The sequence below is a fragment of the Myotis daubentonii genome, chromosome 1, assembly GCF_963259705.1.
Source record: "Myotis daubentonii chromosome 1, mMyoDau2.1, whole genome shotgun sequence".
NCBI lineage: Eukaryota > Metazoa > Chordata > Mammalia > Chiroptera > Vespertilionidae > Myotis > Myotis daubentonii.
The window spans coordinates 56,382,430-56,454,322 of NC_081840.1; the positions used below are offsets into that span (position 1 = coordinate 56,382,430).

The 71,893-nt window shown below is 46.0% G+C and overlaps 1 protein-coding gene across 1 annotated transcript; it reads left to right on the plus strand.

Moving 5' to 3' along the window:
* Positions 1 to 8,711: 8,711 nt before the first annotated feature.
* ONECUT1 (one cut homeobox 1) lies at positions 8,712 to 56,255 on the plus strand. The gene is made up of 2 exons (XM_059700816.1): positions 8,712 to 10,243; positions 48,601 to 56,255. Exons 1-2 carry the CDS (start codon positions 9,130 to 9,132, stop codon positions 48,888 to 48,890), a joined length of 1,404 nt encoding a protein of 467 aa, XP_059556799.1. The 5' UTR covers positions 8,712 to 9,129; the 3' UTR covers positions 48,891 to 56,255.
* Positions 56,256 to 71,893: the final 15,638 nt, after the last annotated feature.

Sequence of the window (71,893 nt, forward strand, 5' to 3'; positions counted from 1 at the left end):
AGCCCCCCAACTTCCTACTCCAATCCAAAAGACTAGACTCGTGACCTGACCTGGAAGTCCCGCGGGCTCCCACCCGCTAACCTAGCATCACCTTGCCTAACTCCTGGCCTCCTAGGGCCCAGGGCCCCGGCTGGGGGAGGGGTCAGGCTGCTCAGCGCCTGGCGGTGACCCTGGGGCTCTGACCTTTCCCGCTATCCTCTAGGGTCACTATTTAACCTTTTGTTCCTCCACCCTACTCCCCCGCCACTCAGTGGCCCTGGGCAAGTGAGAAAAGGAGAGTGGGTCGATATTTGAGACCATCAGGGGAGGGGCGGCGCCTAGGCTGAATTACACGTGGGTGCAGCCCAAACCAGCGCGCTCATTTTCTCCGCAGGCGAGGAAACTGAGTCTCAAGGATCCCACACTTGCCAGGCGCTGGCAGGCAAAGCCCAGTTAAACCCCGGTAAAGTCCTAACTAAGGCGCGAAGGAGAAAAGTGGGCATTTTCCCTAGTTTTTTCTGTCCTGTTTAGAGCAGTTTTTCTTCATCCAAAACCCCACCTCCCAAAACCAGCTACCCGTTTACATTTTGGGGATCCCGAGAGTCTGGGCCAGATGGGTGGGAGGCCACAGTGCAGAGCCAGATCTGTGCCCCACTCAAGCCCCGAGCATTTGACTCCTCTCGGGAGCGGGTGCCAAGAGTATTCGTGAAGAGATGAGCCAAAGGCTGCAGGGACGGTTGACGGACTTACTCCTCTGCGCAGCAAGGACTAGCCTCCAGCCTGCCCCTTCCACCAACTTCCAAAAGCCCCACCACGTCGCCCCCAGAAGGGCTCTCCCGCAGGGGACTGGGGAAGGCGGCGGCAAACCGGAGGCTGCCTAGGCGGGGGAAGCACCCCCCCCTACCCTCTCCCCCCGCCCCCAGCTCCCAGCCGCTTGGGGTTTTCGTGGTCTCCCCAGCTGGAGCCAGGGCTGCCAGGAGCCGAGCGTTAGGTTCAAATGCATCAAGGCTCTGAAGTCATTTATCCGGTTTCATAAATAATTTTCTTATTACACTTAAGCCCGTGTCCTGCCCCCTTCCCGTTTTTATTGCGGGGTTTCAGCGGCAAAAAGTTTCTAAGTCGGGTGGGCCCTTGTTTTCCTTTTTCCATCATTAACATCATTAATATAAGCTATCAATAACCCTGTCGTTCGAAGCCGAGTTTCACGGTATTGATCCACGCGGCTATTCATCTCTGCCATGCAAGACACGGAATAATTTTCGCATTACAGTAGCTTGGATTTGCTTTTAATTCATATTTAAAGCTGCAACCGGCTCAGTGGAGCGCTCTGCGAAAGACTAGAGGCGCCTAATTAATAATAAGTTAGAAACGAAGGAAGGCACCAGCGAATAAATAATTAATACAGACATCTATGTCTCTTTGAATATTGCTCCTTTAAAAATTTAGACTTACCAGGACCATACTGTAAGTCTGCAATTTATATTGCGGGGATGATTTAAGAAAGCTATTTTTTTCCTTGAAATACAATACTAAATTATTTACAGTGTTTTGCAAACCTAACTTCCTTCATTAGCTAGCCCCTCTGGTTTGTTTTTTCCAGGTGGAAAACACCAATTTAAAAAAAAATAATAAGAGGAATCATAATAAATTCCCTACAAGAACCGCGGGCTGCAATTTAGCTTCAGGCGGCTGAGTTGAGGAGGATTGGCAGGGAGGGCAAGTGTGGGTTCTCCAGTTCTGGGGGGCGGGGGCTGGGGGCTGCCACAAGGGGGGGTTCTGTTGGAGAAGGAAAACAAAATCCAAAGTCACTAAGCAGTGACTTCAGGCACCCCCTGGTGCATAAAGGGACAGAATTTAAGGTAAACCCTTGGGGTCCTCAAAGGGCCTTGGGGAGAGAGGAGGCTTGGATTTTGAGGGTTCCAGGTTCCCCCCAATGGCAAAAAAAAAAAATCAAGATTTTTAGAGAAGGCTATTGAAAGTCAGGACTGAATTCCAGGCTAGCCAGGAGCTACCAGTGGGCTAGGAGAAATAACAAAATTCAAGTAGGTAGAAGTGACTGAAAATCTGACGAGGTTTTTGTATGAGAGAGACTAGGATTTGTTTGCAATATTGTTAGCAATATTGATTTTTTGTTACTTTGGATTAATGTATGTTAAACAGGAAAATACAGACGTTATAGTCAAGTACATTGTAATCATCTATTGTTGAGAGCAAAGTCTCTCAGGTGAGTGCCTGAAACCTGGGACTGGGAGGCAGTTCTAGGGGCCTTTGAGACCCTCCAGGCTCGGGTTGGGGCCTCGGAGCTCCCAGTATCTGGCAATGGTGAAGAAAGCTGGGCTTCGCCTCCAGCTCATTCTTTCTCCCCGACTTTAGAATTACAGCCGGTATTTCTCCAACCCACTACCCAGATGTGTCAGGCTCGGCCTCTCTGCTGGGTTCAAAGGAGTGGAGGTGTTCTTGGCCAAAATTCTCACTGCGCCCACCCATCATCCCCACAGCCTCCCAGCCCTGCTTCCAGGTCTCTTGGGTTTGACGGCCATCCCTACAACCCGCTCAGGGCTCCCACATCCCAGCCCTGGTGGCTGTAGACCCCGAGGGTGCACAGCTAGCGCCTCTACACAAATACATGCACACGCGTAGACGTGCACCCCACAGCCTGACGAAAGGCACGAGGTGAGGGAGACACAGGAGCATCTATTCACGAGCTCCTGGGGCCCTCCCGACCCCTAGACCTTGGGCGCTGGCCCTGGCCCAGAGGTAACACGCATCCCTCAAACATCAGTCTCCAGGGACTCCACCTTCCGCAGCACGGACTCCTCGCCCAGGCTTCGGGGATTGGGGGCCAAGGCCACGCTCAGCTCTTCATCTCAGCCCCAGTCGGCGCCCCAGGTCACCACATATATGGGGCAAGACCCTGTGAGGCACGCAGCCCCCGCCGCGCTGGTAAAGGTCTCGTAGCGGAGCGGCACCGAAGCTAAAGGGCACGACCGGCCACTTAGGTCTTGGATGGTTCTGGCGGGTGTGAGAGGGTGAGCATCAGAGCTCCAGGGCGAGGGTCCCAGGGAAAAGGCTTCTGGGCGCTCGAGAACTCAATCGTCCTGCGCGGGGATGGCGCTGGGGCCAAAGGGCAGGCAGGCCCGCTCGCCCAGAGCCCCACGGGGCCCACACGGAGGCTGTCAGCCACGCGAGTGAAGGGAGTGAAGGGATGAAGAGGCCGAGGCCGGCACCGCGGACAGGGCAGGGTGGGCAAGAAAAGAAGGGAAAGTGCGCAAAGTGTAAAGAGGAAAGGAAAGACGGAAGGAAGGAAAGAGGAGGCAAGGCCTGGAGGAAACAAAGGCCAGGGGCGCGCAGGCCTGGAGGGAGGCTCAGGCAAGGGGTGGGGCGCCCAGAACACCGGCGTTTCATTTTTAAATCATCTAGGTGTCTGCGTGTCAAATAAAGACAAGGGCGGTAACGATTATTCTGTTAAATCTATGGTACTTGACTGCGCAAACACTAATTGATTAGACACCAAAATGATTTGTTTAAAGAGTTTTCCTTCCCAAGTGCAGCTGCTCTCGTCATCCTGCGAGGCTGTGGAGGAGTTTGCCCAGTGGGCCACACGCAGCCGGGCCGCAAGCGCCAATGGGCCCCGGGGTGGGGTGGGAGGTGCAACTGGTCTACCTCTGGCCACTGCCACCGCCAGAGGCTCCCCGCGGGGCTGCAACCCGTGACTTGCGTCCTTTCTACAAGGCCCGGGATGGTGCATCTGGAGACCATCTTGAGCCAAGCCGACTTTGGTCTCCCACTGTCCTCTTTGCTCTGAGTTTTCCCACTTCGGAGTAGAACTGCACCAGCGATAGGGCCCCTTGCCCCTTGCCCTGTCCTCCTAGTCCCAAACCCTGGCACTCTACCCCTGCACCTCCTAATCTAGATTCTAGGCACCGGGACCTGAGGATCCTGAACCACCACCTCAAACCCAGAAAATCCGTCACTAAGTCCACCCCCCCCCCCCAGTCCCGACAGATCTCCTTTGAAATGTGCTTCAACGATATAAAGATCAAAGAAAGAAAAATCCACTGCAAGTTTGACAAGAGAAAGGGCAACTCCCCCAGAATCCAGCTGGCTGAGGAAAGCAGCTCGGGGTTCTGCAGCCCGAGCATCACCAGGGAGTCTTGGACCCCTCCACAATATTAGGACACTCCTTCTCCCTTCAGGGCACTGGGCCTGAGGCCTTGAAAAGTCCTCATTGAAACTGGGGACCACAAGAACAAATTTAAACCCAAGAGAGCCACTTCTAGCTTATCGGATGGCCCAAGAGATGAAGTAACTGGAGATGCTGGCAAGGGGTCTGAGGTCCTGGCACCGCTCTCCTGGCCACCCTCTGCATCTCCCAGAATCCCAGGGTCAGCTGGAGATGGCACCATCTGGGGAGAGCCCTTCACCAGAGCACCTTCTCTTTGGATTTGGAGAGGGTAGGTAGGCGATAGAACAAAGGAGAGTGCAAAAACACAGAGTATAAAATATACATATTGTCATGAGCAAAACCCTTAATTTAGGTTAAAAAGGGAAAAAGCTGAACAGATGAATTAAAAACTATATGCTAATAGAAGATCAAAGATTAATGAAGAGGGCTAAAATAATTGGTTACCCTTTCCTTGGCCCCCAGAGAGTACAGAGAAGTCATTGATTAATTTTTTAAATGGTTTTCAATGGGAATCACCAGACCACCCCCTTCTGAATTTCTTGGTGTTCTATTCTAAGCCAACAGCAATTTTCTGAATTAAATTTCTCCAGAGGCGGGAGGAAGACAAGAGAGCCTGGCAGAAAGCACCACCAAATCCTTCACCCCATAGTTATCAAGTTGTGGCCAGTATACTGTTGCCAGACACCGAAGAAATGGTTCCTCGCCAGGAGTTTAATTCTAGACTTGCTTCAAGCATCAGAAACACTGGTGAGTTACCTTCTGAAACTCTGGCCAAGGAGCCAGCCGCTTACTGGAACTTGGCGGGGGGGGGGGGGGGGGGGGGGGCGGGTGGCTGGGGAGATCTGCCCTGACACCCAGCCTTGCTGTTTATGTGGTCAACAAATGGGAAGTAAACATTCAATGTCTTAGAGGGGCTCTCGAAACATTTCTTTGGAATGGCCCAGAAAACTGGGACGAGGCCATATGTTAGCTCTCTATTACTCACAAAGAAAACTAAAGCAGGAGCTCTGAAGCTGAAGGAAGTTTTCAGAAAAGCTTGTGTGGCCAGCATTTGGAGGAATGGACTTATTTTCATTCTCTTTTCTAAGTTTAATGGGCTCACCTGGTAAGCTCTAGCCCATCCAGCATGGGTAAGATTTTACCTGCCCAATCACCACCACCACCACCAGCCCGATATTTATAAAATAAGCAGTCTGGAATCCTGGTTTCCACACTGAAAATATTACCAGCAACAAGCATCTAGTCTAGTCAATAGTCTTATTTCCCTTTTTCTTAAATATATACATGTATGTAATTTTGTGATAATGATTAACATTATTTTTTAAGTCCCCTGCAGCTGCTCAAAATCTAACCAGTTGCCAATAAGCCCTCCCCTCGAACTTCTTGGCTGTCATAAAGAATTGTGCAGCATACTGTAATACACTGATCAACCAAGTAGTTTCAAGGAACTTCTCCTTGGGTTTGAATTGTTTCATTCCCCCACAGTGCACCTGATGGGTGCCAGGCATTTTGCTGAGCACTGGAAGGGGGAAGAGAAGAGAGAGAAAACATGACAAAAAGCTATCTCAGCAGTTGGCAATCTGTTTAGTCTCTCTTCCTCTCTCTCTTTCTCTCTCTCTCTCTCTCTCTCTCTCTCTCTCTCTCTCTCTCTCTCTCTCTTAATCTGGCCTAAGGGAAGCCACCCCTTTCCTTAATAGAGGAAAAATTTCCAAAAAATCAAGTAAGGATAAAATGTTTCTGAGAAATCACTGTAATTCAGTCAACTATAGGAAAACCATGGTTAAATATAATAGCATGAATAGCCAAGAAAGATTAGGGAGATTTTCAAACCAAAGCAAGTCCTGCACAGATATTAACTCAACATAGATAATGCTTGTCTAGATCTTTTCTTTGACTTCTCCTTTAGGGACCAACACCGAACCAGCCCCCCTTTTCACAAAGGGAATAGGGGAGTTTTGCTCACCTGATCCCAGCCCTCTTCAGGTAGCCTCTCTAGGCCCTAGAGTCTAGACCAGGGGTGGGCAAACTTTTTGACTCGAGGGCCACAATGGGTTCTTCAACTGGACCGGAGGGCCGGAACAAAAGCATGGATGGAGTGTTTGTGTGAACTAATATAAATTCAAAGTAAACATCATTACATAAAAGGGTACAGTCTTTTTTTTTTTAGTTTTATTCATTTCAAATGGGCGGATCTGGCCTGCGGGCTGTAGTTTGCCCACGGCTGGTCTAGGGGTTCAGCCAGAGCTCCCTGTGAAGAAGGGTTTCCAGGATCAAGTCCCTAATTAGATACACAAAGAAAAAAACCCATGAACAATTTGTGCACTTGGTGGTATTTACTTCTTTCTTTTAACAAACTGCCTTTTGGGAAAAGACTTGTCATATGGACAAGTCAATAATTTCCAAGGGATTAAAATATGGGGGTATGGGGAGACAATAGTTTAGCTCAAAAGCTGCCTGCTACGTTAACCCATTGTCTGGTTTCATATGAGACCCACACATTCTATGCTATGAAAAAAAAAAGAAAAGAAACAATAAGGAAACAAGAATGCAGCTTCCCACTAACATATTGTGATCCACTAGGCAGAAAATATACTTTATGCTTTGTTTCTCTGGATAAATGTAGATAAAAGTTTAAATAGAGTAATTTTGTTTTCTGAGTTTCTTTATGTCAGTGTATTTTCCCCAAAGATCTTTTTTCTCTCTGGGGGCCTTAAATTCCTAAATGTTCACTGGGCAAGTAGATGCTAAATCCATTGAAGTAGATCCCCAATTCCAAGGCCTCCATAGGCATTGTTTGGACAAGATAGGAGTGTCTCTGGTGACCAAATCAGCCAGATTAACCAATTCCAGGACATGACCACTTTCAAGGAAGTCGGGCTGACTGACTGTACCCACCAGTCTTAACCTACCTGGATCATGATGTCCTGGTGGTGGCAGGAACCTAGGCAAAGAGATGGACCTGCTCATGCCTTAGCTGGTGGGAAGTTCCCCCAAGGGTGGCCCTGCCCAAGCTTTTGCCTAGCCTAGGCCCCAGGGGAACCAGTCACCTCTGCTACTTCCATCCCAGCCCTGATGTCTCCTGGGATCTGGGAGCATTTTCAGTAGAAACGCCTCTGGTGGGCTCTGACCGGGTATCCCAGCAAAGGGAAGTACAATTTGAGTTTGGACCAGTGCAGGCCACACACACTTTGTTCCATATCCGGGCCCAGATACCCAGGCTTTGAGAGGCAGGCTCCCATTGTGACCACCTTTCGCCCGGGGCTGAGGCTTGGCGCTGACCCGGTCGTAACTGCCAAGAGCCTGACAATGGGCACATCTGTCCTTTCTCTGAGGGATGAAAGCACCTAAGCGGACACGGCTCTGCCTTTTGTTGCAGATTTTTTTTTTCTTTCCTTTGTAAATGAAAGAAAGCCGCGGCATGTGGCGGCCGGGTGTACATCCCACACTGGGGGCCGCCCCACGCGTCCCCACCAGGCCCAAGGACCAAGTTCGATTCCAGATTGGAGCGTGATTGTGAGAAGCGGACAATTACGCCCGAAGCTGAATTGATTTTTAAATCTGGAGGCTTCTCACGCGGACGCCAGGAAGAGGGCGTCCCTGCGGGCCAAGCAGAGACCCGAGCGCCTGGTCCACCCTGCGGGTATCAGTCCTTCCCGCGAGCAGTGGCTTCTGGGCGCTTGACCAGGAGGGCCAAGGAGAAGTCACAGGAACGGGCTGGGCCACCAGCACCCAGAAGTTAACCTGGGAACCCAGCAGGGCACTCCCGCTCCAACACACACACACACACACACACACACACACACACACACACACACACACACACGACTTCGGAAGCAGACGCGCCGACTTAATTGTCAGCCGAGCCAGAGGAGGAACCAGCCGGCAGGAGACAGCCAGGTATGGGCCGGGCTGGGACTCTCGGCACCGAGCGCTCCTCTCCCACATCGTGGAGGAGGACAGAGGGGTGGGCAGAGGAGTATCAAGAAGGTCCGAGCGTTCTGGGTCAGCAGCCACAGAGCTGACCGAAGCCTTTAAGCTATTTGTTCCCTGCGGATGGGAAAACGTGGACTCCCCGAATCCCTCCGGAAAGTAAAGCGTAGCGGGCCAGGGTGGTGGGCGTGGTGGCAGCCTCAGCATCCCGGGCAAACTGCGCCGGGCGGCAGCAGCTGGAGAGAGCGCCGACGGCTCTTCGGCGCACCACCCGGGAGGAAAGCCCAGCCAGTGCAGCCAGGGGCTGGGAGGAGAGCGCCCCCCGCCCCCGGCCTGGGAGCCGAGAGGGACGCGAGTCCCCCGGGGTTGTGGTGGCGGCCCCAGGTCGCTCCGTGTCCTGGGCCTTCCCACGTGCGCGCCGCAAATCCGGCCACTCGGCGCCACCGGTGAGGCGCAGGACCCCCTCCTCCATTTGTACGGGGACGTCACGGGCCGCGCGCGCGGGGGCCCAGGGGGCGGGGCCGAGCCGCGCGCCTGCGCGCTGAGCCCAGCGAGCGTGAGGGCGGGCCGCGGCGGCGGCGGCGGCGGCAGCGGCGGCAGCACCGCGGCCACAGAGTCTGCAACAGTAACCCAGCCATGGCTCGAGCTGGCCAGCGGCGCGGGCAGGCAGCAGCCGCGGAAGGCGCGCGGGCTGCGTCAGGGGAGCCGGGGACCTCACAATTCTAAGAAAGAGAGGGGCGAGAGGGGGCCAGGGGCGAGGAGGCTGGGGACACAGCGCTCAGCCAACGGTGAGGATCCTTTTTGAAAATTAATATTAAAAAAAAGAGAGAGAACGCAGAGGAAAAGGTGGGGGCAAGAGGGAAGGCGATTCATACAGAGAGGTTAGACAGAGCCCCACAGTGAGAGGAAAAGGAAGGAAGCAAGGAAGGCAACAGTCGCCGGCAGCCGATGTGAAGACCGGACTCCGTGCGCCCTTTGCCGCCTCTGTCCGGCCTCATCGATGTTGTGTCCGCCGCCCGCTCGCCCGGATCACGATGAATGCGCAGCTGACCATGGAGGCGATCGGCGAGCTGCACGGGGTGAGCCATGAACCAGTGCCCGCCCCTGCCGACCTGCTGGGTGGCAGTCCCCACGCGCGAAGCTCCGTGGCGCACCGCGGTAGCCACCTGCCCCCCGCGCACCCACGCTCCATGGGCATGGCGTCCCTGCTGGACGGCGGCGGCGGCGGCGGCGGCGAATACCACCACCACCACCGGGCCCCTGAGCACAGCCTGGCCGGCCCCCTTCACCCCACGATGACCATGGCCTGCGAGACTCCCCCAGGTATGAGCATGCCCACCACCTACACCACCTTGACTCCCCTGCAGCCGCTGCCGCCCATCTCCACCGTCTCGGACAAGTTTCCCCACCATCACCACCACCACCACCACCATCACCACCACCACCCGCACCACCACCAGCGCCTGGCGGGCAACGTGAGCGGTAGCTTCACGCTCATGCGGGACGAGCGAGGGCTGGCCTCCATGAATAACCTCTATACCCCCTACCACAAGGACGTGGCTGGCATGGGCCAGAGCCTCTCGCCCCTCTCTGGTTCCGGTCTGGGCAGCATCCACAACTCCCAGCAAGGGCTCCCCCACTATGCTCACCCTGGCGCCGCCATGCCCACCGACAAGATGCTCACCCCCAACGGCTTCGAAGCCCACCACCCGGCCATGCTCGGCCGTCACGGGGAGCAGCACCTCACGCCCACCTCAGCCGGCATGGTTCCCATCAACGGCCTCCCTCCGCACCACCCCCACGCCCACCTGAACGCCCAGGGCCACGGGCAGCTCCTGGGCACAGCCCGGGAGCCCAACCCTTCCGTGACCGGAGCGCAGGTCAGCAATGGGAGTAATTCAGGACAAATGGAAGAGATCAATACCAAAGAGGTGGCACAGCGCATCACCACCGAGCTCAAGCGCTACAGCATCCCACAGGCCATCTTCGCTCAGAGGGTGCTCTGCCGCTCCCAGGGGACCCTCTCGGACCTGCTGCGCAACCCCAAACCCTGGAGCAAACTCAAGTCTGGCCGGGAGACGTTCCGGAGGATGTGGAAGTGGCTGCAGGAGCCGGAGTTCCAACGCATGTCTGCGCTCCGCTTAGCAGGTGAGCGCGTCAAGGAGTTGGGCGCGCGGGAATAGAGGGGATGGGGACGCCTAGGAACCGAAGGAGGGCGGGAAGAAGAGAGGACTGGGGCTCATCACCCCTCCTCCTTTCCCCGGGATGGTGTCCTTGGGCCTGGAAGAGCCGGTACGGGGCTCCAGGCAGCAGACCGCCTCCTCCAGGACTTGGTGCGTTGGGCTGTGGGAGGCCCTGAGGGCTGAGTGCTGCGGCCTCTGCGACTGCGGGGCGCGTTTGTGCTGGGAGACAGCGCGGGCAGCCCGCACTGCCCGAGGCGGAGAACACTCCCCTCACCTGGGGAGACACCGTCTGTGCGGCGCTTCTCGGTTGGACACTTGGGCTGGAGCTGCCTGCCAATGTTGATCTGAACTCGCTGCGGTAACCCCCCGTCCCGCACTAACTCTATAGGGGCGGGAGGGGCCCGCAGTCAGAGTTGGGGCAGAAGGTTCTACAGCCGCGAGGAGGTGGGTGTAAGCGGACTTGCAGCGGGCTGTGGAAGGAAGAGGGAGACGGGCGGTGCGGAGGTCCTGGTCAGCCCGGAGACAGCCTGCGCTGCTTACTCGCTTAGGACTTCTCATTTTCATTGTATTCCTTTGCATGATGTTTCGTCTACATCCCAATGCAGGGAAGGGCGGGGGTGTGGAAATGGCCCCCAGTCTGCGAGCAAAGGTCTCCCGGATCCGAAACCCCGAAGCGTTTCGGAGTTTGCCGGAAGGTCTCTGGCGGCGCTGCACGGACGCGGTGCCTAGCTCCCCTCGCCTCTTTCGACCAAGGTGAGGACGAGGCTCCGGCGGGCGGACTAGCCCAGGGACAGCTGAGCCCAGGCTGAAGGCACAGAGGAGTTCGTGCGGATTCTGCGACCTCCGAGGGCGGAGGACACGAGGGGAAGTAGAGCCACCGGTAGCCTTGGGCGGACTCGGTTTGATGAGACCCGGGCTGAGCTGAGTAACTCCTGGGTTCATCCCCTCACAACCCCCACTCCCACACCCAATTTTAGCCCCGGCGCCATGGCCTGAGTCCTGGCGAAGAGAAAGGTAAAAGCCGGTATGCGGGTTTGTTAATTAACTGATCGTTCTCCATTAATCCGTCCCTGGAGAACTAGAGACAGTCAATCCGCTCAGAGCCGGGGGCACTGAGCAGTTTCACAGACTAAAATCAAAGCCAGAGGCCAGAGCCCCCCTCCCCCACCTCGTGCGGGCCAATGAGAAGCTAGAGGGAGGCAGGTGCTGGCGTGCCCGCGAGCCCGCGACTCCGGCCGGGAGGCGACTGCACAGCAATCTGCGGGTCTGGGCGCTTCTGGCCTGCCCTCCCGAGCGACCCGCTGGTTGAGCCTCAGCCCCGCGCTCCTGCGCTCCAAGCAAAGACCCCACGCAGGGAAGACAGGGGTGGGGAGACAGGAAGGAAGAGGTTGACAGGGTGCCCTCTAGGCTCCCGCGATTCCGCTCGCTAGCCTCGTGTGCTGCCACCGTATCGCCCTCCCCCGCCCCTCCACTGCCCCTGCGGCTGACTGCGACCTGAGAGCCGCTGAAGTTTCAGGGAGGGTGGAGAAACGGCTGCCCCACTCCCCGGCCGCTCCACTAATGCGGGTGCCTAAGGTGATCAGTGCCTTTTCACACGCCTGCGCCAGACTCCAGCCGGGCTTCGGGACCTTTTTCCTGGGCAGTACCCGCACAGGCCGGCGGAGGGGGAGGTGGGGGTGGAGGGTTGGTGGAAAAGGAGGGGTGCCCCCGGGGAACCCGTCCCCCACCCGCCACCCCGTGAAGGCGCTTGCGCGGGACTTCAATGACCCTTCCTCCCTCATTGCCTCCTGTTGCCGCCTGGAAGGACAGACTCTCGGGTTTTGTTCAGAGACGATCCCCGAGCCCTGGAAACCTGGTCTTGGGCCCTGTCCTGCGTGAGCGCCCTCTGATCTCCATGCCTGAGCGCCCCAGTGCTATTGAGGGGAAGTCGGAATACTGCGACTCGCACATGGGAGGCGCGGGCAGCGTGCTGGCTGAGGCTCATGGAGCCGAGGAGGCTATCGAGTGGGCGCCTGCCTGGTATACAGCAGCCGGTGCTGTGTCATTCGCCCCAGGCATGTGGTCTTTTTTGGGGGGCGGGGGGGTTGCCGGGGAGGTTGGAGACTCTGGTAGGACACACGTTTGAACCCCTAATCCCAAAGGGCCTCCGCATCCTAAGACCCGGATGGAGGGATGGAGCGTTGACCCTTTCATTTCCCTTTCTTTAGCTTAATTAACGGGGTGGGGAGGGCTGGGATACGGTCTGGTGCGGAGGGAACCGGGAATACCATGTTGCTGCAAAAACCACGATCTACTTTTAAGTCACTGAAGGACTATGAGGCGTTCTGTTAGCATTGTTATTTATAAAAAACAAAAGCGAGGCCGTTCCCTGAACCCTCTCGGTGATCTCGACTGGGCTTTGCAGGAGACATAGAATGGATTTCAGGGCATGTTGGTTGCAGCTGTGCAACACTGTTGCCTCCTCCCCACCACCACTTCCCAGGCACCCAGAAGCTCCTTGCAGCTGTGCTCACTGTTGCACTCAAAGACCCGTCAACCTAGTCCCCACCCCATGCGAGGCTGGGCCCACCGTGGTCGGTTCCATCGGTGGCAGGAGAGTGGTTTCTCTGTGCCCCTCCCTGTACCCTAGGCTCCCCGCAGTTTGCTGAGAGTCAAGCCCTCTACACGTGGCTACGTGTTTGGGGAGGTGCCTTCTCCTTAGGAAATTACATCTGCTGGTGGAAGACGGGAGGGAGACAGGAGGAAATTCTCACCAAATTAACTACCTTTTAAAAATCAATATATGTTCCCTCAATGCAATACTTGCTGCTGCCCCATTAAAGTGCAGCACAACCAGATTCGCACCGCTCCTCCTCCCAGGTGGGGGTGGGAGGTCTTGGCTGTGCGGGTGGGTGTGTGCCCCGCCTCTGACGCGGGCGCCTATTAAGATGCGAGGAGATTAGTTTCCAATTAAAGATTCCAGAAGGCGTCCACCACACTAGGGGAGCTGCCAGCGCAGGAAGAGGCTGCAAAGCGCACCCGCCAGCTGGCGCAGCACCCGGGACCTGGGAGGCGAGGCCTGCAGGCCCAGGATTCGGGCAGGGGTGTGTGCTGGGCCACTCGGACCCTTTGGTACCTGGAGGCAAGGAAACCTCCAAATGCCACGGAGCCGGCTGGGTCTCCGGAACCGGACTGCGCCCCCTTCCTGTCCAGAATTTGTTCCAGAGTGACTTAAAAAAGGGCCTGGGGAGGAGGAGCGGGATCTGGCCAGGAGGTGGCCATGAGAAAGTCTGGCCGGGGCCAACCTGGACTGTGTTTGCTGTAAGTGGCCTTGCAGCCTGGTTGATTGATAACAGGCCCCTGCGCAAGTTCATTTGCTTTTTGTTAATATTTATCCCCGCGGGTGACATTTCAACTGTCCCCTTGCTTCCTGGGGCCACAGGAGCCAAACAGGAGAGCCTGGGGCCAAGGTGCTGGCTCTGGGAACCCCACTTCCCCAATCCTCAAAGACTCCCGCTGGCCGGAGCCCGGAGAACAGCCGGGACTGGGTGTGGGGACACTGGAGCTGGGAGAGCGCCTGAGTCATAGAGTGGGAAGAGAAGGCGCCAAGTGAATTGGTTCCCTCACGCCCCAGGTCTCCCGCGCAGTGCAGCTGCTCGCAGCAAGCTGCGGCTGGAACAAAGGGCTGGCGGGGTGCGGCCGGTGGCGGCTGGGCTCGAATCCCGTGAGGAGTGCCTCTTCCGAAGGCCGGGGAGGGCCTCCTCCCAGAGTGGCTGGGACTGGGCCAGTAGTCAGAGGGCGATTACCCGCACCCCACCCCCAGGCTCAATGGTGGCCGGAGACCCCACACACACCAGCTCAGCAGGAAACCAAAAGGCCTTGCTCTTGGGAACAGTTAGCAGAAGGTTCTACGTTGAGCCTTTCTTGCAGCCCATGTCTAAACCCTCAAGGATATGAGACAAAAGTTTCCTCTTGCTGTCCCCACCAGGGAGCACAAACACCCCGGTGAGGAGAGAAAGGAGGGAGAGGGTAGGAAGTGTGCACGTGGTTTGACTAGGGTCGGGGAGACCTGCTCTGGGGGCTTGAGGAGGCCTGATGGTTATTGTGTGGCGACTCAGGTGTCAGCTTATCGAGGATGGCCACCTGAGATAAGTAAACACCTCGGCCCGTTCAAAGGGTGACCGGCTGTCCTGCCAGCGGTGCAGCCCCGAGCCCCTTGGAATCCCCAGGGGGGTGATGGGTGGCCTGAGCGACCCGCCTGGCCCAGGGCTGCTGTGGTCACTAGAGACCCAGCCCTGCCGTCGCTGCTTTGCAACCGGCAATTGGGACGGACTGTGCCATCCCATCGCAGGTTGTGTTTGTAGCCTCAGAGAGACTGAAAACCCAGGGCGCGACTTTATCTTCAAGCTTCCAGCCGTGGGCGCGCTCCCTTTGGGCTCGCCTTCCCTAGGTAGCAGCCGGGCTGTGCTTCGATAGCTGCGCGCGCCCCCTGCGGGCGGCGGGCCTGGCGCCCAGCAATCCTCCGTTGTTCAACCTGCTATGGAGCTGTCCCAGGGATTTCACAAACGGTAACTATTTTGAGAGCAAGAGGATGTGGAGGAGGAAGAAAAGGATAGCTAGTGAATCTGTCTTGGTCCCCAACAATGCTTTAATATTACCCCAGTGATGACACCACATTGCCATCCCATCCCCCAAAGTACACACCAACTCTAACCTATCCAAACAAGATGCGAGTCTGGATTTTCTAGCCGAATGATACTTTTGCGGGCATGTTTTTATTTGAGGAGCTCAGGGCCAGAGTAGAGAAGGTGACTCTGTGTCTGAAGAAGGAGGTTGGGGCTGAGGGCTGTAGGACCTGGAGGGCGGGTTAGCGGTTCCTTTGTTTTATTGTTTCCCCTTCCAGCTAACTGATGGAAGTTGGGAGGCTGCTCGGAGGCCTTGAGCTTGGAGGTCTTTGTTTGGTCCCTTGTTGAGTGGGTGAAAGGGCGTCTGCAGGCCCACCGGCCGGGAGCCTTGGTGCAGCGTCAGGACCCTGGACAGGGCCCTGCCTGCGTGCAGCCTGGTAGATCCAGTTTCTTGTCGCCCCTGGAAGGTGGCAGGGATGTCTTTGAAGAGACAGAGTGAGAAAAGGAAAACTAACAGCTAATATTCAGACGTTTGTGAGAGATCGTAAGAGCCCGCCAGAAATATACACCACCACAATCAAGTAATCGGAAAGATCAAACCTATTCTCGTCGATCAGGTGGTTGATCTTTACCTCCCTCTCTAGCAGCTTTCTGTGTGCGTCTGAGAGCACACCTGCTTATAAAATCGGAATTCGAGTCCCTATGGGTGTGACAGGGGTTGGATCATTAAGCTAAAACGTTCAATTCAGTCCCTTTGATCCATGCTGAGGAAAATCTATAGTCATCTCTAATCTATGAGGTCTTTAAAGAGGTGGTTACACGGGCTGTTTTGATGTCATCATTTCCACATTTGTGGTGAATTCAGCTAATCAAACAGACACTGCTACCCAAAGTTCTCAAAAGAAACAGTTCTTACAAAGTATATCGGTAAAATTTATTGTTGATTTCTGTGAAGGAAAGAAAATCCTGAAATCCGATGAAGGTAGGTAATTAGCAGGGAGGTTCTTGGTGTCTTGCTCCTCAGAATCCATAGTTAGAAGACTTGCCCTTCAAGTAACAGTGCTCAGTGGTTTTTGGTAAACTCCACATATTAGAATAAACACCAACTTAATGTTTAAATTAACCAAGAAGCCTTGTTGGATTGGGTGAGAAATGACTAGTTTCACTGCAGACCCTGTTAAAACAGTAGAATTTCCACTCTCTTGGTAAAATTGAAAAATCCCCTAGGGTAGCAACAGAAAGAGGGTCTTAATGAAATCATGGTAATTAGAGGGTAGATTTCTTATAATTCTGGATAAAAGCATTCAACAAGTATTCATTAAATACAATTTCATTATGTATCTATTTGAATAAGAAGAATAAACACATTTGGGAGGAGAAGAGCTATATTATTTCCACATGGAAAGAGTTCAGTAACAAGAAAAAGATTTATTTGTAATGTGAATAAATTTAGTGAACAATTATAAATTCCTGCCTCCTATCAATATATTTGTATAGGTTTTTACTTTCAACATGCGTATGTTAATACTAATGAAGCTTTATTTCCTCCTGAAATGATAGGATTGGGGTAGATAACCAATCACAAGACAATCTGATTATTTTGATATGAACAAAGATTTGTGTTTTATCACAGTGTCTTGCTATAAAGTGATCACATTATATTTCCCCCAGGAGATATTATATTATCATAAAGTTGGAACAAATTATCTTCTAGAAATTTTCTTCTAATTTAGGTGAGACAATTTGATAACACAACAGCTGAACAGAACCAGACCCTGAAGTACAACCCATCAGATTTTCATGGCAATTGATAAGGAAGGTTATGTCTGCTGTGCACTTTCTGTTTGCCAGATACATGCTAGGCACAGAGATGTTCTCATTGAATATTCATTGTCTATGCCAGTGGCTCCCAAATTGTGCTAAGTATTGGAATTGCTTAGTGATCTTTAAAAAAAAATGATTCCTGGCTACAACCTTAGATAGTCTGTTTTAATTGCTATAGGGCAGCTGTGGGCAAACTACGTGGGCCCGTTTGAAATGAATAAAACTAAAAAAAAAAAAAAAAAAAAGACCGTACCCTTTTATGTAATGAAGTTTACTTTGAATTTTTATTAGTTCACACAAACACTCCATCCATGCTTTTGTTCCGGCCCTCTGGTCCAGTTTAAGAACCCATTGTGGTCCTCGAGTCAAAAAGTTTGCCCACTCTTGCTATAGGGCATGATCTGGGCATTGGGATTTTTAAGAGTTTGAGGTGATTTCAATGTGCAGCAAAATTTGGGGTCCACTAGTTTATGTGCTAGCTACCACACTTACCCTGTTTCTCTGTACAATGAGATTAAATAACTTACCCGAGGTAGCACAGCTGGAAATCACTGATGCATGGAACTCAGCCTTCCCAGCCATGGCCCAGAACCCTCTTACCCTCCTCCTTGTGCCTCTATTACTAGTACAGGTCCTCCAGGTCAATGGGCCTCGAGTGCAGAAATGTCTGATTCTCTGTCACAAACACCCAATCTAGAAAGTCTCTGCATAATAAAGGTCTTGAAGTTAAAGGGTGCGTCTTCTCTCTGGGACTCTCAATGAGAGTTACTTATGGAAACTGAGTATTTCCTTTTTACTCGGGACTTATCAGAGAGACTTTCTGTTGCTCTCTTTTGAAGAAGCAGCCAGAGGGAATGTAAGGCAGTAGCAGAGTTAGATGTGGAACCCAAGTCTCCCTGTCCGTTTGTTCACTTAAACAATTATTGATGGGCAAGACCCATCTCATTAGATGTGTTCTGTGGGTAGGACTGGCCCATTGGGACCCGTGCCTGGAGGAGGGCCCAGATGCCCAAACCTCCCATACTTTCAGGCATTGGTCTTCTGATCTGCACTTGCATAGCAATTACATTTCTTGGCTTCACATCAACGCCAGCCTTGCTATTCCAAAGCTTGCCTATTATTCATAGTTTAGGACTCTGCTCTAAAAAAATAATGAATTGACTAAAACTCTGTATATATGTTGGCAATCATCCAGAGGGCAACTTACAATTCCCATCAAATACTGTGTGTTTCCAGTTATCCATGTGTTTCTCATCTCCCTCTGCATATGCCATAGGGCACTCAGAATCGAGTTGCTGAAATCACTGCTTTCGTTTTCACATCTGGTGATGAGCTCATAGTCCCAAAGAGGGATTATCAAAGGAACACAATAAACTATGTGCTTTTCTCTTTCTTTCCTGTTGTCTTCTAAAACAGATCAGTGGGGGAAATCAAATAAATAAACCAGCGAAGCGCGCCACCTAGTGGCCCCCGTGCTCACTTCAGGTAAAGTGCGTGAGAGGAGTGGCTAACGCGATTCAAGTATTGATGGAGTCACAAAAATCGTTCATTAAGGCAATTTAATCTTTGCTATTAAATGTCCCTTCAATTCATTTGGGGTAATTAAGATGCAGTTAAAGTGATTAAATTCTAATTACTTATGCTAGACAAAGACATATTTGTCACACTAATGCGGTTAACTAAGGACTCAGAAAGAAAGTTAACATTTACTTCAAATGATGCAACTGGAAAAATTAGTTCCTCTTTTCATCATTAATCTAGTGAGCTGGGTGATTATGTAATGGCACTACAAGCTCATTAAATAGGGGAAGTGCTGATTAAAATGACTGCGAAGAGGAAAACCTGAACCAGGAGTACCTCAGTACCGTTTGCTCATCATTCCTCGCAAAGTTACTTGGTGTTCTTTCCCACCCCACAGCAATAAACAGCTACTGAGTTTTTTCCTGATGCTAAAAGAGGGATGGGCTCACAGAAATCTTTTATTGTCAGCCTATAGACATTGTTAAACCAAAAGATATATTAAAATAGTAAATAAATTCTTGGGGTAGGGATGAGTAAGGGAAGTGTGTCTGTCTGCATTGGAGGGTGGGTCGTTCCTGAGTTAAAATGTCCACTGCAGGCTTCCGAACCACATTCCCTCACACAAACGCCCTTGCTAGTAAGCAGTCCTTCCCCCCCTCCCTAGTTCCACTTTACTGCCTTTGATGCCTGGAGACAGATTCCTTTGCACAGGATCACGCTCTGTTTAATTATTAGGTGCACTCAGCTGCAAATTGGTCCCTCTTCAGTGTTTTTCTGCACTCACATGTAAAGCCATGTGAGATGAGACTATGAGCCGTCAAGTTACTGAGACTATTTTGCCATAATGTGCACATAGTTCCCAGCCTCTTGCCATAGCTTAATTATGGGTGCTCAGAAGAGTGGGGTGAATTGAAACTTATTCAATTTGAAGCTTGCCTTCCTTACAAAACGGCTTCTTAAGGCAGTGCCTAGCATTTCCCTGGGGTGGAGGTGGGGGTGGGGTGGGGTGGGGTGGGGGGTTGTGATCCAGAAACAAAAATGGTCAGTCAGAAAATTGGGGATTCTTTTCCCCAGGAGATGGGTGTCTTTCAACACTGTTAAATTTGCATATTGAAAACCATAATTGTGGAGATCGCCTTTATCTCATTGAAATTCAGTATTACCCTGTTGACTTCATAAGCAAAGAAGCTAATGTTATCAAATGTATCAGTCAATTAAGTCAAACCACCACCTTTTAAAAATAAATGGGAAGTTATTTGAATATTTAGAGTCATTATTAATTTAATAGAACATGTTATGCCCCCTTAGATTACTAAAACAAACAAACATTTTTAAACCCTGGAGCAAAAATCAAGAGCCCTAGAGACAGGTTCTTGCACTAATGAGCTCTGAGAACTTGTCAAGTCTTTGAACCTTTCTGGGCCTCAGTCCCCTTAAATGTAGAATGAAGGATTTGGCCTTAGGGTGCTTCCAGGTCTCACATTCTATGATCGATTACCTTCTATGGTGACTGCACATCCACAGCAAAGTCTGTTTTCTCAGTTCAGTGCTCTGTCCCAAAGTCAGGATTCAGCAGGATGTAAGGCCCAGGGGCCATCTGTTGGGCAGAGTCTCAAGACCAGGCTCTCCTGTCAGATGGCCAGGAGGAAACAGTCCATCCAGTCAGGAGAGCTGCCTTCTAGCACAAAAATGCTGCAGTTTGAGATTGCAGTTCCTGTGTCCTAATAGTACAAGCTGTTGGCAAGGCTATGGATCACCAGGAAGTCATACACTGCTGGTGAGAATGTAAATTGGCACTGTTACTTCCAAAGATAGTTGTGACATTATCTTATAAACCTGAACCTACTCCTATCCAGAAATTCCAACTCTTTGGTATATACTCAAAATAAATTTACAGATGTTCCTGGAAATACGTGCAAAACTGTTATCAACATTGTTCATTAGAAGAAAAAGAAGAAAAAAAACAGCCCAAATGTTCACTGATAAGGAATGCATAAATAAATTGTGATGGCCCTGGCTGGATGGCTCAGTTGGTTAGAGCATCATCCCATGCATCATTGTTAGTTCAATCCCCAATCAGGGCACATACCCAGGTTCAAACCTCCATCCGGGGGAGTACAGGAAGGCAACTGATTGATGTTTCTCTCTCACATCAATGTTTTTCTCTTCCTCTCTCTCTCTAAAATCAATAAACATATCCTTGGGTGAGGAAAATAAATAAATAAACAAACAAAGATGTCACAAGATATTTAAATAAATAGATAAATAAAATAAAAAATAAATTGTGATGTATTTATATAATATAGTAATATCCTGTGATGGAAATGAATGAGCCACAGCTATACACAACAGCATAGTTGAGTCTTAAGAACAATGTTGCTTAAAAAAACAACAACAACAAGATGTAGAAGATCATACCAGAACAATACCATTTTTACAAACATCAAAAGCAAGCAATGCCAAATAATTATTGTTGGCAGATACATAAGTATTGTTTTAAAAAAACAAATGAATAATGAATACAAATTCAGGAGCGTGGTTACATCTGGTAGGAGAAAGCCAGCTGATCGAAGGAGAGAACACCCTTGTAGGTTCACATGGCAGCTGATGTTCTAGTTCTTTTGTTGAGTGCTGCCCTCACAGATATTTATTTTGTTATTATGCTTCCTATCTTAAGTATATGATGCATATTGTTTTGTAGGCAATACAATAGGTTCCTTAATTTTAACATTGGGGAGTAGAAAGATTGTTTTTGTCTGGTTCCCCAAACCAAACCAAACCAACCCCACAATTATATTTGGCCTATTTAGTACAAATTGAAAGAGGAAATGTCATTAGATATGGAGAGAGGGGACATTCTTTATTCATCTGAGCAGCTGTTATAGCAGCACTGTGCTTAGTCCTGGGGATAGTGTGTACAGCGGACTAGTCCCTTGCAACGCACAGTCTAGTGGGGAAGAGAGATAAGTCACTATCCATATCCTTCTTCTTGGTCGTTTGTGCTGAGAAGAGGTTCAGGGGACGATGAAGTGACATTTTTGGAGATCTGGAAGATGAGTAGGACTTGGATCAGAAACCAAGCAAGAGGCTTCCAGGCAGAGGGAACAATAGCATGTGCGGAAGCCCTGGCCGGAAATCCCTTTGCAGGTTTCTTGGATCTGGATTATCACTGATCTGGAGGCCTGTTCCTTTCCTGGCACAGCTGAGGGGCACAATCCCCTTCCAACGATAACAGAAGCCTTCTCTGAGGCTGTGGTTTTCAATGGTGGTCAGGGGTGAGCAGCGGTTTTCATATTTCTAGGGGAGCAAATCCGATTGGTGGAAGAGAGGTCAGGGAGCGTACATGTTGGTTAAAAAGCCTCCCACATGATCCTGATATAACTCCAAGTTGAGAAATAGATATTGACATTGGGAATTTAAGAGAAAATGACTTTTTTAAAAATATATATTTTTATTGATTTCGGAGAGAAAGGAAGAGGGAGAGAGAGATAGAAACATCAATGATGAGAGAGAATCATTGATCGGCTGCCTCCTGCATGCCCTACACTGGGGATGGAGGCAGCCCCACACTGGGGATCGAGCCCACAACCCAGGCATGTGCCCTTGACCAGAATCGAACCTGGGACCTTTCAGTTTGCAGGCCGGTGCTCTATCCACTGAGCCAAATTGGCTAGGGCAAGAAAATGATTTTTATTTTTGCCCCTTTATCATTTATTTTACCCTTTTTCTAAAATAACCTATCATTCCATAGCTTAAATACAGGGATGGGCAAAAGCAGGTTTACAGTTGTTCATAGGGAAAATAATATCATAGTTAAATAATAAAACAAGAATAAACTCTTATCCTTTTTATTATTTATTAATTATGGTAAACCTACTTTTGCCCCACCCTGTAAAATATTATTATTACATAATACATAATGTTATTTATCATTATATAATATTTCGCTTCTTTTTATCTCTTTTGAGATAAAAATTTACTCAAAAATTCAAGATTCCTGTTGGAATAATTGTTTCCATACTCTCCTCAATCTGAAAAATTATCACTGTTCTTTTGGTCCTCCCCACTGAAAGTGTGGTTCCCACCCACCAGCACTGGCCTTCTCAGGGAGCACTGGCCTTCTCAGGGAGCACTGGCCTTCTCAGGGAGCTTGCAGAGAAGTGCAGACTCTCGGGTTCCATCCCAGATCTACTGAATCTGAATCTGCATCTTGACAAGATCCCCAGGAGATTCATGTGCAAATTCAAGTCTGAGATGCTCCATGGAGGGTCTTATCACATCATCCAAAAGTTCTATTTTCCTTCACTCACCAAAGCATTGACTGGGTGCCTCCTATGGGCCTGGCCTTGGGTGCCTTCTATGTGCTGGAACTTGGGATAAGTGCCAGAGCTGAAAAGAGGAACGATGTGTCAAATCCTGAAGGAGATGGCAGGAAGGATGTCAGTTAATAAATACTTACAGTGTCTCTGATGAATGCTCTGATCCTGGTAGGAATCAAGTTCTGTGGGAGCAGGTAAGGAAAGTGGAAAGAAGACTGAAAAAGCGACTACAAAGAACCCAGTGTATCTGTGTGGTCTAAAGGATTCGGGCCTATGAGTAGGAGCTAAACGAAGTTGTTTTTCTTGTGGAATGAAGTTTTGAGACTTGTTCTTTTGAAAACAAGCTTGAGTAGGAGATAATGGGAGAAGAGGCAGTAGCAGGGGACTAGCTATGAGCGTCTGATTATATGTCATTGTCAACACAAGTGGAGAAAATGGGTGGGCAGAATTTGAGGGACATTTCAAAAGTAAAACCCAGAAGACATTGTGGAGAGTGAAAAAGGAAGAGGAACCGACCCCTGTGGTTCTTTCTTGGGTAGCTGGGTGCTTGGGTATACCTTTAGCCATTGAATGGCTGTGGTAATGTAAATATAAAGTTATAACATTTCAGAATAGTCCACACTCTCAATCTGTCACCTCTGCACAGATTTGATATGTAAATTCAAGTATCTATGCCTCACCAGAATATGTTACTTAATGATGCTAGTATGATGCTCATGAGGTAGATTGTGGACTCAGCCCTTGAGGTCTGGTTTTCACTGCCCAGTGTTGGTGGGCAGTGATGGACCCTCTGATTCTAGCCAACGGTCAGCTGTTGGGCACACAATAACCATGAAGAACCAGGGTAAAGGTTAGTCCCAATCCATTCCTGCTGGTAGAGAAACAGAAGTAGTCCCCAGTAACTGTGGGTCAGGAGTCTTCTGTCTATAAATGAAGACAACAGGAGAGAAGATATAAGCACAGACATGTTGGAAGGACAGACAAGTGTTGGCAAGTCTTGGTTTTCATCACTTTCAGATCACTTTGGGATGGCCAAAGTCAAGCATCTTCTCATACAAAAGAAAATTTTGCTTTATTCTAGTTGTTTTCATGATTGCTCACAAACCTCAATTTTTTAAAATTGTTTTTAATTAATAGATATTTATTTTTGAGTACCTGTGATGGCAGGGGTGGGCAAACTTTTTGACTCGAGGGCCACAATGGGTTCTTAAACTGGACCAGAGGGCCGGGACAAAAGCATGGATGGGGTGTTTGTGTGAACTAATATAAATTCAAAGTAAACATCATTACATAAAAGGGTACGGTCTTTTTTTTTTTTTTTTAGTTTTATTCATTTCAAATGGGCCAGATCTGGCCCACAGGCCGTAGTTTGCCCACGGCTGTGCTATGGGCACATCATTTTTTAAAAGTTAAACAGCATAAAAAGGTATACAGAAGGGAAAAAACATGTTCCTCCAAACCAATTACCTAGTTATGCAGTCCCCCTTCCCTAGAAACAATTTCTGTTAGCATTTTCTTGTGTATTCTTTGGAGATAGGGCTTTTCAAGTGTGTGTGCGTGCACATATTTAAAAAAAATAATCAAGGACCTCTTCCATCTCCCAGACAATAACACTCTGGGGGAAATAGTGAATGCCTCTTGCTTCCTCTTGCAAAATTCTGCTCTTTTGACTGACAGTTGCCTTCTTGGAAATATATATACATGCCTGACAAAGTGCTACCCACTGCTATTAACTGAGCTTTGAAATTAAAGGATTCGCACAGGGTGAACACCCTTCTGGGTATGCTGAAAATGGTCTCAGGTGTTTCAATGGCTGTCCCCTTAATCCAGCTCTTTTATGAAAGTCAACTCAATATACCAAAGTGGTCCAAAACTTAAGCTTATAAAAATACTAGAGGCCTGGTGCATGAATTCACCACTGGTGTCCCTCTGCCTGGCCTGTGGGATCGCCAAAACTGGCTCTCTAACATCCCCCAAGGGGTCCCGGATTGCAAGAGGGTGCAGGCCAGGCTGAGGGACCCCACCAGTGCATGATCAGGGCCAGGGAGGGACATGAGAGGTTGGCCAGCCAGGGAGGGACCACGGGAGGGCTCCAGGGTGTGTCTGCCCATCTTGCTCTGTCCTGATCAGCTGGACCCCAGCAGCAAGCTAGCCTACCGGTCAGAGGTCTGCCCCCTGGTGATCAGTGCATGTCAGTAAGCAGTTGAGTGGCCTTAGCATATCATTAGCACATTACGCTTTAATTGGTTGAACAATTAATCACTTAGCATATTAGGCTTTTATTATATAGGATATTCTAACTACCACCAGCCTCTCTATTTTAAAGTAATGCAGTACCCAGACACAACTACTATGTCACTTTAGGGCCTTCAACACAAGGGTGAAGTTTTTTTTTCCAATGAGTGAATTATTGTATTATGTATATATAATGTTGGATCCTGCTTTTGTCTGACATAGCCCTACTAAATTTATTTTTACCGTTTTTGCATACTTACCATGTCCAACATCTTGTATCTTATTTTTAAATTTTACTTCAATGCTTTCTAAAAAGTAACTTATTCTTGTAACAGTATAATATACTAATCAAGAAAAAAAAAGACAAGCCCTAGCAGGTTTGGCTCAGTGGATAGAGCATTGGCCTGCGGACTGAAGGGTCCCAGGTTCGATTTCAGTCATGGGCACATGCCCAGGTTGTGGGCTCAATTCCCTAATGATCTCTCATCATTGATGTTTCTATCTCTCTCTCTCTTCCTCTCTAAAATCAATAAAAATATTTTTTTTAAAAAAAGAAGACAAGAAACACTCATAACACCCCCACACAGAGATACCCGCCTTTTGTTGTGAATATCCTTCTAATCTTTCTTCAATGAGATGATGCATACATATTATTTTGTAACATTTTAAATTTAAAAATTCCATGTTATTAAGTTTATGGTAGAATATTTGGAAATACATAAAAGAATAATGGAGCTCCTGGCTAGTTTGGCTCAGTGGTTGGAGCATTGTCCTGCAGACTGAAGGGTCATGGGTTGCAGGGGTGGGCAAACTTTTTGACTCGAGGGCCACAATGGGTTCTTAAACTGGATGGGAGGGCCGGAACAAAAGCATGGATGGAGTGTTTGTGTGAACTAAAATAAATTCAAAGTAAACATCGTTACATAAAAGGGTACGGTCTTTTTTTTTAGTTTTATTCATTTCAAACAGGCCAGATCCGGCCCGCGGGCTGTAGTTTGCCCACGGCTGGGAGTCATGGGCAAGGGTCCGAGCCTCGGTTGCAGGCTTGATCCCTGGCCCTGGCCGGGCCAATGCAGGAGGCAACCAACTGATGTGTCTCTCACATCGATGTTTCTCTCTCCTCTCTCTCTCTCCCCTTCCGTCCCACTTTCTCTAAAAAAGGAAGACGAAGAAGAATGGAGATGATAAAAATCCCTGGTAATTCCACCATTCCTGCCCACTCCCAAATACCTCATAAGTAGCATCCATTAATTCAGCATATATGTAGAGATAGAGTTTCACAATTTGGAAGACAGCAGAGTGCTCCACGTCAGAAAGCCTACCCGTTTTCTGTTTTACAGCTATGCTATATTTTAATCAGTCCCTTATTTGGGGGCACTTAGGTTGGCCCATAAATTGATTGGGTAAACATAAATTTGTATGACTCTATAGTATTTTTAGTATCATGATTTACACAACCTCTCCAACAACTTGCCCCATCGTTGGAGATTTCAGTGATTTCAGGATTTTGGTTTTGTTTTGTTTTTGCTCTTACTAATGTCAGCAACATTATACATAAAACTTTACTGAAATATTACTTTCCTCTTTGAAAGCTATTTTTTCTCTAATTATTGAAGTAATACTTGCTCAGTGTAGAACTTTGGAAGATATGAAACATTACAAACAACAGAATCAAATCATTTATAATTTCATAACCCAAAGATCATGCCTGCTTATATGTTGGTTTGTTTCCTTCCAGCTTTTTTTTTTTTAAATATCTTTTATTGATTTTTTACAGAGAGGAAGGGAGAGAGATAGAGAGTTAGAAACATCGATGAGAGAGAAACATCGATCAGCTGCCTCCTGCACATCTCCTACTGGGGATATGCCCGCAACCCAGGTACATGCCCTTGACCGGAATCGAACCTGGGACCTTTCAGTCCGCAGGCTGACGCTCTATCCACTGAGCCAAACCGGTTTTGGCTCCTTCCAGCTTTTTAAAAGTACATAAATAAAATACATTTTTTAATTTTCACAAAATTGAGCTCATAGAGAATTTACAACTGAACATATCTTGATGTCATTAAAATTAAAAAAAACTTTTAGTTGATTTAGAAAGAGAGGAAGGGAGAGAGAAACATTGATGTGTTTTTCCACTTATTTATGCAGTCATTGGTTGACTCTTGTATGTGCCCTGATGGGAATCAAACACACAACCGTCATGTATCAGGATGATGCTCTAACCAACTGAGCTACCCAGCCAGGTCAATGTCATTAAATATTATTCAAAAACATGATTTTAAATAATTTTATTTGGAAATTATTTCACAGTTTTCAATGGTATAAAAATAAAATAGTAAAAGAACGTCCATATATTCTTTGACCAATTGTTAACATTTTGCCCTACTTGCTTTATCATTGGCTTGTTCACATTCTCTCTCTCTCTCTCTCTCTCTCTCTCTCTCTCTCTCTCTCTCTCTCTCTTTGTCTCTCTCTTCCTGAATTTCTATATGCACCAGTGGAGGGTAAATTATATCTTGAGTGTATTTCCAAGGGTAGGGGCATTCCCTTCCGTAGCCACTGTTTACCTTTGTCAGTGGACCCAGTAAAGTCTTCCATGGCATTGTTATCCTCCAGTCAAATATTAGTTTGTCATAGATCTTCTTTTTTCTTTAATCTGAAACATTTCCACAGATTTTCTTTACCTTTTATAGTGTTGACATGTTTGAAGAATATAATCTCCACTTTTTAGAAAAGATACTTCTCGTTTTGTGTTTATCTGATGTTTCCTCAGTTAGATTGAGATGATTCTTGCCCAGAAAGCTGCATGGTGAGGTGTGTCTTTCCCCGGGGATCTCATTTGGAGGCCCATGAAGTCTGTCTGTTCCTTATTTACTGGAGAGTTCATTTTGATCATCTAGTCACGGTGTTGTCTGCTTTCTCCACTGTATAATCGCTGGGGCTTTTCCCCCGTCCCTTACAACTAATAAGCAGTCTTTGGGGATACTCTTTAAAACCATGCAAATCTCCTCCTCATCATCAAAATTCCCCATTGGTTTAGCAACTATTGATTCTTGCCTGATCTAATCGTTATCACAATGGTTTCAAAATGATTTTCCATCTCCAATACTCGTGCCCATTTAACAGTCAACTCTCATCTTTCCACTGTGAGCAAGAGTCCCTTCCTTCTCATTTACATATGCATTTATTATTGGTGGAGACCAGCTGTGGGCAAACTACGGCCCGCGGGCCAGATCCGGCCCGTTTGAAATGAATAAAACTAAAAAAAAAAAAAAGACCGTACCCTTTTATGTAATGATGTTTACTTTGAATTTATATTAGTTCACACAAACACTCCATCCATGCTTTTGTTCCAGCCCTCCGGTCCAGTTTAAGAACCCATTGTGGCCCTCAAATCAAAAAGTTTGCCCACCCCTGGGTAGACTCATGCATTCCTTTCCGCCCCCAGTGGTTTATAATTCATTACTATACTTCACTATTTCAGTGCTCAAGTTGTCCCGGATTTAATCCCGCTCCTGTGTTTTTCCAACTTTTTTTTTTTTTTTTACTTTCTGTCATTATAACAAGACATTTCAAGTTCATCTGTTGCCCCAACCCTAGAATTTGCCCCTTCTTGGATGAGCCCTGGTTTATTTTGGTGGAGTATGGTATTGGAGACAAGATCAGGACAAGTAGGTGTGCTCAGGGCTTCTAGTGTGACTTTGTTTTTTGGCCCTCTCAGACAAATCAGGAAAAATAAGCATGCATATGTACACACACACACAAATGTTCATACACACTGATACATACATACTGCACATGTGCACATAAATATGCTTATGCACGCATTTTATTTTTTTTAATCCTTTATGTTTTTATTGATTTTAGAGAGGAAGGGAGAGGGAGAGAGAGATAGAAATATCAATGATGAGAGAATCATTGATCGGCTGCCTCCTGCATGTCCCCTACTGGGGATTGAGCTCACAACCTGATCATGTGCCCTTGACCGGAATCGAACCTGAGGCCCTTCAGTCTGCAGGCGGATGCTCTATCCACTGAGTCAAACTGGCTAGGGCTTATGCACGTACAGTATTTTAAAAATCATGAGTTCGCACCAGTACCTCCACATTCCATTGCTATATATCCCCATAGGATTTTTTCTTGCCTTCCCACATTCCATATTTATATGTCGCTTCCTCCATAGTGAGAATCTGGCACCCAATAACATTTCTCTCTCTCTCTCTCTCTCTCTCTCTCTCTCTCTCTCTCTCTCTCTCTCTCTCTCTGTTATAACATGCATTTACTCATTTACTCAATTAAATAATACATCTAAAATACTTTCAAAATTGCTTAGCCCATACCCATAAAACAAACAAACCTGCTGAAATATTTTTAGATAGGACTCATCTGCATTCTTCCCACACATATACATCCAGGCCTCACTTGGGGCCTTGTTAGAACTCCTACCAACTCAGAGACTCTGGCATAGAACCCAGGAATCTGTTTTCACAAGCTCTTGAAGTGATTCTAATGCAGGCTAAAGTTTGAGAAGCACAGCCTGGAATATGCAGCATGGCTTTATGATATAGATATATGCGTCTACCCATGTGCCCACGTATTATTACGTAACATGATACTTTCAACATATTCTAAATGTAACACACAAAACAGGGCCAGTGCAGACTGATAAGGGGTTCTGTTGTCACAGCATGGGTGCAAAGGTGCAGCTGTGAAAGTAATCAGACCCTCCAGTCTTTGTTTCTCCTCCAGGTACCAGCCAAGAGGAAAGGGGAGGGGGTGGAAGTGCCCTTGCTGGGGTCGGGGTGCTCTCCCTTCCACAGCCCCCACACCTCCCTGTAGACACATACTGAAGATGGAGGAAGCTCTGTTAGTGTTGAAAACCTCACAGGGTGAAAATCTGACCCTTTCCCCCTGTTCTCACCCAACTTCCCCGCTCCTCAGAATCAGAACAAAACTCTCGCCTCCAGCACTGAACCCCATGGACTGTCTATGACAGTCACTGGAGCTGCATTTGACAGTGACCGTTTCATTGTGGAGAGAGGGCGGAGAGCTACCTGGACCTTCCCCAACTCCAGCAAGCAGCCTTTCCTAGGCCTGAAATCAGAGCCATTACCTGGTTCTCCTCTCAGAGTAGATTCCCTGGCCATGCCTAAAATTCTGATTCAATCCATCTGCATTTCTGACAAGTGTGGGGTGTGATTCTTTGGATCTTGGCAAGTTTTGAACTATTAGCCTAGGAGCAAATGGCTCTCCGACTTTATCGGCCTCTAAATTCCCTGGGCGGGAAGCTGGTTAAAGTGTGTGTTGGGGAATCCCACTCTCCGAGAGTCTAATTTAGTGGCGATGGGAAGGCGTTCTGTGTATTTTGAACACTCTGGATGATGGTTACTCAGAGGAGGGTGCTGGACCAGCAGCTGGGCAACACTTGGGGGCGCCACCCAGACCTGCTGAATCAGAATCTTCATCTTAACAAGCTCCCCAAGGGGTTCCCGTTTTTGAAAGTTCAAGTTGGAGAAGCACTGATTTAGAGTTGAGGTTCTCAGCTTTGGATATGTGTTTGGATCACTTGGGGAGCTTTCAAAAGTCTCAGGGGTTTCCAGTTCATAGACACGGATGAGAACTGTGAGGGTCCCTCCAGCCTCTCCCACTGCAGAATTCAGGCCAGCTGTGAAGTCTGGGGGAAGGAATGACACCCTCACCAATTCAAAAACTCCAATGACATGACAGTCACTAGAAGAAGAAGAAACAAATGGTATGTAATTTCATCTTATCTATAAAGCAGTCTTTACCTATGTCCTTCATCCCTTAAACTTGAATTTCCGCAAAACTATTTCCCTGGGGGTCATCTTGTTAATTTATTGTATGGTTTCCACCACACAGACTCTGTAGTTATTTGCTAACATTAACCATAAATTTTATCAATTCTGTATTTGACTAAGGTATATATGGACCAATCACCACCCAGCGTTAGCAAGGACAGACACAGAAAGCATCCCCCTGCCTCCTGGGACCCAGTGACCCCAGACCTGGGCACCTCATCCAGGAGGGGCTGGTTGCCCTATTCCAAGCTCGTTTAAATGTCCCAGCTCCAATTCAGCCCCTCGGAACCTTCAGCTTTCTTTCTTTTTTAAAAAGTATATTTTATTGATTTTTTACAGAGAGGAAGGGAGAGGGATAAAGAGTTAGAAACATCAATGAGAGAGAAACATCGATCAGCCGCCTCCTACATACCCCCTACTGGGGATGTGTCCCCAACCAAGGTACATGCCCTTGACTGGAATCGGACCTGGGACCCTTCAGTCCTCAGGCTGACGCTCTATCCACTGAGCCAAACCGGTTAGGGCTTTACACGGTCTCAGCCCCTTTCACTGCCTTGTCAATAATAATTCAGAAATATCCCCCAGAGTGCCATCAAAAATATCTTCAAAATAATTATCCAAAATAATAAGAATTAAGGAAAACGTGTACTGCATTCTATGTACACATTTTCAAAAGATAAAGACTTGTGTCTTGGGAGTCTCCATTTTCTATAGGGCCACATCCAGCTTACTTATGCAGCAAGGATGCTGAATATGCCAAAGAAATAATCCATGGCATACTCTTATGGATCTTATGATCCCGTGAGAGAGATGGGTAGGTAAGTAATAATTATCCAGGGGCCTCTGTGAGCACAGGAGAGAGCAGCTCTGGACTGGAGAGGAGAGAGGAGGCTTAGCAGAAAATGAGATGCTTAAGCTGGGTCTTGATTACATAGGGAACTTCTTACGTGGAAAAGAAGGAGAAGGAAGGACATCTTGGTGGGGGAAAACAACTTGTGCAAAGGAATGGGGCCGTGAAAGTTCACACATATTAAGGACTGACTTCTGAGTGGTGTGGATCAGTGGGGTAGTGGCTGGGCAGTAGTGGGAAATGAGATGGGAAAGGTGGTTGGAGTCAGTGTCAAGATCCTTGAAGATCATGGTTTTCCTCTCAAGCTCCTGGGAGACCCTTGTGAGGCTAATTGTGTAATACATGTCGTTGGGAGAATAGCACTTACAATTGGGCTCTACGGACAACTTTCCAGAAATGCAAGCCACTAATCTGCAATTACTTGTGGAAAATGTCTGCTGACAGTGCAAAATCAAAATTGTAGGTTATTTGGAAGGAATTCCATTTTATAACTTTTAATTTCTGTGAAAATCATAAGATATTCTACACAGCTATTAATTAAAGGAATTGGATCATGAAACTAAGACTTATAATTCATAGTAGGCTTATATGAGAAAATAGTGCATAATAAGCATGTAATTCATCAGATGTGTCATTTTTTTGTCTTCTAGAATCAACATCATAACTAGGGCATCAATAGCATATATTTCTGATTATTGGGGTCCAAACTGTTGAGGGGCTCTTCAAGATGAGGGATATTGATGTAATAAAATTCCAATGGATCAGGCATTAACTAGAGTTTAGGAATTTAAAGATCAGAATTTCTGCCCTAGCTGCTTTGGATGAGTGGATAGAACTTCAGCCCATGGACTGAAGGGTCCCAGTTCTGATCTGAGCAAGGGCATGTGCCTCAGTTGCAGGTTCAATCCCTGGCACTGGTCGGGGGGCATGTGGAAGGCAACCAATCGATGTGTCTCTCTCACATCAATGTTTCTCTCTGTCTCTCCCCCTCCCTTATACTCTTTCTACAAATCAATGAAAAAATATCCTTGGGTGAGGACAACAACAATAAAATATCAGAATTTCTGAGCTAATCTTTCAGAAAAGTCACATGACCTTTTATTACTGACTAGACAAGCAGGTGCAAGACAGCAGCTTCTCTTCCCACTGGTTCCTTTGAAGCTGCAGTGCAGGGAAAGAGCTTTGTGGAGGGAAGGGTCAGGTGGTGAGTGTCCCTTCCTGTAAGCATCAAAAAGCTTGAACCTGTGCTGCGGAGAATGTATGCGTGCGAGCATGAATGGCCAGCAAGACAACAATACAAGTATCATAGGAGTATGAAAATGTGTTCATTCGTTGGGGAATCCCAGCTCACCTGTCTGTCTCAGGTGTAGCCTGTACTCAGAACAAAAGAGAAGACAGCCCTGGACAGTGTGGCCCACTGGTTGGAGTATAGGCCGGAGCACTGAAAGGCCGCAGGTTCCCTTCCTGATCAAGGGCATGTACCTACCTGGGTTGCAGGTTCTATCCTTGGTCCTGGTCTGACTGCTTTCAGGAGGCAACCAATCAATGTGTCTCTCACCTCTCTCTCTCTCTCTCTCTCTCTCTCTCTCTCTCTCTCTCTCTCTCTCTCTCTCTCTCTCTCTCTCTCTTCCCTCCTTCCCTCCCTCTTGTTCTCCCTCCCTTGCACTCTATCTAAAAATCAATAGAAAAAATATCCTCAGATGAGGATTAACAAAACAAAAGAGAAAGAAGACAAAGTTTGTGAGAACTAAGATAGTCTGGAATCACATAAAAAGGGCTGTTTGAGGGGCCACGCAAAGTGAAAGCTGATACAGCAAGTCCTCCAATAAAGTAGTTTCACTATAATGTTGATGAGATGCTAGGAATGTAACTCCTATTTATAGCATTAGACTATGGTAAAATTGGCTTCATTATAAGTCGTTTCACTTAAAGTCAGAGAACCTGTGGATGAAGTTAAGTGAGGACTTATGTATGATTTTCTGATTTCCCCCCAACTTGTGCTGAGGAATACCTGGGCCACACCTGGTCTCCTCCAATACCATCCCTAGGCCCCACCCACACTGGCTCTAATCCCAGCTCCACCACTTACTGTCAGGGTAACCTTGGACCAGTCTCTTCATCTCTGAGCCTCATTTGTAAACTAGAGATAATAATGGTTCGGACCTCCCATCGTTGCTGTGAGGCTCTGGAAGATACTAACACACGTGGGCTTAGCACAGGGGAAGCAGCCATAAGTTTTAGCTGATCGTGTTCCACCGTCCCAGGCCCGGCAGCCTCTGCCCTTCTGTGACCACAGGTTCCAATGGGTTCCCCTCTCCAGGGCTACAGCTATGGAGCTTTACCTGGAGAAGAGAGGTTGATGGAATTATGTTATTTGCTGACTCTAGAACAGCCGTGGGCAAACTACGGCCCGCGGGCCGGATCCGGCCCGTTTGAAATGAATAAAACTAAAAAAAAAAAAAAAAAAAAAAAAAGACCGTACCCTTTTATGTAATGATGTTTACTTTGAATTTATATTAGTTCACACAAACACTCCATCCATGCTTTTGTTCCGGCCCTCCGGTCCAGTTTAAGAACCCGTTGTGGCCCTCGAATCAAAAAGTTTGCCCACCCCTGCTCTAGAAGGACTCCAGGCAGCAGATGCATGGGGAAGCAGGACTGTCCTGGACAGCTAGCTCTGCTAAAAAAGCAAATAGGTGGCCCAGCTGGTATGGCTCAGCGATTGAGCGTCAACCTGTGAACCAGGAGGTCACTTGCCGGGGTCCAACCCCAGCAGGTCCAGGGGTTCCCAAAGGCATAGACGGAATCGGCGAAGAAGGACATGGAGACAGTGTTCAGTTGATCAGCAGCCTAGCCAGGATCTCCAGCCAGGATCTCCAGCCAAGTTCTGGTCTGGATCTCCAGAGAGGTTCTGCTGTTTATTGTCTTGTTACATCCGTATTTATACCAGTTGATTTTAATTCTGTCAATTTCTATTACAAAGGTTAGGGTGTTTCTTATCTCCATTCCAGGGAATAAAGATTATGTAGCTTAAGCATGATTGTTTGTAGTTAAAGTGATTAACTACCTGCCTGGCACTTAGTTAAGGAGTTTCATCCCCTCCCTAACTTCAGGGAAAAATCCCTACCTGGGGAAACAACCTTTCTCGGAGAGGTGACCTTGGTTTGAACACACAGCGCTAACCGGAGCAAACATATTAAGAACAGTATGCTATATATGCCAGGTCTCTTGAAACATATGCTGTGCAGATGTTTCTATCCTGCAGCGACTGTGTCAAGCAGCAAGGATGGACCGGCTTGCGGCAGTCACTGATTCGATTCCTGGTCAGGGCACATGCCTGGGTTGCAGGCTGTCATCATTGATGTTTTTGTCCCTCTCTCCTTCTCCCTTCCTCTCTGAAATCAATAAAAACACATTGGTGGGAGGGAGGGATCAAATAGCTGGAGTGGTAACAGGTTTGGGTGACTTTTCCCACCTGAATTTGATGGAGCAGACATGTCCCGGCTTTAGCCTGCTGCCCCCCACCTTTCCTTTTCCTGTGGGTCAGCAGTTCCTTCAGCTTCCTCCCAAAGCCGATATCCACGTGGAGACAGCTGTCTCCTGCTGCTCTCCTGTCCTATGGAAACTGGGCTCACTCCGCCCCTTTCCCAGGCCAGTCAACGTGAGTGAGCTGTCCCCTACACCGACTTCCATCTCAGCTTCGAGCAGCCCGCTTTCCGGGATGGGCAGCTGAGACGCAGGTCTGGCTGACAAGCAGCCTGCGCCTGCAGGCCGCCTGCTTCCGCTCTGCACACCGTGGCTGCGGGTTCCCTGGACCCCCTTCACCTGCTGCTCCTGCCCTTTCCCCACCATGCTGACATGTGCCTCCAGGGCACAATGGATTTGGAGGTCCCCCACTAACCAGTTGTGTTCCCATAGGCAAGTGACCTGCCCTTTCTGATGTGGTTTCTTCATCTATAGAAACAGAAATAACACCCATTTCTACCTCACTTGAGGGGTAGGTTTAACAGAGGAGTTTTAAATAAAGCAAGATTCAGAGATGGGTTACTGTGCTCATTCCTGACTGCGAATGCCTGCTCTTTTCGGGTTTTGGTAGGCCTTCCGTACGCATGCCCAGAAGAGTTTCCGTGGATGCTTTGGCCCCCACAAACTCACAGACGTGAGCAAAGCAAGCATGCGGCCAGCAGGCGGTGTTGGCTTCGTCTCCTCTGCTGGCATCTCAGCCTCCAGACAATCTGCACAGGAGTCTGCTTCCCGTGCAGGGGCCGTCCTCGCCATATCCATTAGTCTTGCTGGAGTTGCTTTTCAAATTGTTCATTGTGCTGTGCCCTCTGAATTGGCCACTTAATAGCTGCCTCATTCCCGAAACTATTAGGAGCCCCATCTTATAAAATTATGCCCGGCCAGCAAAATAACTCAGGGTAGATCCGATAACATTATGACCCTGGCGTCCAAACTCTAATCCTGCAGCTGTCCTGGCCCGCCCTATGGCTCTGTGTCCCCCACAGGGTGGGTACTGGCCTGGGAGATGGGCTCAGGGGCAGACCGGCCACGCTCACTTCCGCTGCTCCCCCTTTACGTTTCTTTTGATCCCTAACTGATTTACTGAAATCTGTCTTATTTGCATGCTTGCTCCTGCATATATATTGTCCTGTAGAGTTTACTTTTGAAAAGTAGCTACAAGGGAGGGTCTCTGGGGGCTCAACAGACATGCCATTCATTTGGCTCCATTTCTATCTTATTCTGTCGGATACTACAGCTGCCTAGAAGCATGCCGACCACTGATTGTCCCTTGTCTGGGTGTGTATCCACACCCCCACCCCAAACCACACGTCTCCTATCCCTCCCTCGTGTAACTAACATAATCTAGAGTTCTCTAAGGACCTTTGTAAATTATGTCTAAGAATAACTTGGGAGTTATTTACAAAGTCCAATTTCCTGTTTATACTGCTTACTAAGCACAGAGGTCTTGTCCCCCTTTTGGCCTCATCTGAAGGTGCGCTGCCCCCGAGGCCTCTGTGCCCAGTCCCACCCCACCTCTGCCCACCAGGAGGGAGATAGAGTCAGTGGTACCTGGATCTTCTGACAAAAGAGGGGCGTGGACTGGAAGGGTGGCCCAGCCATCCCTAGAATGGATAGTGCACCCCTCTGACTTCAGGGGCTCGCTTAGGACACAGAAACCAATAGTCCTGGGGAGCCTGTACCACCTGCTACTTCCCTTGGGGTTGGAAGTGTTTACACACATCTGGTCATAGAGCTGCAGCCCCTGGGAGGGGCTGTAAGTTATTTAGTCCAATCCCTTCATTATACAAGGAAGGAAGCTGGATTCTATTTGCTTCAGGGGTTTAATCTAGTCAGTCAGCTAATTAATGACCGAGCCAGAGCCCAGAGTTTCTGACAACCAGTGCAGAAGCGTCCTCCCTCAGAGACCAGGAGCGTGGAGAACGCTCCGACCACACCTCGACCCTCAGTGCACTTGTAGTGAGTGCACGCGGAAGCATCACAGCTCTACTGCCCCAGGAAGACAGCTGCCCTCTGAGCCATGGCTCCATCCTCTGAGGCAGCCAGTGCAGGGACAAATAAATAAGTTGTCCTACAATTTTAATAAAGAAGTAGAAACTCGCTAAACATACAAATTAACTATTGTTTAATGGCTCGGAGTCCTAGGCAGGCAAATGCTTAACTGTTCGCAGGGTCTGTGGGAGTGGACTTGTAAACGTCTTCATCTATGAAGCTCAAAGATTGAGAAAGTGAAAGCACTGTGAGGAATGTGAGTGTGTTTATCACCTGCATGCAGATGGGTGTGGATCTGCATTCTCTGCAGCACTGGCTGATGTCCCTGCAGAGCCAGTGCCTGCTGTCTTCGAGAAGCCATAAGGATGGAGACGATGCAGTGGAAAAGTAAACATTGTGGGTAAATATTTTAAAGACAGACTACAGTTACCTTGGAAAAAATTTTAAATCCTCACCCGAGGATATGTTTATTGATTTTAGAGAGAGGACGGGAGAGAGAAACGTGGGTCGGTTGCCTACTGTATGTGCCTGACCAGGGGTTGAACCCGCAACCTAGGTATGTGCCCTGATCAGGAATGGAATCCATAACTAACTGAGCCACCTGGTCAGGGCTACCTTGGAAACTTTTTAATAGACTTTGGAAACCAGGAGACACTGCAGCCATCCATTCATCGACTCACAGGGCTTTCATGCCAGCAGGGGACCTAGAACACTGCCTGTTCATTTAAAGGATGCCAAGAAAGAGACCAAGTGATGCGTTCAAGTTCATTCCACAGGCTGGAGACAAAGCAAAGGTCCCAGCCTGCTGTGTCAATTCAATAGGTAAACTTGCACCTTGACTAAAGAAGGAAGAAAGCACCTTGCCGGTGTGGCTTGAGCATCCACCCATGCACCAAGAGGTCCCTGGTTCCATTCTCAGTCAGGGCACATGCCTGGGCTGTGTGCTTAATTCCCCACTAGGGTGCAGGAGGCAGCTGATCATCAATGTTTTTATCTCTCCCTCTTCCTTCCTTTCTAAAAATCAATAAAAATATTTTTTTAAAAAAAGAGGGAAGAAAGGCCAAAACCGGTTTGGCTCAGTGGATAGAGCGTCAGCCTGCGGACTGAAGGGTCCCAGGTTCGATTCCGGTCAGGGGCATGTGCCTGGGTTGCGGGCACATCCCCAGTGGGAGATGTGCAGGAGGCAGCCGATCGATGTTTCTCTCTCATCGATGTTTCTAACTCTCTATCTCTCTCCCTTCCTCTCTGTAAAAAATCAATAAAAATATATTTTAAAAAAAAAGAGGGAAGAAAGTATCAGAAAATTAATTTGCAAACAACTAGATTACTCCTCAAGGGTTTAGAGTTTTAATAATTACTTCAACATATGTTATCTTGTTTAATGCTTATTATAATCCTGTGAGGAACGAAGGCCATTCCCTCTGTTTGCAGCTGAGTGAACTAACGCTCACAGAAGATGAAGGACTTGCCCAATATCACTCATCTATTAGTACCTACAGAGCTGGGACTTGAGCTTGTGTGCTCTGAGTCAAGGTTCATATAGGAAGTTGTATTATAAATCTATCTGGCTTTATAAATGTCTTCCAGGCCAATATGTCTGTGCCCACATATTCCTGGACAAGTTCTTGGCAGACTTTTGTATAGCTTGATCAGCACTTTAGATGTTGTAAAGTCTTTTATGTCATTAAATTGGAGAAATGGATAGAAGTTGGTTACACAAACACTTGGCTGAGAGCTGAGTCTAGGATGTTATTGTATGCCATCTATACTAATAAAAGGGTAATATGCTAATGAGACCAGGTAGACCAGACGTCTTCCGGACGTCCTTCCAGACAAAGCCGTGGCAGCTGCGAGGGCTGAGAAGGCCTGGCAGCTGCAGCAGCTATGAGGGCCCAGAAAGGCCAGTGGCTGGCAGTGGCAGCAGCAGCAGGGTGATGGGGCGACGCCTTCCCCTGATCGGACCGGTTGCCTCCCACAGAGGGAGGCCAGACTGTGGCTTAGGCCCACTTCCCGTGGGAAGTGGACCTAAGCTGTCAGTAGGACATCCCCTGAGGGCTGCCGGACTGTGAGAGGGGGCAGGCCAGGCTGAGGGACCAACCCCCCCACGAGTGCACGAATTTTCGTGCACCAGGCATCTAGTGTTTTATAAAATGTGTTCTAAGGCCAGGCTTCATATGTTCTATCTAGTGAAGGACTAGTTTGTTTCTAATTTCCATCTTTCCTGGACCAATAATTTTGATAATACAATAAAAATGTATTACTAGAACAATGATCACATACTTGAATGTTGCAGTAATGTCAAACTGCTACAAAACTTTCTAATTGCTATTTCTCAGTTTTCTGTACTGACCTTGCTTCAGGTTAGTAACAGTTCCCAAACCAGCAGGGGGTCTGCCAACCACATGCTGAGAAACACTGCTCTCAGCAACGCCATTCATTCCTGAGAGGAATTCTCTGAATAAAGAGTTCCTTAGTCAAATAAGTTTGAGAGACTCCATAAACTAGAAAGTATCAGTGCACATTAGCATACTGAAGATTCTGAGAAGTCCTACATTAAAGAGCTTGTTTAATCATCAATTACTTAAGCCTTTCCCAAACTCACTGACCTCAAAACTCATTGTTCATGAAATGAAATACCTTTCCACATCCTGCAGAATTCATATTTCATGAAATTCCCTTGGGTCTGTCTTGCCAACTATGGATAATGCCCAGACCCCAGGTATGCCTGAAATGAAAGCCTCTGTCCTTTGCGCTCACCCTCATGTGTTTCCTTTTAAACATTTAAAAAATATATATTTTTATTGATTTCAGAGAGAAAGGGAGAAGAAGAGACAAACATCAATGATGAGAGAATCATTGATCGGCTGCCTCTGGCATGCCCCCCACCGGTGATCGAACCTGCAACTTGGGCATGTGCCTTGACTGAGAATCAAACAGGGACCTCCTGGTTCATAGGCTGATGCTCAACCACTTAGCAACACTTGCCGGGCTCATGTGTTACCTTCTTTTTAAAGTTTAAATTCTTTATTGTTTCAAGTATTACATACGTCTCCTTCCCTCGCCCCCCCCCCCATTGACCTCTGCTCGTCTGCTCCCACCCCCTAGCACATGCCCTCACTCCCCTACTGTCTTTGTCCATGGGTTATGCTTATATGCATGCATACAAGTCATTTGGTTGATCTCTTAGTCCCCCCAACCCCCACCCCACCTTCCCTCTGTGGTTTGACAGTCTGTTCAAGGCTCCTATGTCTCTGGATCTATTTTTGTTCATCAGTTTATATTGTTCATTTATTACACAAATGAGTGAGATCATGCGATATAGGTGATATTTATCTTTCTCCAACTGGCTTATTTTGCTTAGCATAATGCTCTCCAGCTCCATCCATGCTGTTGCAAATGGTAAGAGTTCTTTCTTCTTTCTTTTTTACAGCAGCATAGTATTCCATTGTGTAGATACACCACAGTTTTCTAATCCACTCATCTGCTGATGGGCACTTAGGCTGTTTCCAAATCTTAGCTATTGTAAATTGTGCTGCAATGAACATAGGAGTACATATATCCTTTCCGATTGGTGTTTCTGATTTCTTGGGATATATTCGTAGAAGTGGGATTACTGGGTCAAATGGGAGTTCCATTTTTAATTTTTTGAGGAAACTCCATACTGTTTTCCACAATGGCTGCATCAGTCTGCATTCCCACCAGCAGTGCACGAGGGTTCCTTTTTCTCCAAATCCTTGCCAGCACTTGTCGTTTGTGGATTTGTTGATGATAGCCAGTCTGACAGGTGTGAGATGGTACCGCACTGTTGTTTTGATTTGCATCTCTGGATGATTAGTGACTTTGAGCATGTTTTCATATGTCTCTTGGCCTTCTGTATGCCCTCTTTTGAAAAGTGTCTATTTAAGTCCTTTGCCCATTTTTGATTGGATTGTTTATCTTCCTTTTGTTAAGTTGTATGAGTTCCTATAAATTTTGGAGATTAAATCCTTATCAGATGTAACATTGGCAAATATGTTCTCCCATACAGTGGGCTCTCTTATTGTTTTGTTCATGGTTGCATGTGTTACCTTAAAAAAATTCTTTATACTCTTTTGTTTATAGTGCACATAGTCATACTCTGCCTTCTACCAACTTCCATGCCTACTTCTGCTTCCCACAGAGGACTTGCTGTGGGTGATGTCACCCATAAAGAAGGTCACAGGAACCTGTCTGAGACAGCTCCCACCACACTTTACCACTGCATCTTGAAAATATATTTGCTTGCCCACCTTCACAAAGGTGACTCATACTACTCTTCAGTATTACACAAACAAGAGGAATCCTCGTCCTGTAAATCCAGCTCTATAGGAAATGCTTGTCTATTTTTCATCAAAACTCTATACCCACACAGTGTCACTTTCCCCTAAAACACATGTTGTTCCCTAAGCAGCAGTACCTCTTGTCATGTTCCACTCACACTTCCTCCTCCTCCCTCTCTCTCTCTTTCTCTCCCCTCCCCTCTCTCTCCCGAGTTAGTGGTTTCCCACCTTATAATAGGTAGTTTTCTATGGAAATTCCAAATCTTTGCTCTCATTCATATTCTCTTAACAGTCCTAACAACTATAGTTCTGTAAAGCTTCTAGAAGTATGATTTTATTTCTGAGGGTAATTCCTCCTAGACTCCTTACTGAGATCACCCAGGGACTCTGAACAAGATTTTTTTTTTTTGCCTTTGAAATTGTCTTTATTTTCGATCATTCCTTTACAACCATCCACCCGAGGATTAACTCCCACAGATGCACCTCGAGCCCAAACCCCCAACCCCTCCCCAAGCAAACCAGATGCATGTTTCTGATAGTAGGACACTGCCTTTGAGGTCCCATGAACTCCCCAACCTTTGTCCCTGCAATCCTGTACCCGGGATGGGTCCCTCCCTTTCCACATTCACACTGAGCATGAGCATGAAACGTGAGTGGCCCCGCAAGGTTTCAGGTTCTAGGGGCCCAGAAGGAAGCCCTTGTCAGGTGCACCCGGTGAGCAGGGTCACAACAGGGGCACATCACGGGCTCCGTGTCATGAAAATGCCACGTCATAAAAGTCCCCAGAGCTAAAGTACTTGGTGTCAAGACGGATGGTCCTGGGTTGTCCTAACTCCCTCAGTGTCTCCGTGAGCTCAGCCTGGATCAGGGCAACTCTCTCCTGGTCCACAGTCTCGTGGGTCCTGTAACACTCCAGGGGGACGGGGTACCGCTCGCGCTCTAAACTGTGCAGCCCGGCTGTGTGGCGCAGCAGCTGCATTATGGTGGCCACGGAGAGGGGGTTCTCAGTGATGGTGAAGTCCCTGAGCTGGTGACAGCGGCTCAGGACAGGCAGGATGGCCTCGACTTGGGAGTCCACCATCGCACAGTTATCCAGGCACAGGTCCTGGAGGGTGGGTGCCACTGCCTCCAGCAGAGCTCGGAGGGGCTCAGGACTAAAATCAGTGAGGTTGGCGCCATAGAGACGCAGGAACTTCAGCTGCCTGAGGTTCGGGCACTGGAACAGGTGTGTCAGGTCTGATTGCATCAGCTGCCAACAATCCCAAATGGAGAGTTTGTCCAAGGGGGTCTGCAGGCACCTGAGCATCTGGTCCAGACGGTCTTGGAGGAAGGAGGGAGAGTCCAAGTAGAGCTTCTTGAGGTGCTGCAGCCTCTGCATCTGAGAGAAGAATTGGGAAAAGTATCCTTGCTCCTCCTGCTCCTCCCTGTCCCTCTCCTCTTCCTCCTCCCACTCCTGCTCCTCCCTCTCCCACTCCTCTACGTCCTTCCACTGCTGCTCCTTTTCCTCACTCTCCCACAGATATTCCTCCTCCAAGGCCTGCTTCCTTTCCTTCTGTTCCTCTTGCTCCTCCTCCTCCTGCACTTCCTCCTCCTCTTCCATTTCCTCCTCCTCCTCCATTTCCTCCTCCTCATTCTCCCCCTCAGCTAACACCTTGATGTGGCAGAGAGCGAGACTCTGCAGGTTACTCATCTGACCCAGGTAGCCAGCAAATGTCCCCAGGGTGGGCAGGTCCCAGGTGCAGTCCACTTCTACCTCCTGGATGCAGTCCAGCCGCACCCTATCCAGGACCTTCCTGGCCCTCTGGAAGGGCAATTCCAAAAAACTCAGCGTCTTGCAGCACAGGTGTACCGACCCTTTTCTCTGCTGGGCCCATTGGATGATGTACATGAAAAACTTAACCCTGGCCATTTCACTGAAGTCAAGGTTTAGGAAGACCTCCAAGGGAGCCAAGGGGTGCTCCATGTTGAGGCTGGAGCAGTGCACAGCCACTGGTCCCGTCCTCGAGCACTTCCAGGTGCTGTGTCCACACCACATTCTCCATAGGTTGACATCCATGTTCCTTAAATCCAGCACCCGCAGTTTCCACCTCCTGGGGCGATCCTCTTGGGTAAGCAGACCGTCAAGCCCCTCCAACACCGCTTTTAAGACCACGACTGGAGGCAGCCTCATCAGGCTCCCCAGAGGGAGGACAGGGAAGGGCCAGGCTTGCACCAAAACCTTCAGGGGCTTCCGCATTCTCCTCCGGCAGGCTTGAATGAACAGTGGCGGGAAGAGCTCAGCAGGCAGGTACTCCAGAGCTGCGATGGCTGAGGCCTGGTCCCTCAGCAGGCTCTCTCCTGACAGCCACAGGAGTGTGGGCGGGGTCCGGATGCTCATCTTCAAGGTGCTCAGAAAAAAATCCTGCAGAAACGTCTGCTGTGACCGAGTTGGCTGGGGCTCAGATCTCAGACCTGGTGGAGAAGCACAGCACTGACTGCAGAGCTGGAGGACTCTGAATTTCTCCTCTGGTGCCTGAGGTTTTTATACACCTTCTCAAATGCTAACAGCCAATCAGAAACCTCAGTCTCCACCCCTTTATTCTAAAGGGATTATTGCCTCTCTCCAGATTAATGGATTGAGAGAAAGTTAGGGAGGGCCAAGGTTGAAGCCTGGTGCCGGGGTCCAACCCCAGCAGGTCCAGGGGTTCCCAAAGGCGTAGACGGAGTCGGCGAAGAAGGAATGACACAGAGGCAGCGTTCAGTTGATCAGCAGCCTTGCCAGGATCTCTAGCCAGGATCTCCAGTGAAGTGAAGTTCTGGTTAGGATCAGTCCAGGATCTTTTGCCATGTTCTCTTGCTAGGTTCTGTCTCTAGGTTCTGAGGCCAGTTTCTGTCCAGGATCTCTTGCCATGTTCTCTCCAGCAAAGCTCCTCCATCTCCAGGTTCCGCGTAGGTTCTGTCTTCTGAATTCTGTCTTCTAAGTTCTGTGTTCTAAGTTCTGTCTCTTTCTGTCTTGTTACATCTGTATTTATACCAGTTGATTCAATCCTATCAATCTCTATTACAAAGGTTAGGGTGTTTCTTATCTCCATTCCAGGGAGTAAAGATTATGTAGCTTAAAGTGATTAATTACCCGTCTGGCACTTAGTTGAGGGGTTTTATCCGCTCCCTGACTTCAGGGAAAAATCCCTACCTGGGGAAACAACCTTTCTCGGAGAGGTGACCTTGGTTAAAACACACAGCGCTAAGGGGAGCAAACATATTAAGAACAGTATGCCATATATGCCAGGTCCCTTGAAACAGCAAGGATGGACCGGCTCCCGGCAGCCTGGCTCATGAATTCCTTTCACAGGCACTGACTGAGGGTGACTGATGGCCCCTAGTTGTCAACAAGCTTTAGTCCCCTCTCTATTCTACCAATATCTCTGCTTTCTTGTTCAGTGACTCCAACTTCCACATGGAGTTCTTTCCAGATATACCACATGCATTTAGTCACAGGCACCCCCTCCAGTACTCACATGGTACTGAGCTCCCCTTAGAGCCAGGCACTATGCTAGGAGGCCCTGGAATATAGAACAAGTCAGCCAGGCTCTCTGCTCTGGGGGAATTTTACTCCCAGTTGTTTTTTGTTTGTTGTTGTTTTTTTTTTTTTTTTTATTTCAGAGAGAAAGGGAGAGGGAGAGCGAGATAGAAACATTAATGATGAGAGAGGATCACTGATGGACTGCCGCCTGCACGCCCCCCACCGGGGATCAAGCCCACAACCTCGGCATGTGCCCTTGACTGGAATCGAACCCAGGACCTTTCAGTCCACAGGCCGACACTCTATCCACTGAGCCAAACCAGCGAGGGCTACTCCCAGGTTCTAATATTGTGATGTCTGCAATGCTTGAGAGCTCAAGGCAGGAACTTCCAAACTGTTTCCCCAACAGCAGTGTTGTGTGAGACATTAATAAACAGTCCCCACCAAAAAGGATTCTGGTTAAGAAAATTTGGGAAACAGAATTACACGTGCTAACACGTATTAGGAATTTTGAGGAGGTTTTTGTAAGTGTACTTGACCTGCAAACCATCTTTCCAAGGAAGTCCTGTTTGAGATATTCCTCTGATGCCCTTGGAGAAATGCTGGCTCAGGAGTAGCTTTAGCCTGCTCAGTCCTTCCAAGTGCAAGGACCACATAGAAGTCATTCAAGCATACCTCCTGGTTAAGTGGGAAATGGATATCTATGTGATTTCCCTTCACTCTACCTTTTGAATGATAAGTAAGCTGAGTCTGCACCCAACACTCAGGTATTTACTTTTCCCCAGGTGTGTGTCATATGTAATTTACCATCTCAGTCTATATTCCTAGCCCAGACCTCTCCCCTTAGCTACACGCCACATATATCCTCCTGTCCTCTGGACAACCACCTAGTGGAGATCTTTAACAAAAGGTCCAGCAAGCACTTCAAATTTGTCCCACTCAGAAGTGGTTACTGCCTTTGTAAAATGCATTTCCCCATCTGCATCGCCTAATGGCCTCCTTACTACCATCCAAACAGAAACCTGGAAGGTGTTCTAAACACCATCCACCCAGCCAAGTTGTCATTAAGTCCTCTTGATTCCTTCTACCTTCCAAGAGGCTCTTGGATTTACTCCCTATATTGCATCCTCAGCTGCATTATCTAATTTGGGGTCCTCACTACAATGGGTCTCTAATGGCTTCCATCTTAGGCTAGGTTTCCTGGGGGAAAGATCTGGTTTTCTGCAACGTGCATGCAGGAAGGCTATTGGAGAGAGCTATGGGGAATCGCCCCTGTGGGGGTTGGGGGTGGCAGATGTAAGACCAAAGAGAGGGAGAAATTGAATGTCAATGTGGTTACAAGAGTAGCCTCAATCAGTCCTACAGGGTGCTCTGGAACTGGGTGACCCTTCACAGTTGTCCCAACTTGATACAAGGGTCTGAGGTTGTATGACCTTAAACCAACACATTTCCACTCTTTTCAACCTCTACCATCCACACCAACCCTTCTTCCTCGACCCCACCTCAAGGTGGCATAACCTCTGGCCAAGGGCAATTCCAAGAATGGACTTCAGCTAAGAGCCGCCAGCCACCAACTCTCCCAGAAGGTGGAAGATTGAGTGCCTTAGCTCTGAGGGGGTTGAGGCGGCATACCACAGCATCCCTATCCCTAATCTTGCTGCTTTTCAGCCCCCTGTGACACTACTGGAGGAGTTTTACTAAACCCAAATTTAATCACACTACACCCTTACTCATAACCTTCCAATAGCTCCTCCTTACCTACAAGATAATTCAGTTCTGATCTCTGTCTACCTGTGAAGCCTTGTCTTCCGCAGCTTTCCTCCTGCGTGCACTCTTGCCCCACGAATCCCAGCCTCCCAATACTCCTCAGTCCTTCTCGGATGCTGCTGTCCTTGCTGAGTGTGAGTTTGTCCCACTTCTCTCGCTAGCAAACTCCTATTCATCCTCTAGGGCCCAGTGCACGCACCCCCTCCTCTGTGATGCCTTCCTTAATATCCTCAAGCAGAGGTAGTCTCCTGTATGCCTTTTTCTGCTCTTGCAGTTATTTGCTTATGTGACTGACCTCCTGAAGAGCAAAGCCTGTGTTACCTTCACTTTTGAATGTGAGTGAATCAGCCATGTGCATCAGTATTGTATAAAGCTGTGTCTACATGGGCTGACTCAGACTAACTAGAACTGTTGGTCTAGGCAGCTGTTTTTGCAGGGACTTAATCTAGTTGTCCAAGGAGGGCTGTAGGCTGTAGGGGAGGGACTCTGTTTGGTAAATTCAGCTGGCTTGGTATATATAGCTCTATGCAGTTCATAAATAGTTCCCATTGTGTTGATGCCGTTCTCTCATGTTGGGAAAGGGATGTAGCCAGTGACCTATGGTGTATGTCATGAAAGGTACCATGTGGCCTTACTTGCCCCCAAATCTATCTTTTATGAGTGAGATCTCCCCTCATGTTCAGTCTGAAATTCTTACCCTGTGTTTTCTGACTAGGTCAGTGGTTCCTTCAGGGGGGTGAATGCACTCGAAGGCATGGGCAGGCTGATGCATCTGTAGAAGAGAATTCCTATGTCTCTTTATTTTTATTTTACCTTTTTCAAATTTCCTATATTTCATATATGCCTTATAATGCACATAACATAGTAGTACACATGTATATATACATGTATATAATTTATAAACAAATAGTATTAGGGAGTCTACACTCAAATCATTGTTTTACTAAGTAGCATATGATTAAAAAAAAAATACTTGGATACCCCTAGATTGGACTCCAAAGACTGGAAGCGTCTTCAGCCTTCACCCAGTAGCTTTCCAGCTGATCTGATTGCTGAGCTAATCTGTGCTAATGTGCACTTAAGGTCTTAGGGCAGCGGTTCTCAACCTGTGGGTCGCGACCCCTTTGGTGGTAGAACGACCCTTTCACAGGGGTCGCCTAAGACCATCCTGCATATCAGATATTTACATTATGATCCATAACAGTAGCAACATTGCAGTATGAAGTAGCAACGAAAATAATTTTATGGTTGGGTCACAACATGAGGAACTGTATTTAAAGGGCCAGAAGGTTGAGAACCGCTGTCTTAGGGGAACTCTGAAATCTGGGATCTGAAGCAGTTAGGAACGAACGGTAGGGACAGGCAGAGGAGCAGGGCTACCTGGGGAGAGCACAGAGGCTGCATCTAGTCAGAGATGGTGAGCCATCTCGTAAGGAATTGAGAACCTAGACTACAAAGAGCCAGGAGGTGGAGTGGGAGACGGCAATAGGCCGGGCAGCCAGCTGCAGGGTTGAGGGGATATGAAAGGGCAACAGTCCCAACCTCCACGAGGAAGATGCCCACCTGGCTCTCAGTGCAGCTGGAGTTCATATCAGAGTACAGCAAGCCAGACACCACATTGCCTTTATAATTAGTCAAAGCGTGGGTATACATATTTTTGGAACACCCTATATACTATTTCCTATATCCTTACCACAACCCAGCCAGCTCTAGGTATTCTTATATCCATTTTGCAGATGGTGATAAAAAATTCAAACAATAAGTTTGTTTAGCCCAAACCCTATATTCTACAGATGAGGACTTCGAGGCCCAGGTAGGGTTAACTGATTTGCCACAGATAAAATGCAGATACTGTCAAAGCGTCAAAGCCAGGACTGCCAGAACTCCACCTCCTCCTAATTCTCCATCGTTTTGTTACACTTCCCTGCCAGCCCACCATGGTGCTAAAATCAGAGGTCAGCAGGCAGAAAGCAGGCGTGTGGAATGGCTAACACATCTTCTTGGCTGCGCCTGTCCACTCCGGCTCTCCCCAGGCAGTTCGTTCTAATGGCCTCTGTGTTTCTTTGCAGCGTGCAAAAGAAAAGAGCAAGAGCACGGGAAGGATAGAGGCAACACCCCCAAAAAGCCCAGGCTGGTCTTCACAGACGTCCAGCGTCGAACTCTACACGCAATATTCAAGGAAAACAAGCGTCCATCCAAAGAATTGCAGATCACCATTTCCCAGCAGCTGGGGTTGGAGCTGAGCACCGTCAGCAACTTCTTCATGAACGCGCGGAGGAGGAGCCTGGACAAGTGGCAGGACGAGGGCAGCTCCAATTCGGGCAGCTCATCTTCATCAAGCACTTGTACCAAAGCATGAAGGAACAACCACAAACTAAAACCTCGGTGGAAAAGCTTTAAATAAAAGAAATTTTTAAAAGACAAGGACCTCAACATAGCAGGTTTATACTTAGAAATATTTGAAGAAGGAAAAAAAAAGTGTTATTTATACTCCAAAGAAACCAAAGACTTAGCTCACTGCATTCTGACTTTGTTCGGAGACACACACTTCAGCGGGGCGACGACTTGGCAAGAAAAGTTATGAGCAGGAAAACACCACTGGGTCTCACACCTTCGATCCACGATCCTTCTCGCTGTGCTTGGCTGTTTCGTGGTTTGGAGCAGTGATTTTGAGCCATTGAGTGGACATCTTTTAAGATCAGACTTTCTCACCTGTCCCACCGCGCCACAAAGGTGTATGGTGTCTCAGTACTGCGTGTGGGTGCGTGTACTACACACACACACACACCACCACCACCACCACCACCACCACCACCACTACCAGTGGTCAGGGACATAGGCAGGGCGGGCCTTCAGGAAGGGTTGTACTGTAGGAGAGCAACCATCAGTGTGGGGTTGTCTGAGTTCATTGGATTAGGATGTGATGTTGCTCATCTAGCCTATTGTTTGAACCTGCCAGGCCCACAACCTAAATGCAGATTCAAACCCAGCAAGGAAAATTTGAATGACACCTAAACTCGTGCATTCTCTTTGTTTGTTAAGGACTGTTCAGATATTTTTTAAGAAATGAAATAAGAGTCCATCCATTTAAAAAAAAATCACCTAGGTACCAAAGAACACACAATATTATAGTGCAGGTATTTTATTGCAATGATTTTAATAACCAAAGCTATTTTTACACAAGATACTATGTAAAGTTATACATATGAACTGATCTAGCTATAATACACATGCCACGTAGAATCATGACTATTATTTATGACTCTTAAAGCATTTGAAATATTTGTTTTCAGAACTGGCAAGAAAGAATGTCGCTCCAGGGAAGCAATTGGTACCATAATAGTTTGATGCAGGATGCACGTACGCCCAGGTGGCACACTCCCTTTCAGGACCCATAAATGTCACTTAGGTAGACATATGACATGATTTCAGAATCTGTTTATAGCTGGGAAAACCTGGGGATTCTGCCAAAGTAGGATCCCATTTATAAACTAGAAAACTAAGTTCACACAGGGCAGGTAACTAAATTAGAAAATTTGTTTAAAGTAATGCTTTTCGGTAAAAAGACCATGGAATTAAAGGACTCCATACTTAGATTAATTTGACAAATTTGCTTCATACCTTTGACACCAAATACCTTTTAAAAACATTTTATAAACACTCAAAGAGAGCTGACCAATTTTATTATTAAAATGAACTATTTAATATTTGAATAATTCTAACAATACAATCAAACTTATTTTATTGCTAATCTCAAACATTTTATGACTTGGACATGAATAAAAATAGCAGGTCCAACCAAGAAACGGTGGGATGTAGAAAAAGCCAGAGTCTTTAGCTGTTTACTTCCTTCAGCATAGCCTCCGGAGCGCACCACATTCTTTCCTGCTACTGCATTAAGCTGGAAATTTTATAACATAGATTCCACTCTCTAACAGGGACATATAAAAACTGGACCTGAACCTCCAAATATAAACATTTAAATTCCTATTTTCCCAAATCACTTAACCAGGCCTATAGAAATCAAGGCAAAAAGGAAAAAACAAAAACAAAAAAACACACACAAAAAAAGCAAAAGATAATACAGTTGTACTAGTAGTACCCAAGTGAATCATTTGATTCCCCCCCCTCCCCAAATTCTCTCTGAATTCGATTGAATTATCATTCATATAAGTGGATGTCTTTTGTACTATTGGGTAAAGAACTACATAGTCTTGGTCAATTAGCACATCTAACTAGGAATATAAAATTAAATGTTATCTCAACAATAAGGTGTTTATTGAGAGTCATTAAAATGCTTTAAATATTAAACCATCTTGTCTAGGTCTAGAAGAGGCAGGCACCTGGAGAGAGGAGGCCACACCAGCCAGCCACCTGTCTCCTTCGTGTCTGCTGGAGGAGGAAGGGAAGCCGGCACATACTCCCCCTTTCATGAAAGGACGTATTTGCCTTGACACATGTTGTCCATTTTCTTTCTCTCGCCCCAAATTCCAGCTTAAAAATTTCCCTTCTAAACATGGCACAATTACAATACAGCTATTAAAAGATACCATTTAAATGGCCACCCTCCAAGATTTGCTAAAAATTTAATCTTGTCAATGACATAAACTAAAAGGAAAAAAACTGATTATTATTTTCTCTTTACAGGAATAGAGGGGACAATGGGTATAGCTACATAATATACTTATAATTTAGGAGGGAGGAAAATCTTATTTATTTAAAACCTGAGAAGTTTAAAATCAGGGAAATTCAAGCTGTGGCTACACCCAATCTTACCAAAGTCAATGCCCCAGGAAAAACAAAAGTAGAATTCAGGTGACCACTTTTTTTTCCTTTGATTTTTACTACATGACCCTGCCCTGTTAATCTAACTGCATTTTAAGTGTTCAACCAATTCTTTTGGTACTGTGTAGACACAATCTCAAAGAATATTACTGCATTTTTAATATTCTCACCATGCTTTTTTTGAAAAATAACGAGTGATTCTATTTGCTAACACCAAAGATAATTTTCATACCAGCATTGAATGTGCACCCATTATGCAATTTCAGGGCCTAGAGATATATTTTCTCACAAACAGATGCACAAATCCAAGCCTGAAAAGCAATGTTTTACTTGACTGTTTAAGCATCTTCACAACCTCTGCTTCTGAGGAATCACAATGGACAAACTCAGCTTCTCACAAGCAATACACGTATCCCATCAAGTATGACTGCTTCTGTTCTGCTCCTGACTTGCCACAGAGAGAGGAAATGCTTCCGTTCCTGTCTCACTAATTTACGGCTCAGGTTCTAAACCCAACATAACCAAGGTCACATGCTTTTGTTCACCCATCATTTCCCGGCCCTTGAACAAAATTCACCTAAAAACACATCTCTTTCATTTGTATGTATATTTATTCCAAAACTGCACTTCAAATAACACATTTTGGGTTTTGTTTTGTGTGTTTTTTTTCACAGAATGGAAATTAGACCGGTTTTGGCCATAAATCATTTATGTCCTCTCATGACCAAACGCTTCCCTGAAAGGGAGCCAAAAGAAAGAGTGGGAGGTCTGGACACCCCAAAAGCCCAGACATCGGTAAATGTTCAGGTAAAAGAATTCTGGGTGCCAAGAACTGAGTGTTCCGGTCCCTGGATGCAGCTGGAATAGGCCCCAAAAACCAAAGAAAATGTGTGGGGAAGTTCTAACTGAACATGTCACTCACTCTGCCTCCTTCCCCCCAAAAAGCATAATTAATTTTCCAGGAACAAAAGTGAAAGCACTACGCTATGTTTGGACTTATTCTCCACTCCCTCCCCATCCCCCCCGCCCCCTCCCCACACACACATTGCTACCCCAGGTGAATGACCCATCTTTGCAGGTTAAATCCAAACTTTACTATACCAAAGAGTCCTAGGACATTTTCACATGAGCTATAAAGGCATTTTCCCTCAAAAAGATCCTCCCTTCTTTGTACATAAAGGATGAAAACTATGCATTTAGCAAACAAAGAGAAAGCACTTCTCCCTTTCCTATCTCGCTGTTTAGGGTGCATTCAAACACCAGAGGCCGTTTTGAGATGCGACTGGCCTTCTGGATTATTCTTGTGGTGTGGTTAGCTTTTACAGTGCATTTGGTAACTATTTCCTAAATAGGAAGGACAAAGAAGCAGAAGGTAAGAAATAGCTACTTCCACGTGTAAAAAAAAGAAAAAAAAAGAAAGAAAAGAAAAAAAGAAAAAAAAAGTGTAAAGATCTACTATTTATAGTGTGAACCAAAGACGCTACCTCACTCGATTTCCATTGGTGATTTTAATCACATTGATATGATACCAAAGAATACCAAAGATATTTTCATGCACGGCCTCCGTCTGCAGAGGGAACTCCACCCCGACCCTTCTCCCACCTCCTCGCCCCTCCTCACTCTTCACTCAGTGTGTAAACTTGTCTTCATTCTTAATAATAATGATACCACAACAATGACAACATTAGGAAACACTACTCTTATGACTGCTAGTTCTACTTGTAAATCTCTAGGCAAACATGTTGCAAACTTTGTAAACTCCTAGGACGAGTGCCTTGCTTGAACCAAAGTGTTAAACCGCTGTTGACCTCTCTCACCTTATACTCTTTGAATACCTCAGCCTCTTAGAAAGGCCACTAATGGAAAGAAAAGGAAAAAAAAAAAAAAGGAATAATTATTCACCGTGGTGCTTTTTCCGTGCAACCATGCAATGAAACTTTCTTTGATACCAAAGGATGACTTTTCCCCCCAATTTCTTGCTGAGAAACCAAAGCTCCTCCTCCTCGTTCCCTCTTGAGGTCCCCCCCCGCCTCACCGAGTCCCTTCACCAGGCAGGCCGTGCATCACTTTTACCAATTCCTCCAAATACCTCATAGTAATAACGTTTTAGGGTTACGTTGTATAGAGAGTCTATGTGATAAGGCAGAACTTACTAGTTTGATAATTGTTAAGGTTACTTTGAAAAAAACAACAAACTTTATAATTCTTATTTATTTTGTAGTTTGTATGTTTGGGATGTCCGCCCCCTCCTTGCTTCGGTTTGGGGTTGATTTTCTTGGCAGAACTGCTCTGTTGCTCAAGGAAGACTTAATTTCTGGATATGTTCCCCGCGTGGGTTAAGGGTTGTGTAAAAACTGCAAGAATGGAATAAGAAATGCTTTTCATTTTGATGGTTACTTATAAAGTTTTGTGTTTCGTAGTAAATTTGTTTCCACAGGGTAAAAAAAACACACATATATATATATAAATATATATATAATCTCTTTTTTGTGAAACTGGTTTCTATTTTCTCTATAATGTGCTGTGATTTTTTTTAATTTAAGTACATTTTATATGAGCTTATTTAATCACTGCTTTAATTTATGACTGTGTAGTTTTTAAAATGTATATAGTAGAATCCAAACGGCCAAAGCTTTTATGTTACAATCTTTTTGTTCTTGATGCTAAGATGAGCTGAAGGCGAGAGCTTCTCTTCACTGCAGGGTGTAGCTTTAGCTTTTCTTAGCAGGCACCTCAGTGTGTGTTGTGAACACTGCCAGGCCCCCCCTCAGAAAACGTGTACATGCCAAAGGGAGAGTTTCAAGGTCGTCCTTTTTGTCACTTAGAAAGAAGAAAGGCATTATTCGTGTTCTTCCTTTAACTTATTAAATTTTTTTAAAAGAAAAGATTACCTTGCAGGTTAGACCTGAAATTCCAAAGAATTTAAGACTTGTTTAATGTTCCAAAGCACTGGCATTTGTGAGATACTTTGCTTTTTGCTTTTTTTTTTTTTTTTTTGCCATTCGCACGGGTCTGAGAAGTAGAGTGTAAAAACTCAAAGAGACAAGCTAACTTGAATTTGGAAATCCTCTTCAGTTTCACCAAGTTTCTGAATTGCTTCAAGGCAGGGGCAGGGCATGAACACAGTTCCTTTGGCAGAGCTGAGAGGAGTACAATGGCTTCACACCCTTACAGAGAAAGTCCAGGCTGAGGGCAGCAGACCTGGCTCCTGCCCATCTGCCCTGACTCATGAAAGAAGCAAAACATGATTGCTCGGCCCCAATTACTAGTCCAGTTTAAGGAAAATATTTCACAGTTACATATTCCAACCCCACGTCTGTTTCTTGGAATCTGCTAGTCACAATTCCTAACCAATTCTCCTCAAATGTCAGAGAACCCTGGCGAATGTACCCCAGGCCTACTTGAGTTTGTCTCTTTTCACTCTTCATCTTGCCACTAGTTTTCATTTCCACACACTAGAGGTGGCCCCGGCCTCGGGCCCCCTTCACCTGGGCTGTTCAGATACTTGGCCCCAATTTAATGTAGATCAGCACATGCAGACTTCTCAGCCGATTCGCAGCATCCTCAGCAGACCCAGTGCCATTTTGCTGAAGTAAGAGTTGCTTCAGCTACATGGCACACATCCATAGATGTAAATACTTTTCCTCTCAATACAAGAAATTTACATTCTTTTCTTTTGCAGGGGTGTTTGGGGTGGGGAAGGAAAGGGAGGGCTTAGATTTTGGGTCAAATGTTACACTTTCTTAGAAGCATTTTTGTACTCGTTATGTATTTTAATAGGGCAATACGTCTGCTCTGAGTCGCAGGATCATTCAGTGCTCTGTTGGTCAGCATTGACTAATCATGTGTGTTTCATGCAAATGCTGTGCAGTGAGTTACAGAAAGCCAGGAGAGTGGTGGCGGGAGAAGACTTGGACCCTCAGCGGTGAAACGCTGAACAGAGTGGTATGCACAAGGTCATGTTTCCTGTTTCTGTGTTAGTCTCGATTTTTTGGTGGATGTTCTGCATTTATTACATAATCATTGTGGGCTCATTTTAGATATGCCTTTGGAACCACGTGATGAGTATTTTTTAACAAAATAAACTTTAAAACATTGTCTTCCACTTGCTTCGGTGATCGTCTTCATATCTCCCTGTGTTTTCTCATCCCTTCTGAAGTCAGCCCACCTGTCACTCCCTGAGATCGTCCCTTAACCCTCTTCTCTTTTCAGTACACCTTTGACTTTAGCTATTGTTTGAGTGTGACTCATTTTCCCTGTTCAAGTTAGCTTGATGGTTTATTATGTAAGGAGGGTGCCTAAGACAATCATCAGGTAAAAAAATAAAATAAAATAAAATAAAATAAAATAAAAATAAATGAAAAAAAAAAGGTCAATAGAGTAGAAAATCTTCCAAGAGCAGAGGGAGTTCTTCCTTAGCAACAGGGAGGGAGGGAGGGAGAAAAAGTAAATAAATAATTAAATTAATTTAACAACCTAACCACGAGGGGCTTAGATTTTTTATAAAAAAACAAATGTTGCTGTCATTTTCTTTGTCAATTAGAAAGCAGTGGTAGTTTCTACGTTGCATCTACATTTCAGATGAAATGATTATTGTACCCAGTTATGGTTGTTTGCTAATATTTTGTCTCTCTCTTTCTCTCTGTCCAATGCTTCTTCTGTATTTTTGTGTGTAGCAACAAAAAGTGTAATGCATTAGGCGTTATTCTGGTTTGTTTATGAGTATTTCCTGTACTGCATTAAGGTTCCTTTCTTTTTTTTTTTTTAAGCTTCGCTACTGTTCTCACTTTATGCCGTGCAATATCATCTGCTGTGTTTGCTAAGCAAAAAAAGAGAAAAAAAGCAAGTGATGATGCCATCATGCTTTTCAGTGTTAAAATGTTTCAGCATTTATGTAGTCACCAAAATGTAGTAAATAAAATGTTGGATTTTCCAGCACTTTAAATTTAGACAATTCTTGTCTTCTTTTGTTTTATTCTCTTTGTAAACCTCAGGAATGACTAATGGATCTTCTTTGGAGTAAGGGTGAAGCTGAGAGGACAACATGCTTGCAAACTAAAGCCAGGACCATGTTTTAAAGAGAGATTACTAGTAACTGCCTGGCCATCATGGCTCAGTAGTTGAGCATCTACCTATGAACCAGGAGGTCACAGTTTGATTCCCGGTTGGGGCACATGCCTGGGATGCAGGCTCGATCCCCAGTGTGGGGCGTGCAGGAGGTGGCTGGTCAATGATTCTCTCTCATCATTGATGTTTCTATCTCTCTCTCCCTCTCTGAAGTCAATAAAAATATTTTTTAAATAAATAAATAAAGATTCAGGGGACAGGAGAAGAAGGAGGAGCTCTCTAGCAGAACAGGGGAAGTTTCCAAATGGAAGTGTGGTGTTCTGTTTGTAGATGTTAGCCATTTATATTAGCCTGATTGACTCTCAGAAGAAAGAAAATGATTATTAGAGAAGATAACCTTAAGAAGTCCTCTCCAGTAAAATAATGTGTTTGTGTTTGGGGGCGGGTGTCTGCCTGTCAGCCTGTCTTAGGCGATGGGGTGTTGGAGGTGTTACAGGCAACCAAAACACCGGGAAAGGTGTTATCGGAGAGCCCCCCGCGTCAGAGGGAGAGGCTGTCCCTTCCTCGGTTCTTTTCTTCACCTATGAATGAATTCAAATGAGTGACTCCAGATGATGGCGTTGTGATAAAGTGAATTTATCAAGAAAGTAAAGCATGTTATAGAGCATTGGCCTGTGCACCGAAGGGTGGTGGGTTCAATTCCTGGTCAAGGGCATGTACCTGGGTTGCAGGTTCCATCCCGGTCCTGGTTGGGGCTCAGGCACATTGATCTATGAACCAAGAGGTCAGAGTTGATTCCTGGTCAGGGCACATGCTCAGGTTGTGGACTCGATCCCCAGTGTGGGGCGTGCAGGAGGCAGCTGATCAATGATTCTCTCTCATCACTGATGTTTCTATCTTTCACTCCCTCTCCCTTTCTCTCTGAAATCAATAAAAAAAATTTAAAAAAAAATAAAAATATATTTTAAAAAAGAAAGTAAAGCATGCAAATTTATTAAAGAAGCAAGGCAAACAAATCTATCACCCAACATAAAGTGAGGATCTGCTCGCTCAGCTAATCTGAGGAGCGCGTGGGGTGCGGGGTTTCTACCTTATATACTTTCTGTCTGTAGATTTTTAAATTCCTCTGCTGAATATCTTGGTGCAGATTAATTTTCAAGGTCCCCCTTTTACTTTGTCGTGGCCTTCCCAGGATTTGTGAGGAGCACCTGGCAATGTTATCTTGCCAAACCCCACGACTGCTGGCTTCTCTGGTTAGGGAGTGAAATAAAACTGCCCTTTTTTCCTTTCCTCTTCCCCTCTCTTTTCCTGCATTCTCTCCTTAGCAAGGCTTTTCTAACCATTTGTTCTCAAGTGTCCTTGGTGTGGGGAAGATAATGGCTTGGTATTACAAACCAGCTGCAAGCTGTCCAAACTGCTTGGCTTTGTTTAATTTTCTTGTCTCACTTTCCCTTTTCCTCCTGGCCCGGAATTTTCCTAGCTTCTTGCTATCCTGTAACGGGGGGCTGGGAAATTAGATCTTCCTCTATTTAGTAAAGCGCAGTGATTAATCAAGAGGCCTGGTTTCAGGAAGAGAGAAAGGGGGCTTGGAATTCCCAATGTGCTGATGGCTAGCTGTGTAACCTACCAGAGGGATGTTCTGCCCCAAGCAGGATTAATACCAACGTCATCTCACTAGGCCATAGACACCTTGCTCCTCTATAGTTCTGTTCTCTCCGGATATGGTCAACCAGGCTGGTCTCTAGTCCCCAGTTATTCAACCGAACACTAATCTAGGTGTTGCGATGGTATTCTGTGCATGTTATTATTGTTCATAATTAGTTGACTTTAAGGAAAGGCAATTATCCCTCACGGGTGCATAAAGATGTTCCGATTCCCAGAAATACATCAGAGCTCATCAAAGTTCTTTATGGGTGTCTCATTCCCAGCTTTGCCTTTTAAGATTTTTGGTGAGTTTCTTGTTTTCCCCCACTGTGGCCAGTGTCTCAGGCAGCTGCAGATTAAGCAATTGTTACTGGTTGTTCTTGATGAATTCTCCAGAGACAAGAAGGTTTTGGGAATTGAGCAAGCTCTGAGTTAGGTTAAATTAAAAAAAAAAAGAAAAGAAAGAAAAAAGAGCACTGTGAGTGGAGGTTTTGAGGGAACCTCCAGATGGATCAAATAATAATTCTGAGCCCTAGCCAGTTTTCTCAGTGGTTAGTGTGTCAGCCCATGGAATGAAGGGTCTTGGGTTCAATTCCTGTCAAGGGCACATACCTTGGTTGCAGGTTCAATCCTGGGCCATGGTCAGGGTGTGTGTGGGAGGCAACCAATCAGATGTGTCTCTCTCACATCGATGTTTCTCTCTGTCTCTCCCCCCTTCCACTCTCTCTAATAAAATAAAATAAAATAATAATAATAATAACAATAATAATAATTCTGAGAACAGTGTTTTGGGAGAACTCTAATCTCATCTGTTGGTGTTCACTCTGATTCCAGGGCTGTTCCTTTTCAAGGTACCACAGAACCAAGAAGGGACACAGCTGGGACTAGCACTGATGAAAATAACATGAAGCTAGCTGTATCACTAAGATTCAGCTATTTTTTCTTAAATAACATTCCTCAGAATGTTGCAAGCCTGTGGTTAATTCCAGAGTTCGGCAAACGTTGGTTTTGATGACTTTGCCCATGTTGCCATTGCTTTTACGTAGGAGTGGCTTTTTTTTTAAATTTTATTTTATTGCTTACAGTCTTACAAAGGGTATTACATATGTGTCCCTTTTTCCCCCTGCCCTTAACAATCCCCTGGCCTCCCCTACCCCCCAGTGTCTTATGTCCATTGGTTATGCTTATATGCATGCATACAAGTCCTTTGGTTGATCTCTTACACGCCTCCATCCTGCCCCCCACCCCTCCCCAGCCTTCCCGCTACAGTTTGACAATCTGTTTGAGGCTACTCTGCCTCTGTATCTATTATTGTTCAAAAGTTTATAATGGTCTCTATTATCCATGAATGAGTGAGATCATGTGGTATTTTTCCTTCATTGACTGGCTTATTTCACTTAGCATAATGCTCTCCAGTTCCATCCATGCCGTTGCAAATGGTAAGAGTTCCTTCTTTTTTATAGCAGCATAGTATTCCATCGTGTAGATGTACCACAGTTTTCTAATCCATTCATCTACTGATGGGCACTTAGGCTGTTTCCAGATTCTAGCTATGGTGAATTGTGCTGCTATGAACATATGGGTGCATATATCCTTTCTGATTGTTGTTTCTGGTTTCTTGGGATATATTCCTAGAAGTGGGATCACAGGGTCAAATGGGAGTTCCATTTTCAGTTTTTTGAGGAAACTCCATACTGTCTTCCATAGTGGCTGCACCAGTCTGCATTCCCACCAGCAGTGCACAAGTGTTCCTTCTTCTCCACATCCTCTCCAGCACTTGTCGTTTGTTGATTTGTTGATGATAGCCAGTCTGACAGGTGTGAGATGGTACCTCATTGCTGTTTTGATTTGCATCTCTCGGATGATTAGTGACTTTGAGCATGTTTTCATATGTCTCTTGGCTTTCTGAATGTCCTCTTTTGAAAGGTGTCTATTTAGGTCCTTTGCCCATTTTTTGATTGGATTGTTTATCTTCCTTTTCTTAAGTTGTATGAGTTCCCTATAAATTTTGGAGATTAGGCCCTTATCAGATATGTCATTGGCAAATATGTTTTCCCACGCAGTGGGTTTTCTCGTTGTTTTGTTGATGGTTTCTTTTGCTGTGCAGAAGCTTTTTATTTTGATGTAGTCCCATTTGTTCATTTTCTCTTTCGTTTCAAGTGCCCTAGGAGCTGTATCAGTGAAGAAATTGCTTCGGCATATGTCTGAGATTTTGTTGCCTTTGGATTATTCTAGAATTTTTATGGTTTCCTGTCATACATTTAAGTCCTTTATCGATTTTGAGTTTATTTTTGTGTATGGTGTAAGTTGGTGATCCAGTTTCATTTTCTTGCATATATCTGTCCAATTTTCCCAACACCATTTATTGAAGAGACTATCTTGGCTCCATTGTATGTTCTTGCCTCCTTTGTCAAATATTAATTGAGCATATTGGTTCGGGCCGATTTCTGGGCTCTCTATTCTATTCCATTGATCTATATGCCTGTTCTTGTGCCAGTACCAGGCAGTTTTGAGAACAGTGGCTTTGTATTACATCTTGATATCTGGTATTGAGATCCCACCTACTTTGTTCTTTTTCAGGATTGCTGCAGTTATTCGGGGTCTTTTTTTATTCCAGATGAATTTTTGGAGAGTTCGTTCTAGATCTGTGAAGTATGCTGTTGGTATTTTAATGGGAAGTGCGTTGAATTTATAGATTGCTTTGGGTAGTACGGACATTTTAATGATGTTGATTCTACCAATCCATGAACATAGTATGTTCTTCCATCTGTTTATGTCTTCCTCTATCTCTTTTTTCAACGTCCTGTAGTTTTCTGAGTAGAGGTCTTTTACCTCTTTAGTTAAGTTTATTCCTAGGTAGCTTAATTTTTCTGCTGCGATGGTAAACGGGGTTGTTTTTATAATCTCTCTTTCTGAAAGTTCACTATTGGTGTATAGAAATGCCTCAGATTTCTTGGGGTTAATTTTGTATCCTGCTACATTGCCAAATTCATGTATTAAGTCTAGTAGCTTTTTGATGGAGTCTCTAGGGTTTTGTATGTATAATATCATGTCATCTGCAAATAAGGACAGTTTTACTTCCTCTTTTCCAATTTGGATGCCTTTTATTTCTTCTTCTTGCCGAATTGCGATGGCTAATACTTCCAGTACTATGTTGAACAGGAGTGGTGAGAGGGGACATCCCTGTCTTGTTCCTGTTCTTAGGGGAAATGGTGTTAGTTTTTGTCCGTTGAGTATGATGTTGGCTGTGGGCCTGTCATATATGGCTTTTATTATGTTGAGGTATGATCCTTCTACTCCCGCCTTACTGAGAGTTTTTATCAAAAATGGGTGTTGGATTTTGTCAAATGCTTTTTCTACATCAATTGATATGACCATGTGGTTTTTTTCTTTCAATTTGTTTATGTGATGAATCACGTTTATTGATTTGCGGATATTGTACCATCCTTGCATCCCTGGGATAAATCCAACTTGGTCATGGCGTATGATCTTTCTGATGTACTGCTGGATCCGATTTGCTAAGATTTTGTTGAGGATTTTGGCATCTATGTTCATGAGGGATATTGGCCTGTAATTCTCTTTCATTGTGTTGTCTGTACCTGGTTTTGGTATTAGGGTGATGCTGGCTTCATAGAATGAGCTTGGAAGTGTTCCTTCCTCTTGAATTTTTTGTAGTAGTCTGAGGAGGATAGGTTTTAGTTCTTCCTTGAATGTTTGGTAAAACTCCCCTGTGAAGCCGTCTGGTCCTGGGCTTTTGTTTGATGGAAGCTTTTTGATGACTGCTTAAATTTCTTCCATAGTTATTGTCCTATTGAGATTTTTGGATTCTTCCTGATTGAGTTTTGGAATGTTATATTTTTCTAGGAATTTGTCCATTTCCTCCAGGTTGTCTAGTTTGTTGGAGTAGAGCTGTCCATAGTATTTTTTAACAATCATTTGTATTTCTGTGGGGTCTGTTGTTATTTCGCCTCTATCGTTTCTGATTTTGTTTATTTGGGTCCTCTCTCTTTGCCTCTTGGTGAGTCTGGCTAGAGGTTTGTCAATTTTGTTTATCCTTTCAAAGAACCAGCTCTTGGTTTCATTGATTTTCTGTATTGTTTTTTTGGTCTCTATGTCATTTATTTCTGCTCTAATCTTTATTATCTCCTTCCTTCTGCTCACCCTGGGGTTTTCTTGTTGCTCTCTTTCTAATTCTTTGAGTTGTAGAGTTAGATGATTTACTACCATTTTTTCTTGTTTTTTGAGATAGGCCTGTAGAGCTATAAACTTCCCTCTCAGGACTGCTTTCATTGTGTCCCATAGGTTTTGGATTGTAGTGTTTTCATTGTCATTAGTTTCCAGGATGTTTTTGATTTCTTCTTTGATCTCATTGTTAACCCAATCAATATTTAATAACATGCTATTCAGCTTCCAAGTGTTTGAGTATTTGGGGTTGTTTTTATTGTAGTTTATTTCTAATATTATGCCATCGTGGTCTGAGAAGATGCTTTTTATGATTTCAATCTTCTTGAATTAGGGGAGACAATGTTTGTGACACAATATGTGGTCTATTTTTGAAGATGTCCCATGAGCACCTGAGGTGAACGTATATTTTGTGGCTTTGGGGTGAAGTGTTCTGAAGATGTCAATTAAGTCCATCTGATCTAGTGAGTCATTTAGGATTGCTGTTTCTTTGCTGAGTTTTTGTCTAGCGGATTTATCCAGTGATGTCAGTGGTGTATTAAAGTCCCCTACTATGATTGTATTGTTGTCGATCTCTCCTTTGATATCTTCCAGGAGTTTTTTTATGAATTTGGGTGCTCCTGCATTGGGTGCATATATGTTTATCAGGGTTATATCCTCTTGTTGTATTGATCCCTTTAGTATTATGAAGTGGCCTTCCTTATCTCTTGTTATGGCCTTCACTTTGAGGTCTATTTTGTCTGATGTAAGTATTGCTACCCCAGCTTTTTTTTCCTTTCCATTTGCCTGAATGATATTTTTCCATCCCTTCACTTTCAGTCTGTGTGAGTCCCTTCTAATGAGGTGGGTCTCTTGTAGACAGCAAATATATGGGTCATGTTTTTTTATCCATTCAGCCATTCGATGTCTTTTGATTGGACCATTTAGTCCATTTACGTTTAAAGTTATTATTGAAAGGTACTTGTTTGTAGCCATTTCTATTTTTTTGTGTGTGGCTGTTTTCTTTCTGGGCTTTTTAGTTCTTCTTTTTACACCAGTCCCTTTAGCATTTCTTGCATTGCTGGCTTGGTGGTGATAAACTCCCTTAGCCTTTTTGTGTCTGTGAAGCTTCTTATTTCCCCTTCAATTTTGAATGATAGCCTTGCTGGATAGAGTATTCTTGGATTCAGTCCTTTGCTTTGCATCACTTTGTAAATTTCCATCCATTCTTTTCTGGCCTGATGTGTTTCTGTTGAGAAATCATTTGATAATCTAATGGGAGATCCCTTGTATGTAACTTTCCATCTCTCTCTTGCAGCCTGTAAGATTCTCTGTTTGTCCTGAACATTTGCCATGGTAATTATGATGTGTCTTGGTGTGGGTCTTTTCGGGTTCACCTTGTTTGGGACTCTCTGGGCTTGTGTGACTTTTTTCTTCCCCACCTCAGGGAAGTTTTCTGATATTATTTCTTCGAGTAGGTTTTCTAATCCATGTTCATCTTTCTGTTGTTCTGGCACCCCTATTATTCATATGTTGTTTCGTTTCATGTTGTCCCAAAGCTCCCTTAGGCTCTCTTCCTGGCTTTTAATTTTTTTCTCCAATTGCAGTACAGTTTGGGTGTGTTTTGCTTCCTTGTCTTCTAATTCACTAATTCGGTCCTCTGCTTCTCCTAGTCTACTATTGATACTTTCAATGGTGTTTTTTATTGCAGCTATATCACTCTTCATTTCTTCTTGGGTCTTACTTAAGTTGTTGATTTTTTCATCTGTTTCTTCTAGCTTCTTCCATATGTTATTGATTTTTTTCATCTGTTTCTTCTTGCTTCTTGCATAGGTAGTTTACTTTTTCATCTGTTTCTTCTAGCTTCTTGCATAAGTTGTTGACTTTTTCCTCCGTCCGGTTTATGCACTCTAGGACCCTTATTCTGAATTCTTTTTCTGTCATGTTGCATGCCTCTGTATCATTTAGCTGCTTTTCTGGCGAGTCCTCTTTTTCTTTCCTTTGGGGGTTTCTTTGTCTACCCATGTTTGATCTCACTGACATATCTAGATGTTGAGTTGTTCAGTGGTTGCTCCCTGAGTGGCAGTGACTCCTTGGTCTGTGGTTGCTCTTCGGACAGTTGCGGTAGCAGCTGCTCCTCAGTTGGCAGCAGCTCCTCTGGTGGGTGCTGTTCACAGCTGTGGTGGCTCTTCTGGCTGGTGGGGGGAGGTTTCACGTACAGCTGCTGTTCCTCAGACAGAGGGTGTGGTGCTCAGGAGGCTGCTGTTGCTGGATCTGCTGCATTGATTTAAAGGCACAAAATACAACACAACAAGGCACCACGTACCAGGCACTAAACACAAATATATTCACGATATTAATAACCCCAAATAAAGGTGACCACCCGAATTAAGAGAATTAGGGGATAAGGAAGAAGGAAGAGAAAAAGATAAAAGAGAAAAAAGAAAAGAAAAGTAGGGACCAAAAAAAAAGGAGTGCAAAAATGAAATTGGGAAAAAGGAGGGGGGAAAATAAAAGAGAGAAAAGAAAAGAAAAGAAAAGAGCGAAAGGAGAGAATGAAGTGGAAGAGGGGAAGAGACTATTAATATGAGGAGAAAACTGCTATAGAACCGCCACTAATCCCAACAAATTCCAGCAAGAGCTCCCTGGAGATGAATGCAAACTAGAAACAACCAATAATATCAAGAGAGGCAAGGGAAAACAGAAGCACAAAAATAACCGGGGGAGGATGAGTGGAGGGAGGGGAAAAACCAGCAGAAAAAAATAAAAAGAAAAAGCAAAACAGCCTCACAACAAGTCCTAAAACACACACACACACACACACACACACACACACACACAGAGACACACACAAAAAAACAAGCAACAACAACAAAAAAACAATATACTCAACAATCAAGCAAACAGCAACAAAACAATAGAAAGATAAAAGAAGAAAAAAAGAAAAAAATTTTTGGATTGTGAAGAAAGATAAGGGGTATGTGTATAAAGATTTAGAGCAGTGGATTGGAAATAGGATATATAAGTAGGGTGAAATTTTGACAGGAGGTAAACAGAAGGAATAGGGAAAATCTAGAGCAGGAATAGGATAAGAGAAACAGGACAACAAAAGGGGAAAAGTGAGGGAGAGGGTTTTAGCATAGAGGTAAAATTGAGGTAGGGAAAATTGTTGCTAAAGGAACGATGAAAATAGAATGGAGAACACTAATCCCAAAATAAAATAAAGAGAAAATAAAATGGTACTTTAAAAAATGGTAAAATGGTAGCAGTAATAATACTGGTTAAAAATAAGAATGTAGTAATTAAAAGGGTAAAATCAGGTGATGGAAAAAGAAGGAAAAAAAATTGGTTTCTTAGTTAAAAGGTGAAAAAAGAAAAAAAAAATTGCAGTAGTGAAGGTCCTTCGGTTCTTCTATTCGTCAGTCTGGCTCGCCTTAGTCCTGCCAGGTATTCAGGAGAGTGTTGAATTTCCCTGCGATACCCTGTTCCTCTGTGTTGTAAACCACAGTCCTTATTTTAAAGCAGGCCTTATTTGTTTCTCAGACTGCCTTATTTTGTGTTTAGCAAAGAGTCAGTTTGTGGCTCAGCCTCTGGGTGGCAGTGTTCTGGGGTTGGCCTCTGAGGCTATATGGCTTCTCTATCGCTGGGATTGAAAATCCCTCTATAGGCCAGATCCTGTTAACCCCCAGGGACTGATCAGATTATTTTAATCCTTGATCTGTTCACGGTGGAATCTGGGTGTGGCTGTGCTCAGTGCCTGGGGGCTAGGTAGGGAAGTCCCACCCTCCGGAGAGAATGGCTGCCCCGATCCTGGGCCCAGGGGTGTCTCAGCACTCAATTTGCTGCCACCTCTCCTGGCCCCCCCTCTCTCCTCAGTCTCTCCCCAGATTCCACTCGTCCGCACCTTCTCCTTCTCTTCAGCACAGGTGAGTGTCTGTATCCGAGATATCTTATGAACAGGATTCAGTGAAAATAAAAAAGCAAACACCGGCCGCGGAAACGGGGAAGGCTGACTATCTTACAAGCTCTTCTACTACCGGCACTGCATGCTCTGGTCAGCTCTTCAGGCTGCCCCCTTTAGGCTCAGTCCTCCGTGATCACAGAACCCAGCTCTCAAATCCCCCGGCGGTGCCAGGAATCCCGTGGATCTCCTTTCCCCAGTCAGGGGCTGTGCCTGTCCCAAGGGACGCGGCTGTCTGCCGTGCGGTCTGCCTCTATCCCTCTGGGCTCAGAGGTCTGGCAAACTTTCCTGCCCAGATCCCTCGTTTTTTACCTTTCCAGGGGAGCTCTGCCCTTCCCGGCTGCAGACCGTCTCACCAGCTGAGTAGTTTCGCCAATTCGGGTGGGTGTTATTAGTTTCAGCTGCTTACTCCATTTGCTCCGGGAGACGACCTGGGACACGTCTGCCTATATCGCCGCCATCTTCCTTCTCCCGGAGTGGCTTTTTGGAGGTCCTTCCTCTGCCATCCGCTCCGCCCTAAAGCTGAAGCCGCAGAGCTGAGGGCCAGGAGCCCTCTCAGGAAGGCAGCCACAACCACAGTGCTGCCCTCTCAGGAGCCATCTCAGGAAGGCAGCGACAACCACACGGCCGTGCTAACAGCCTTTAGAACTCCTAAGTTTTTCCGACCTTTGTAGCTTCTCCGTGGTTATGTTTATCGTGCCACGTCTGTTTCTCCACAGGGTAAAATACAAAGGTCCTGAGGGCCAGGACTGGGCACAGTGAACTGTGATCAGGGAAGAGGGTTCACGTGCCCTCTTCTGAGCTCACACATGGAGAACACCCTGGGATGTTATCTGGGATCCCTGAGAAAGCCAACCTACATGTCCACTCTGCAATTGTCTTTAGGTCAGTTTACTGGAGATGTAAAATAGATAGTTGCAAACATGAAATAGGAAAGCGTGGTGATGGGCAGATATTTTGTAAGGAATAATCTCAGGGAGTATGTGCTGTGGAGTATAATGAATGAAATAGAGCCAGAGACACAGAAGCATAGAACAGACTTCAGAATCTCAGAGAGAAGGTAGGGGAGGGTGGGTGGGTGGGAAGATATCAACCAAAGAACTTGTATGCATATATGCCTAACCCATGGACACAGACAATAGGGTGTTGAAGGCCCAGGGTGGGGGGGCGAGGGCAGAGTAGAAGGGGTCAATGAGGGAAAGAGGGGACATATGTAATGCTTGTAATGATAAAGATTTAATTAAAAAGAAACAACAAACACAAAATGGAATCCCTTTTGTTAAATCCTACCAAGACTTAATCCCTAAACTCATTGCAGTTTCAGCCTCTCCCAGGAGTGGAATTTTAAGCCAACCAGTCTACAGCAGCGGTTCTCAACCTGTGGGTCGCGACCCCTTTGGGGGTCAAACGACCCTTTCACAGGGGTCACCTAAGACCATCGGAAAACACATATATAATTACATATTGTTTTTGTGATTAATCACTCTGCTTTAATTAAGTTCAATTTGTAACAATGAAAATATATCCTGCATATCAGATATTTACATTATGATTCATAACAGTAGCAAAATTACAGTTATGAAGTAGCAACAAAAATAATTTTATGGTGGGGGTCACCACAACATGAGGAACTGTATGAAAGGGTTGCGGCATTAGGAAGGTTGAGAACCACTGGTCTACAGTTTCCTGGTCAGCACTAGCAAGGTAATCCGCCCGATAAAACCCCTGCCCTCCCCTTAGGAAAGCTGTCTTTGCCTGAAATAATCCACTCATCCTAAAAATGCAAGGTTGGTTTAATATCTGAATATCATTTAATGTAAAATACCATGTTAATACAATAAGGAACAAAATCCACATTATCATAAAAAAAGATGTAGGAAAAACATTTGACGAAGATCAGTATTTTTTCATGATAAAAACTCTCGACAAACTAGAAATAGAAGGGAACTTCCTCAATGGGATAAAAACACATCTATAAAAAGTTCACAGTTAAAAAGAGGACATACGTAATACTTCCAACAATAAAGATTTAAAGAATAAAGTTCAGAGCTAACATCTGGCAGTTCCTCAAAAAGTTAGCCATGAATTACCATTTGATCCAGCAATACTACTTGTAGGTATATAACCAAAATAACTAAAGACATATGCTAATACAAAAACCTGCACGCAAATGTTTATAGCATCATTGGTTATTATAGCCAAAAAATGGGAACAAGTCAAATCTTCATTAACTAGTTAATGGATAAACAAAATGTGGTATGTCCATATACAGGGCTATTATAAAAAGAATTGGCACATGCTACAACATGAATGAACCTTAATGAATTATGCTAAGTGTCCAGCCAGTGTGGTTCAGTGCTTGAGCATCAACCTATGAATGAGGAGGTCATGGTTCGATTCGCAATCAGGGCACATACCTGGTTACAGGCTTGATCCCTGGTGGGGGTGTGCAGAAGGCAGTCTTATCATTGACTAGAGGCCCGGTGCATGAAATTCATGCATGGGGCGGGGAGGGGGGGTGGTCCCTCAGCCCAGCCTGCACTCTCTCGAAATCTAGGACCCCTGCGGGATTGGGCCTAAACCGGCAGTCTGACATCCTTCTCGCAATCCAGGACCACTGGCTCCTAACAGCTGGCTTACCTGCCTGATTGCCCCTAACCACTCTGCATGCCTGCTTATTGCCTCTAATCGCCTTTGTCTTGGCCCTCGCCGTTGCGGCTTCGTCTGGAAGGACGTCTGGAATGATGTCTGGAAGGTCGTTCGGCTGTCCGGTCTAATTAGCATATTACGCTTCTATAGAGACAAGGCAATATGAGATCCTGGACCAGATCCTGGACAAGAAAAAGGCCATTAGTGGGAAAACGGTCAAAATTCAAATAAGTGTGTAGAATAGAAGAAGCTCGGATCAGATACTTTGTACTGTTTGTAGTGTATTGTATCAATGTTAACTTCCTGGTTTCAATAATTGCACTATGATTATGTAAGATGTTAATATTAGGGGGGGGGGGGGCTGGTCAAAGGGTAAATGGAACTCCCTATACTATGTGCACAACTTTTCTGTCTAAAATTATTTCAACATAAAAATGTTTTAAATCTTTGATTTAATCAACTACGTTCAGATTCATTTTTCCCTGAAAGTACGGGTGTGGACCCCTTCTTTGCTTCATAGGTTGGTTGCTAACAGAGTAATGTGAAAAGAAGCAACACAGCAGGTTGTCTTAGAAACCTGTTTTAACATTTTCCATAGCACGGCTCCTTAGTTATATACACCTAGACCAGTAGATGGCAGCACTTGACCAGTTTCTCATCAGAAAAACCCTGGAAGACAAACAGCTGAGATTGAACAGTGGGAGGGAGGTAAAACAATGACACTTCCCCGACTACAGGGAGATGCCATTTTTATGGGCACTTAAGTGATGAAGCACGGAGGAAAGAACTTGTAAACAGTGATGTAAGGCTTTTAGGCAAAATTGTCCACCCCTCCCTGTCCCCACCCTAGCCTGGGGCGTCAGGAAGGAGCGGGAGGCGTCACCTCCGCTGAGATGCTGATGCCCCACAGTTACAGAACAACAAAGGTGACCTGCAAATTTCTAAATTTCAAAGAATGAATTACAAAGAAACAATAAATCATTAATAGTATAAGAACGTCAATAATTTTTAAATAAGACTATTGCCAATGTTTGGTTGTTGGTGGTTTTTTCATAGAATTGTAAGCCTAGAAGGAGTGCCACTCAATTCTTTTTCTCCTCTGTCTTCTCTCTCAAATCCCAGAACTGCTCCCATCAAAGTCTAAGACCTGAGTTATCTCAGCTCTCTTTAGGAGTTGCTGGGTCCCAGGTGGGGCAAGAGACTTGTTTAACATACCACAGCCATCACGTGCCAGAGGTAGGATTTAAAACCAGATTTTGGAGAGTCCAGTCCTCCCTCAACTCCTTCCACAGAGTTTAAGCCCATCTAAGCTCCTGCCTTTTATCTCTGAAGGACGGGGCTCAAAGGGGCAGGAATCCAGGTTGATTTCTGGCGTGGGCACCAAGGTTCACCTGATGGATTGAGTTGCAGTAACTAAGCTGAGCCTTCCCTGCAATGGTTAAGACTAGAAAACATGTATTTTAATAATGTGCTATATTCTGATTTTCCTAGACTGAGAACTTTTGTCCCTCATTCTACAACCCCACCCAGCGAACCCTTTCTTTTCCCCATGGAAGTGGGAGGATATGATCATGGAATGTAAAACCCCAAGCTTCCTGCTGCTCCTGCCGCTTCTCCCAGAGTGACCTCAATCGCTAGGCCTGAAACCAAACAAACAAAAAAATCTATTTAAAGATACCCTTTCTGCCACTCCTAATCCATAGCCTTCTGCTAATGGACAGATGGGCATGGTGGTGCCAGCTCAGAGAGCTCCCCACCAGTATTAAAATACTCAGTTAACAGCCCTCGCCTGGCCTCCCGAAACTCCCCCACCCCCACCCTCACAGCTCAATCTGCAAAGCAGCAGGCTGGAAGGCTGTGTGCAAGGACATGGCCTTCAGAACCAGCCAGGAGCAGCAGGGAACCCTGGGGTTAGGCTTGAGAGATATTAGAACTGACAGGGATGCGCTTAGAGAATCAGTTCCAACAGGAGCTGTTCTTGAGTTTCTGGTCCAGGCCCAGGTTGGGGCCACTGTGGGAAGCCATCACTGTGGGAGTCTTAGGAAGCCGGAGGGCCCAGATCATAGGTGGTTCTTCTCAATGGTCCCTCCTGAGAAACGACTCCTTAGAATGTAGAGGCTCAGGCGTGATTCTGAAGTCTGGATGCTGGAGAGGACCCTAAGGCCCATGTGACTCACACCCGCCTTCTCTCCCAACCTGAGCGCATGCACTTCACTTTGACCCACAGTATGCTGAGGCCCAGAGCACAGGTCGCAGTGTTGGGGGCAGGCCGTGTGTGTTGCTTTGGAGCGTCTTGCCACCTCTGCAGCTGAATGTGGCAGGATGTGGGTGAGCGGGCTTGACTACGGTGATGCAAAACTCCGTGGCTTTAGATAACACATGGCCCGAGTGCTGACAGTGCAAAACGTAAGACAGGAACTCAATACCCACACAGGCAACTCAAGAAAGGCAGCCATACAGGGCTGCAAACATTTTGAGTCACTGTTATCGCCTCCCTACACCCCCCTCGCTCCCCAGTTGTCAATGATGACGCTTGCTTTTAACCACAATGAAAATGAAAGCATAGCACAGCCCTGAGACCCTGCCCTGAGTTTGTAAACCTTCTTTTTAAGGACTCAAAAAGTTCTCGGGGATGGGGAAGGGGAGAGTTGGCTGTTTATTTTTTAGCTTCCATGTACATCTTTTTGTTGTTGTTAATACTCACCAGAGGATATTTTTTCCATTGATTGGTTGCCTCTGGCATGCACCCTGACCAGGGCTGGGGATCAAATCAGCACCCCAGGTACGTGCCCTTGACCAGCAATCGAACCCAATACCCTTCGGTGCCCAGGCTGATACTTTAACCACTGAGCCACGCCAGCCAAGGCTTCAATGTACATCTTTTTAAAATAAGGATTTAGGGGTTTATTTTAGTCAAAGTAACATTTCACATTTAACCAAGATAAATTATATAATTATATATATATCCCTAGCTGGTTTGGCTCAGTGGATAGAGTGTCGGCCTATGGACTGAAGGGTCTCGGGTTCGATTCCTGTCAAGGGCACATGCCTGGGTTGCGCGGGCTGGATTCCCAGTAGAGTGAGTGCAGGAGGCA

Bases quoted from the DNA above. Each gene is read 5' to 3' on its own strand.
- ONECUT1 (XM_059700816.1), top strand. From the start codon at position 9,130: ATGAATGCGCAGCTGACCATGGAGGCGATCGGCGAGCTGCACGGGGTG. The intron at 10,244-48,600 runs GTGAGCGCGTCA...GTTTCTTTGCAG, and splicing joins GTCTGCGCTCCGCTTAGCAG to CGTGCAAAAGAAAAGAGCAA.